The sequence below is a fragment of the Micromesistius poutassou genome, assembly GCF_964030765.1.
Source record: "Micromesistius poutassou genome assembly, chromosome: 4".
Taxonomy (NCBI): domain Eukaryota; kingdom Metazoa; phylum Chordata; class Actinopteri; order Gadiformes; family Gadidae; genus Micromesistius; species Micromesistius poutassou.
The window spans coordinates 6,987,335-7,056,725 of record NC_140274.1 but is presented as its reverse complement, the minus strand read 5'-3'; the positions used below and the strand labels follow the sequence as shown (position 1 = coordinate 7,056,725).

At 46.6% G+C, this 69,391-nt stretch overlaps 8 protein-coding genes across 8 annotated transcripts in view; 4 read left to right on the top strand and 4 right to left on the bottom strand.

Annotated features, from left to right (window-relative positions):
- The window catches only part of traf4a (tnf receptor-associated factor 4a), a 16,206-nt gene extending 16,017 nt beyond the window's left edge, over positions 1–189 (bottom strand). Inside the window, exon 1 of the mRNA XM_084466332.1 lies at positions 1–189. This exon is cut by the window's left edge and continues 373 nt beyond it. The gene's annotated coding sequence lies outside the window, so the exon portion shown is untranslated.
- Positions 190–2,041: 1,852 nt separating this feature from the next.
- On the bottom strand, positions 2,042–13,259 carry nek8 (NIMA-related kinase 8; the record flags this gene model as incomplete). The annotated part of the gene is made up of 15 exons (XM_084466653.1): positions 2,042–2,180; positions 3,551–3,709; positions 4,391–4,543; positions 5,096–5,259; positions 6,155–6,305; positions 6,802–6,919; positions 7,248–7,324; positions 8,356–8,503; positions 9,010–9,194; positions 9,653–9,732; positions 10,315–10,523; positions 11,039–11,170; positions 11,535–11,767; positions 12,407–12,612; positions 13,213–13,259. The coding sequence occupies 15 exons, from the start codon at positions 13,257–13,259 to the stop codon at positions 2,152–2,154; spliced, it is 2,091 nt and encodes a 696-aa protein (XP_084322779.1). The 3' UTR covers positions 2,042–2,151.
- A 2,847-nt stretch (positions 13,260–16,106) lies between these two features.
- Positions 16,107–20,686, top strand: tlcd1 (TLC domain containing 1). The gene is made up of 4 exons (XM_084466473.1): positions 16,107–16,758; positions 17,865–17,947; positions 18,871–18,953; positions 20,169–20,686. Exons 1-4 carry the CDS (start codon positions 16,565–16,567, stop codon positions 20,577–20,579), a joined length of 771 nt encoding a protein of 256 aa, XP_084322599.1. The 5' UTR covers positions 16,107–16,564; the 3' UTR covers positions 20,580–20,686.
- Positions 20,687–22,724: 2,038 nt separating this feature from the next.
- On the top strand, positions 22,725–25,856 carry rab34a (RAB34, member RAS oncogene family a). Its single transcript, XM_084466822.1, has 11 exons — positions 22,725–22,741; positions 23,104–23,216; positions 23,318–23,409; positions 23,497–23,562; positions 23,763–23,864; positions 23,992–24,056; positions 24,145–24,196; positions 24,287–24,368; positions 25,012–25,102; positions 25,268–25,375; positions 25,476–25,856. Exons 2-11 carry the CDS (start codon positions 23,142–23,144, stop codon positions 25,541–25,543), a joined length of 801 nt encoding a protein of 266 aa, XP_084322948.1. The 5' UTR covers positions 22,725–22,741; positions 23,104–23,141; the 3' UTR covers positions 25,544–25,856.
- A 450-nt stretch (positions 25,857–26,306) lies between these two features.
- Positions 26,307–31,379, bottom strand: LOC311341836 (uncharacterized protein). Its single transcript, XM_084466654.1, has 5 exons — positions 31,221–31,379; positions 30,906–30,999; positions 30,407–30,553; positions 29,151–29,246; positions 26,307–26,572 (listed from the first exon to the last, which is right to left on the bottom strand). Exons 1-5 carry the CDS (start codon positions 31,341–31,343, stop codon positions 26,442–26,444), a joined length of 591 nt encoding a protein of 196 aa, XP_084322780.1. The 5' UTR covers positions 31,344–31,379; the 3' UTR covers positions 26,307–26,441.
- An 8,755-nt stretch (positions 31,380–40,134) lies between these two features.
- LOC311342478 (transcription elongation factor SPT6-like) lies at positions 40,135–63,029 on the bottom strand (the record flags this gene model as incomplete). Its single annotated transcript, XM_084467298.1, has 37 exons — positions 62,951–63,029; positions 62,256–62,371; positions 61,865–62,083; positions 61,700–61,770; positions 61,315–61,510; positions 61,127–61,211; positions 59,665–59,920; positions 58,735–58,836; positions 58,412–58,525; positions 57,948–58,037; positions 57,720–57,862; positions 57,143–57,288; positions 56,600–56,722; positions 55,916–56,045; positions 55,005–55,155; positions 53,973–54,127; positions 53,454–53,646; positions 52,382–52,530; positions 51,571–51,688; positions 51,083–51,159; positions 50,466–50,601; positions 50,031–50,168; positions 49,368–49,535; positions 48,545–48,672; positions 47,999–48,206; positions 47,436–47,583; positions 45,887–46,029; positions 45,151–45,291; positions 44,554–44,749; positions 43,847–44,085; positions 43,379–43,492; positions 43,046–43,170; positions 42,600–42,712; positions 42,258–42,335; positions 41,807–41,988; positions 40,828–41,036; positions 40,135–40,327 (listed from the first exon to the last, which is right to left on the bottom strand). Exons 2-37 carry the CDS (start codon positions 62,356–62,358, stop codon positions 40,135–40,137), a joined length of 5,280 nt encoding a protein of 1,759 aa, XP_084323424.1. The 5' UTR covers positions 62,359–62,371; positions 62,951–63,029.
- Positions 63,030–64,437: 1,408 nt separating this feature from the next.
- LOC311342006 (dehydrogenase/reductase SDR family member 11-like) lies at positions 64,438–67,314 on the top strand (the record flags this gene model as incomplete). Its single annotated transcript, XM_084466821.1, has 7 exons — positions 64,438–64,689; positions 65,114–65,323; positions 65,423–65,517; positions 65,744–65,873; positions 66,024–66,116; positions 66,207–66,272; positions 67,273–67,314. The coding sequence occupies exons 1-7, from the start codon at positions 64,558–64,560 to the stop codon at positions 67,312–67,314; spliced, it is 768 nt and encodes a 255-aa protein (XP_084322947.1). The 5' UTR covers positions 64,438–64,557.
- A 1,136-nt stretch (positions 67,315–68,450) lies between these two features.
- ca4b (carbonic anhydrase IV b) overlaps positions 68,451–69,391 on the top strand; it is a gene marked incomplete at both ends in the record, with an annotated part of 2,267 nt that continues 1,326 nt past the window's right edge. Inside the window, 4 exons of the mRNA XM_084467297.1 lie at positions 68,451–68,514; positions 68,747–68,791; positions 68,900–69,064; positions 69,305–69,391. The exon at positions 69,305–69,391 is cut by the window's right edge and continues 59 nt beyond it. Coding sequence (XP_084323423.1) covers positions 68,451–68,514; positions 68,747–68,791; positions 68,900–69,064; positions 69,305–69,391 — 361 coding nt within the window. The remainder of the gene's footprint in view (positions 68,515–68,746; positions 68,792–68,899; positions 69,065–69,304) is intronic.

The following is a 69,391-nucleotide window of genomic DNA, read 5'->3' as shown; positions in this document are numbered from 1 at the left end:
CGGCCGTTCCCTCTCTCCCCTTCTTCCCAGCAACCGGGCCGCCGACCGCAACAAAAGGACGGCGTGACAGTCCCGAAGACGCACGCAGAGACGAGGTTCGCTGTCAACGCGTAAATGTGTCAACCACACGGGCTTATTTTTCTCCTCGCCAGCAGCACGTGAATGCACGCTTCTTTCTCGCTGTGTGCAGACGCGGTAGGCTACTGACAGATGGAGCACAATGCATATCGCTGCTGTGTTTAGGTATAGGAGAGTCCCGCCTCCTCCTCCTCCTCCTCGCAGGAGGAGTCAGCGTCCAATGGGGTCGTATAATTTGATCTCGCCGATGATCTCCCCCTTTGGATGTTGTGCTGGGGATTCGTTGCACCACATCATTTGCATTCAAATGGTTATTAAATTGTTCATTTTGAATCGATGGAGAATTTGCATGCGCGACCAGTATTGTCTGGACAGCTTTTCTGGGTGGAACGCCTTTCACAATCGTAGTAATTGAATTCTAAAAATTGTTCCTCGGTATCTCTATAAAAATCCCGAATATACATAAATGGATCGTAACAACGATATGGGTTAGAAGCAGTCTCTTGAGAGCAGCCCCTATATGTCCGTGCCAACAAAGCTGGAATCTAATGAAGTCTGTATGACTTATTAACCTGCACACGTTTCTCAAGTGGTGAAAGCCGCCCTCTGGTGGTAAAAACACACTCAATAATTTAGATAAATATACATTTATAGCATTTCTAATGGCAAATACACACGATTAAAATATAGAGGGTTGCAACGGAGATGGTCTATTTGTCCATTTTGATCGTAATTCTGGTTCTAAAACATGGTGGTACAAAATAAACAATGATTACATTGGGCTAGTCTTTTTCATCACTATTCACACTGAATTACATCATCATTACATCATCCTTTAAAAAAAACAAAAAACAACGGTAGCCTGGACCTTTATGTTTGTAGAAAATAACTATTGACTTATTACAAGGTTATAAATTGGCATGATTTGATTGAAATACCTAAAACGTAAATCATAGAGCCGCACGCAATCTCTATGGGACACATGATGTACGGCACAATTTTAGTTTGCCATTGTGTGGAATGCAGTTAGATAGAAAGAGGAGCCGAGAGGACTTCCTGCTGTGGTAAGATCAGGCCAGCCTACCCATCTGACACACATGCATTGTGTGTTCTCACACACAATGCAGTGTGTAAGAACACACAGTGCTTCACACATACCTCGGAACAAGGAACCAATGTCTGGGGGTAAGAGGAGAGTGACAGATCAATAGTGGTTTAAAACACAGACAGAGGTAACATAGCAATAAGGATTGTGCCCAAGTAGAGTGTAAATACACGTTGCATCTTGAATAATGCAAAACAAGGCTGAAACAAAGCTTCACAACACAAAGAGTGAAATCGCAATAAACATGCTACAATTAACATACACAATACGTGTGTGTGTGTATGGGGATTAACAACACACCGTTATCTGCTTTAAATACCATTATGCCCGGCCGACAAACGTGTGTGCGCGCTAATCCAACGAGGCACAACATGGCCCCCGACAATGTGCTTAAGATTAATCCCGTTGCTCGCTTCGTTTGACTGACAAGTTGTTAGCGCTGGCGCTAAAGTGAGAGCTAGCAGCGCTGTGTGCTTCTCAACACATTGTGTGGTGTTGTCCCTTCATTCAGCGGCGGGTTAATTGAGATCAGGCCCGCTGGACGTCCTGCCGGGGGCTCTGCGGGCGGGCGGGCCGACCCCCTGCCCGGGACCGGCACAATGAGCTCCGCGCAGGAGGAAACCCGCTGCACTGACTTCATGTCATCTCGACTTAAGTCATCCAATGGTTTCTGGAAAACTCACGGCAGAAACCCGCTTCCTAATCAGGCTGAGGGAAAGGCACTTGATTGAGCATTGGAGATATTTGGCTCCAACGCTGTGACTATGCTTTGGTTCTCTGGAAACGTAGCCAACGGCGAAGGGCGTCATTTGCCGTGTGGGGTGGGGGGGGGGGGGGGGGGGAATGAGAGTTGTTGGTTTTAGGACCGGTTCTTTCTCTCTGACAAGCTGTCCTGTCGTCTTGCGCCACAGCAGGGCTGTGCTGCAGGAAGTGGAGTCGAGGTGCACAACACGCAGAGACAGCAGACATCATCGTGGTACCGGTTCCTCCAGCAGTGCTGAAGAGAGAGAGAGTGAGAGTGCGAGAGTGCGAGAGAGAGAGAGAGAGAGAGAGAGAGAGAGAGAGAGAGAGAGAGAGAGGCTAGGGTCACGCGTCAGCATTCTGGGAATAGTTCAACTCCAGTCATGGAGTAAAGAGACAAAGAACACAGCTACCGAGTGCTCTTTGTGACCACATAAAGTGAGAGGTCATGACTGAAACTCACTAAAGACATGAATACCGAGACACACAAAGGTTTAGAATCGTGCTACCTATAATCAACAAACAAATCGTGAAACGTATGTCAATGCTTGTATTGTGTCACTGTCGGTTTGGAATGACATGACTCATGACTTAGCAGAGAAGCCTCTGTGCATTAAAGACATCTCAATTAGTTGTTCAATCATTGCCCTCTGTGGTGACGATATCTGATGCAACGTCTGCATCTGTCTGCATCAATGTACGGTGTGGAGTAGTGTAATCCCACCATCATAATGGGGAACCTTCCTCTTGATATGTATTTACAAATGTATACAGTTTATTCAATCGTTTTTCTTATTATCCTGATATAACTGCTGATATATCTGTTAAACTCACACAATAAACCCAGTAATAAACCCTTAACTGATGGAGGGATCCCCCACTCTGCGTCCCTTCTCTAGATTTCTTCCTTGCTAACCTTTCTTGCCCCCTGGTGGGCTAGGGTCAGGGGGGTGTTATAAATATACTGCCTGTTAAGCCCTTTGAGAGTGTAACTGTGATTAAGGGCTATACAAATAAAATGGAATGGAATTGAATTGAATTGAATTGAATAACTGGTTTAGATAAATTCACATTTCATCGAAGTCTCAGTTTGCATACCGGAGCACACCTCTCTTTCTCGACAACTCGTAGTAAACTCATATTGGCTACTGCCAGTGAAACGTCATTTAAAACAAAGCCAAAGCCCAATGAGGCAAATGCGACAGGCTTTCCGTGTGTGTGAGGAACAAGAGCAGCTCTCTGAATTAGGCCCGCTGACAGGGAGAAAGGGCCGGGCGAGCAGGCCACCGGGCGCACAAAGAGCCACGGTTACTTTCTTACACAGCAGCTGAAAGAAAGCTCCGGGGACTTCCCTCTGGAGGAGTTTAACTCCAGCGAACAAATGGGCCTTTCACGGCCCAGACGCAGCCCTCAAAGGAGCAGGAAGGGCCGGTGTCTCCTCTCTGGCGACGCCGGCCGTGAGGAGCTTCTCCGGGCCGACACGTTTATTTTCTTGCGGTCCGAGAGGGCGGATCAGCGAACGCTATTAGTCGACCCAGCGTCTCGACCGCCGTGAGGCAACGACATACGAGTAAATGAATTGAAAAAAAAAATGAAAAAAAAAAAAGGTAATGAGTGGAATATTACGCTTCACTGCCAGCAGGGTGTTGCCATGACAACAGGCCACCGCCGTCACCGTGAACGGGTGGCTCTCGTCGAGCTGCACCGCCTTCGGTATCCCAGAATCCTCCTCTTTCCTGCCCAGCCGTCCCCGCGCGCCCTTTCCCCAGGTGTACACCTCCCCATCTGAGAGAGAGAGAGAGAGAGAGAGAGAGAGAGAGAGAGAGAGAGAGAGAGAGAGAGAGAGAGAGACAGAGACAGAGACAGAGACAGAGACAGACAGACAGACAGACAGACACACACACACAGGTCAGGATTTCAAATTAAAATCCATCTCCCCACCCCCTCTCCTGCCCCTCACCCAACTCCTGAACCGTTTGAATGTTAACAATCCACTTCTACCCAGGATACTAATCCGGTCCATGAAAGACAAATGTGTCCTCCTGACAAGAGGCCATCTTAAGGCCCAGTGGGACTCCTCCAGAGACACTTACACAACCACCGGCTTAAAGCACTCTGCTCTCCTTTATTCATGGAGCTGATGATGAGGACGCACCAATCTGCTACTCAAACCCCAAATACACATCCATTAATAAATAGATGAATAAATAAATAACATATAAGAGACATACGTTGAACAATCACATGTTATCAAGTAGAAATGTAACAAATGTAACAGAGACAACTGAGAACTGTAAAAAAAAGAAACACCAGAAAAAATTGATCATTTACTGCAATAACCTTTTTAAGTTTATGAAAATAGTCAAAAATGAGAAAAATATGATGTAAGTGAATAATACTAATATAATTATTATTATATAATAATCTCATAATATAACTCAAAGCGTATTTCTCTCTCTCCCTCACCGGATCCGATGGCAAGGGAGAAGGCGTCGCCGCAGGCTGCCATGGCGATGCCCTGTAACCCGGGCACCAGGAAGGGCACCCTGCTGGTCCGCCGCGAGCTGCAGCCAATCTGGCCGTGCTGGTTACTGCCGAAGGTGAAGCACTCGCCCTTCTCTGCACAGGGAGACAGTCACACAGAAACACAGGGTCAGAAACAAAGGGTTGAAGAGGTCAAAGGAATAATGAAAAGAAATGCACCAAACGCGAATAGTAACAAAAATGCCTCTAATCTATTCCGGCATCTCGACCAAGAATCATGTTTCGGTTCTTTGTTTGAAGCGTCTATCAGTTTTAAGGTCATACGTGTTCACTGCAGCATTGAAGAGTACACTGAAGAGAGAACTGCAACACAGGTCACTCTCCTGAAACATTAACTCCAAATAATCAATCAAGACAAAAATCCTCAGTTTCATTAAGATTCTCCAAACTGCTTTACAAGGGGGTCTTAGTGGTCTCATCTATATAGATCTATATCTATAGATATAGATGTAGATAGAAAGTAAGTCAATATAATTAATTCCTTCTATAAAATCTTTGGATAAGAACAGACACCAGGGGCAGCGATTGTCCAGGATGTGGTTTTGCTTTTGCGCCTTTAGGAAGTGATAATCATGAGCTTAAAGGTGGCTTATAGGTGGCTCGTGGTCTCCAGCTTCGTGGTTTTACCCGTGACGGCGATGGAGTGGGCGGTGCCGATGTCCACGTACACCATCCTCTCCACGCTGAGCGGCGCCGAGCGCACCGCCGTGAACACGTGGACCTCCTCCACCTGGTCACACGCCGCGGCCTCCTCCCCCGCCTCAATCAGGTCCAGGCCCAGCTTGTTGAACCTGTGGGGGGACGCAACACAATAGAGAGAGAGAGAGAGAGAGAGAGAGAGAGAGAGAGAGAGAGAGAGAGAGAGAGAGAGAGAGGAGAGAGAGAGAGAGAGCGGAAGAGAGAGAGAGCAATAGAACAAGAGAGAGAGACACACTGACACGGACCACAACCACAACATGTGTGGTGAGAGAGAGAGAGAGAGAGAGAGAGATAGACAGACAGAGCGAGAGAGACACACACACACTGGTCAGGATTTCAACATGTGTGGGTTCAAGTCCAAGGTGCTGGCAGTGAGACTGAAGCATTGTGACGGGAGACAGAGAGAGAGGGCATATTTTCACGATGAGGTTTGGTTTGAAACCCGAGCCACCCTGAGCCAACAGGAGGACGTGGGCGACAGGTATCTAACCACAGGTGTCTCAACACAGGTATCCCAACAATGCAGCCGCCGGCGCCGCTCTGAGCTCAGACAGCCTGCCCTTGTGTCGGCTGTCGCCCTAACTCACAGACAACAGCGCGTCCTGGGTGCCACGGGGCGGGGGGGGGGGGGGGGGGAATGGCGTCTCGCAGGATACACAGCAGGCCCCCCCAGGTTAATGTGTATAATCTATCCTGTAATCCACCAGCGGCAGGGCCGTCAAAACACCTGGTTCCCTGTGGCACGCTTCACTGTATCATTACAGGGATGTGTGTGTGTTTACGAGAGAGAGAGAGAGAGAGAGAGAGAGAGAGTATGTATGTTAACTGTGTTATTAAGAGAGGAGTGTGCAAGTGCATATGTGTGTGTGTGTGTGTGTGTGTGTGTGTGTGTGTGAGTTCGAGAGTGAGTGAGTGAGTGAGTGAGTGAGAGGGAGAGTAAGCGAGCGCTTGTGTGCGAGTGTGTGTTAATGATCTCAAACGATATACCTGTTGCTCCCACAGGCCAGGATGTTGTGCTGGGTGCTGATGATCATGGAGCAGTCCACGGCACACAGCACCTTGTGGGCCTCGAAGCCCGCAGGCACGGCCACCTGCTGGGGGGAGGAGTGGGAGTCCAGGGTGCCCAGCCCCAGGCGACCTAGCGGGGCCACGTGAGAGATGGAGAATGGAAGAGATAAGGCAGAGGGCCCGTGGGCAATCTAGATGGACGTCACCTGTTTTGAACTGCAAGGAAATTCAATGATGAAGTTATTCTCAGTGCATGTGTTATCTAGTTCGTAACTCACTTACGTATGCAATATTATGGCGTATTTAAGTAATTAGCATGAGACCAAAACGTAGGCGGTATTTTGATTGCATCTGTGAGGATTTAATTGGATTGTGGACAAAAAGGGGAATAAGGGACACTAGTGGGTGTGTGTGAGGCTGGAGCGGAGACATTCACGATGACATCATCGGTGGACAGTTTACAAGTTGGCTTCAGACAGAAAAACACAATTACGCTGTAAATAAAGTGATGTCTATCAGACTTGGATGAGATAATAACCCAGAAAACAGAATTTGGCCTGTGTAACTGAATAGGTGAATAAAATGACATTGGAAATTAGATAGATTTCAATTTCAGGGTGGCTTACCATTGTCTCCACGACCCCAAGCGAACACTTCTCTCTCATTGGTCACAGCAAGCACATGGGAGGCACCGCAGGACACCTGGACCAGCTCGTAGCCCAGCAGGGCCTCCACTATCTTGGGCTAGACAGACATGAGGGGAGAACATGGATCTCACCCGAGATCATTTTCAACCTTCTTTCCTTCTACTTTACACTTTTCTGTTAAACACTCTCTTCAAGTCATCACCTCAAGTCATCCTTAATATATTTATATAATTTTTTTAGGAATACATTCTTCAAATCTTTCAATTCAGTGCACATCAGAACAATAATCCCACTATCACACGTACATCTGGACCTACTGAACAATAAGACGTGGTGCATGTAAAGCCAACTAAGGGCTTTACTCTGACCCGAACCCCTTTACTCTGACCTGAACCCCCCTCACTGACCCAGGAGCACCTCCTCACCTGCGTCACGTCGTTGAAGCTGCCGTGACCCAGGCAGCCGTTGCTCCCGCTGCCAAACGTCATGATGATGCCTCTGTCTGCCAGAGTGAAAGTGAAAGTGAAAGTTAGAGTAAAGGGGATTAGCGGGACTATTAGTCCCTGAGTGGAGGTGTTATAGTTATGTGGACCCACACAAAGTGTATAATCCCTGACAAGGGATTATATGACAACACTAATCTGCCTTTGCAGCTGAGAAGAGTGAGCTGGGAAGGGGGAGGGGGGAAGGATGGAGGGAAAGGGGGGTTGGGGGGGTTGAAGAGTGAATACATTCTGCAATCCTGAGCTATCTGCTGTCAACGGGGGAGTAATGGCCACTTCCTGTAGGAGACACAAAGGCGTCTTTGACCCACGACCTCGTGGGGAAGTGATGGACTGTACAGCATAAGGCTGAGCTCGGACGTTCCTTTTTCTACGCGGGTGTCGCGGTGAGAAATGTGTTTACCAGGGGATTCATACACTCCTACGGAACTCTTCCCAACCCAAATGTCAAGATTTAGATTCATCTATTTAATCTATTTAGGTATAAAAGTTTAAGTCACTCTTGAAAGGCGTTGGTTTTGGTGTAACGTCAGGGATGGTTCAGTGTAAAATAATAAGGGATTATGTTCAGGTATAAGAAGAGGTGTATGTTCTGCTGCTTATAAGAAAGGGTTAGAGGAAAAGATGACATTACAGGCGTAAATACTGTAGGTCGAATACTGTAAGTAAGTAAGCTCTCAGTATTATCGTCTTGCTAAACTACTGCTAAAGCCTCCTTGCAAGTTTGTGGTGGGATTGGTTTGAACATTTTTAGATGTGGAAGTGGTTCATGGTACTGGATGGATTAAATAGTGGAAGTAAGTGATTATCTCTGCACTTTGATATTGCTTTTTGTGTGTCTGTGTGCATGTGCCAGTGCGTGTGCATGCATGTGCCAGTGCGTGTGCGTGCGTGTGTTTGTGTGCGCGCATACAGCGAGTATGCGTGCATTTGGTGTGCGTGTTATGAGTAATGTGAGTCAAAGGTCATAGGTCATAACAGCAGCAACAGTTCTACACTTGGCCCCAGTAAAGGAGAGGGTCCACCCCACCTGTCATGCAGGTGGTGAAGAGGTCCCCGCAGGCCACAGACTTGATGGTGACCCCCGATTGACCCTCCAGAAAGCGGGAGATGAACTGATGCTGCATGGGGTCCACGCCCCCGGGGAGGCCGGGCTCACCGCAGCCTACAGACGGGACCTGGAACCGCACACACACGCTTCTTTTACTCTACTGCTTTGATCAATCGTGAGTTGGCTTGGGTCACACTGTTATCTGGGACTTGTTTGCATGGAGGAGGCTGGTGCAGACATTTCTTGGCTTAATGACTTCTACTTGTGGTTTGCTAATGTGCATGTAATGAATAATATATATATTATAAACATGGAACTTGAAACCACCATCAACCAGTATAAATATTTCACTATTTATATTTAGTCATTTAAAATTTGCATTAATTCAAAGCAACCTGTGAGTCCGATACATGAAGGGGTTATTTGGAAGCGGGTAGGGATTGGTACGGTGAGGTATCATGAAAGAGGATGAGTACAGATATACCCTCTCCACCACACTATCCTGTAAGGTGGGTTTATCCTCTGAACATCTGAAACCACACCACAACAACAGCACAGAAGACACAAAGTTTCTCTTTGACCCGCTTGCAGTCGATGAGGTAATGCAGTTAAGAGACCCAGACCCGGACTCACCTCCCAGGTGATGAGCCGCCCGGACCGGGTGACCCCCATCCTCTGGGTGCGTCCCAGGGAGACCTGCAGCACCTCCGTGTTGAGCATGGGCAGGCGCAGCGGGGCGGAGATGCCACTGCCCCAGGTATAGACCGAAGACAGGGGCAGTGTGTGCACCTTGCCCGTGCCCAGCCCCATCGCTCCGTCTGGGGGGGGGGACAGGGAGACACGCGGGCACGCCCGGAGACCGTTTCACAAGGGGAACGCTGGTATCAGTAGAGGGGGGGGATCTTTAGGTATCTCACCATTCCATTCATTGTTTGATGAAGTACACAGCGGTGCTTATTTTAGGATGTACTCCGTTAGCGTGCTAAGAAAGGTGCTACTGTGGCAAATGATGGCGTGAGAGCAGTGTGTATACGATTATGGCCTTTTTGTATTTGAAAAAGGTTATCAACTGATTGATGCAATGTCAACACAAGAAGGCGAACCAAAGATAAAAGGGAAAATATACAACAACAAAAAAGTTTTTGTGGAAGTTGGAAAGATTTAAAGTTGTGAATCGATTCAGCATCATAGAAGATAGGCATTGCGATTCCGAATGGATTTTTCCCCGGTCCCTGGTTAAGACTCTCAACTCTGCTGTTGCGGAGAAGGGACATACCTCTGGACCTGGAGCCAGGGATCCTGCCCCCTGGTCTACCGTGGGGTCCGTGTGGAACGCTGGAAAGAGGTTTCTCTATTCTGGAGGATAAAGGGCAATGGGGGAAAATGGTCAGTTCTGTAATTGTGATTCCCGACCGGGGTACATGTACCCATAGGTACCTCAGCAGATTTCAGAGGATATTTTAAAAGATGATGTTATAACTATAAACAAAAATGACAATTTCAAACATGAATTAAATTTAAAATAGGAAAAAGAAATGTTCATTGTTTCTGATCAATAAAGTTAAGACCAGAAGTATAAGTATGCCTCAGCTACTTCCATTTTAAACAGTGTAGGCCACTACACTATAAATAATAATGATATGAAACCATAATAGTATAAATCATTAATATTAGTTATATATTTCTGGTTTGATGTCGATGAATGGTACTTCAGCTTTACTGATGGGGCTGTGGGGGGAAAACGAGACAAAACATAGACATTCTTTAAAGCATTCGTTTGAAGTTTTCCAGTATTTGTTTATTGATCACATATAAAGTCATGCACGTAAAACTGGCAGTAAAATGCTCACTTTGCCTGCGCCTTTGACAATCAATTCTTCGAGCTTCAACAATAAAATGATAAATACACAAGTAGAAGTATACAAGTGGAAGTATCACCTGCGCATCTTGACGTTGCCAATGTCGGTGTAGAGGTTGAGCAGCGGCCTGATGCACACGGGGAGGGCCATGATCTCGTTGAGCTGCGGCCTCTTGGAGGGGTCCAGGTTCAGCATGTTGAGCACCAGCCCCCTGAGCTCGGGGCTGTAGCGGTCCGAGATCGGGGCGAAGGTCCCGCTCATGATCTTCAGCACCAGGGCCGGGAGATTCTGCAAGACACACACACGGCGCCGACATCTTAAGCCACATCAGGCTGGATGAAAGCTTTACATCATCAGCGTCGAGTATTTCTACCAAAGTATACCGTTCAATTAGTGGAACGATCTGAACACTAATGAGGAGGGTTTGGAGCCTCGACACACACGGTGTAGCTAATCATTATCACACACTCTTTAACGGAAAACACTTCAAACGCCCATGATGAAAAGGAGATGAAATCTGCTGTGTTAATCTAGGAAAGTTTAGACTAGACCATTTAAGACTAATATGCAGACGTTTGTGTGTGTGTGTGTGTGTGTGTGTGTGTGTGTGTGTGTGTATGAGTGTGTGTCTGTGTTTGTGTGCGTGTCTGTGCGTGCGTGCATGTGCATGCGTGTGTCTATGTCTGTTTGTGTGTGTGTGTGTGTGTGTGTGTGTGTGTGTGTGTGCGTGTATGTGTGCGTGTGCGTGCATGCGTGCATGTGCGTGCCTGCATGTGTGCGTGCATGCGTGCGTGTTACAGTACCGCGGCCTCGAAGGCTCTCTTGAGGCTGGCCAGCTCGTACAGCACGCAGCCCAGCGCCCAGATGTCACTCTTCTGGTTGTACGGCTTCCCCTCGCACAGCTCTGGAGAAATGTAGCAGGGCGTCCCCACCACCTGACCCCAGACACAAGGACAGGAGCTTCCATTAGTAGTCAATGTCATTATTATTTATATTCTCGGGAAATCCATAACCCATCATTTGCACATCGGCACACTTTATATTTTGCACTTCAATATTTTGTTGATTAAGATTTATATTGTTTGTATATGTATATGTGTTTTTTCTTGTTGGTTTTTAGGTCATATCCTGTACATTTGTTTTTACGTATTTTGTCTCTTTCTTGATATCACCAACACACCAGGACACATCCCTTGTATGTTAAAACTTCCTCTGAACGAAACTCAGTGTTGTTCTTGTGGTTCTGATCCCAGTGCCGACACACGCGCGGGGAGGGGGGGGGTCTCGACCCAAACTCACCGTGTACGCTTTGCTCTTGCTCACGAGGATCTTGGAGATGCCGAAGTCTCCAATCTTGACGATCATCTGGTGCTTGTCCAGCAGGATGTTCTGGGTCTTGAGGTCACGGTGCAGGATCAGCTTGTTGTGCACGTGGTACATGGCCAGCAGGATCTGCACGAAGAAGTGCAAGATGGTGTCTTCATCCAGCAGCGAGTTGCAGCGCTTCTGGATGTAGTCGGCCAGGGTTCCCCCTGTGGGACGGTGGTGCAGCTGTCAGGATCACCATCGTCGTGATGTATGGGTCAAAGGTCAAATGGATGGCATAAAAGTCCCGTCGTCGATGCAGCTGTTAGGATCACTATCATCCTAACGCGACTTACATTTAGCAGATAAAAGCGTCTGCTAAATGCCCTAAACGTAAATGTGTCATGTGGTAGAAGTCAAAGGTCACATAGATGGAGTAAAAGTCCCATTATCGATGCAGCCTTTAATATCACCATCATGTTGTACGGGTCAAAGGTCACATGGATGATGTAGTCCCGTCATTGACGCAGTCTTTAGGATCACTTATTGTGGTACTAGTCACAAGTCCCATGGATGATGGCATATAATGACTTGCTGGTTGAATAGCATTAAATAAAAAAGAAACAAAATACTAAAGAATGTTACGCTACAGACATGATACTACTCCCCCCCCCCCCCCCCCCACACACACACACAGACGAAAAAGCACACAAAAAGGCACTGACACCAGATAACTAACCCTTAAGTGTTATTTATGCCTACCAGGCACATCTGATCTGACACCCAGTATGTCCCACCATTACAGACCCAGAGAACTGTGGGAACGCAGCGCTGAGCGGGAATGACGTCGACGTGAAACACTATACCTGGCGCGTACTCCATGGCTATCATCAGGGCCTTGTCCTCCAGGAAGTTCTCATAGTACTCGATGATGTTGGGGTGGTTGAGCAGCTTGAGGACCTGGCACTCGTTCTGGGCGGAGAGGCGCTCGTCGCGCGTCATCTGCTCCACGGGGATCTCCTTGAGGATGACGGCCGCGCCGTCGCCGCGTCGGCGGCATAGGTGCACGATGCTGTGATGGGATGGAGAGATGATGATGTGCTTTAGCGGATGGATTCGTAGACACCTTCGGTTGTGAGTGTGTAGTACCTTACCCAGTGAGCACTAGATTTCCTCATTGGCATGATCTTACGCAATGCCATCTACTGTTATTCAATAGGTCTATGGGCTCAGGCATAGATGTATATTAGATGTCTTCAACGTTTTAGATTGCTTAGTGGGGATATTGTCAAGTAACATTAGCCTAGAGACCCTAGGCGGTAGTTTAGTTAGATAGATAAATAAAATGGCTTTCGACTTGGTTCATGAATTGGGTTAATTATATACTACAATACGATGATGATTATGATGATCAAATGCAAAATATAACCAAAACAATGAAATGCCACCAGGTTTAAGGCATTTAAATTTTAACGAACACCGATTAACGCGTATATACATGTGTCGAAATACAGAATGGGGGTTTAGGAGAAAGTTTTCCATGGCCGTAGAAGACGACCGCATCGCATCACTTTCTGAGCGTTTTATTTCCTCCCCACGGCTCATTATAATCAGCAAATAGAAGCGCTGATGTGGTAATAACGTCGTTAAAGGCCAACGAGTTTCCATTTACCCGAAAGCTCCTCTCCCGACCACTTTAATCTTTTCATACTTTTCCATCGCTGCTTTCGGGGTTCAACATTTCCGCCGTCTCCACGGCAACAAGCCCCTCCTCCTACATGGAGCGGCTCTGGACAAACATAATACCAAGTGGTACTTGTTCTCAGACAAAACCATCTTCACAACCTCTCACCTGAATGGTGCTCTATAGTCACTTACTCTCCTGTTATAATTAGTATTTGACAGACAGACAGACAGATATAGACAGACAGGCAAAGAGAGACAGACAGAACGACAGTCAGACAGAGAGACAGGCAGACACAGGGTGTTGTGTGTGTGTGTTATGGTAATATGGCAGATTCTGGAGTGGGCAGGTAGTTCTCCTGTCTAGACGGCTGCTTATTAAGGTGATAAGCACAGAATGGAGGCTCCATGACTACCGTTTCCCCTCTCCTCCATGACGGTGGTCATAATAAATGCTTTGTGCACCAACAAAGCCTGGCCTTTGTTGTTTTGTGTTGTCACCACACAATTATCCCCCTTCTGAAGTAACACATCAACACACCCACATTCACTATATTAAGGATATTCATTTACTATCTTTGCCGGTATTTTAATGGGGGTAAAGACATGTGGGAAGACAAGATGTCGGGATAATGAAATTAAATGAAAGTGCACTTTCTCAGGAGGTCAGTGCCTGTACCAATAAGGCAAATTAAAGTCCTGTGTGTGACCTTCTGGACCAGGTCCTCCATAGACCGGCTTGGTGACATACTTGGCCCTTCATGGTGGATTGCACGTGATCTGTCTGAGACAGTGTGTTGGAATGCACCATGGAGGCATACAGGTGACTGAAACCCACGGCGTTCCTCCATCATTCCTCTGAAACCTCTGCATATACCCCACCACACGTTCTCACATCTCCCTCCCTGAGGCTGGTTTATGTGCTGCTGTGGTGGTGGTGGCCTCTATGTGTGTCCTACATGGTTCTGTTCTGCTTACAAAGAGGGAACCAGACCCAAAGAACGTCAAGCTTATCGCTGCACTGAAACCAGAAACCTGTTTTCTGAGTGAGATATATGTGCTGGTTGTGTTCACGTGTGTTGGGTTTCTGTTTGCTCTGAAAAAACAAACAAGTTAATTCCAGGACGCGTTTCTCATCTGAACCTCAGCAGGCCCGGTCATTAGGAACAGCCGCTGCATCAAAACAACATGGAGCATAATGTGTGTTGGAATGCTTTCAAGTATAACCGTAACTTCTCCCATAGAGCCACAATGCAAAGCTTGTACTAGGACAGGCCTGTTAATGTGTGGCTGTTTATGGCCTATTAGGATTCCCAAGAAAACCTATTAACCCCCCCAGTACCGGATGTTCAAAGGTACGCCTACATGCTACCCTGCTTGAGGCAACCGCTGTCAAACTGTGAAGAATCTCCAGGTCATAAAACTGTCACCAAGCACACAGATCCTTTCAAAATACAATCCATGCAAATAGAACAGTTTTATTAACACCTTGTCCATTGTCCCTTCAGGTAGGTAGACCAACTGGATTGGTAGGGTAATATAATTTAATGAGCATTCTCCCAAGACTAAAAATCACTTAGGGGTAAGACAAACAATTAGCAGGAACTATGGCGAAACAGACATTTTTTAATAACTGTAATTAAGGTAGGCTACATTCAACCTGTTGCAAAGTATTAGAAAAATATTAATAATTGCAGGGATAATACCGAAAATACATACCGGCCTACAGACACAATTTTTAAGATTGAAGATTATTACTAAAATATCGACCTACTGAGTAGTTACAAATTCTAAAGAAAGAACAGACATAATCAAACTATAACTAATTGATTTAGCACTTGAAATGATTAACAACACAGAATGTGATGGGCAAGCAACATTATTTGCAACCGTACCATACTGTGCTATTTTACCATACAATGCCTTGTCTGTGATCACAATCTTGCAGAGTGCTCCATCTTCAAAAAAAAATCTTGCGTAAGCAAATTTCCTCACCCATGTGGTTTTAGTGAGCGAATCTGTGCTACTAGGCTTTACAAGAGAACAGTGTGTCTTTATACTGCAATGAGGCTTTGCTGCCATCTAGCGGTGTGGCAATTACACGGCAGTCTATTTATCAGATAAGTTGCAGCTGTTGTAGAAGTACCTCCATCATCGATATTCACAATAAAACGTGACTTGGTTGTAGTGGCACAAGGGATTTAAAAAAATGTAAGTAGCATTGAACTCAATTAAAGTGTAACCGCGTGTAGCTTTCACACATCTACGACGTGCATAAACGAAAACAGAAGCGGAGGTGTGCTTGGCAACAGTGATAATCAAAGCCATATAGGTAGTTAGGCTCAGAGTCTCTCTGAACGGCTATGTTTAGGCTTCAAGTCAATGTACAGGATCTGACGCGTTGCCAAGATCTTATTTCCTAGCTGTCCGTCCCTTTGAGGGGCCAGCCGTGGGTAATTACTGCCGTGTTTATGGAGTCTCCAGCGACTAGCTGCGAGTTCTCCTGTTGGCCATCAAGGGGAGGTGGTTTCATCTGTAATGTGATACTTTCAGACTCACCCGTACATGCTGAAATCTCCATGTGTGACTTACAAAACTGTTGTATAACACCGACCAAGTTACATTATTATACATTAGGACAAAAGTGACTAATATTACCACAAAACATTGAAAAGCACTGCATTATTTCATCAAAGTGTATTTCAGTTCCGAATTGGTTTGTTCTGATTGGTTTGCTCTACTTTGTGAAATGTGTAGTTGATAACGCAGAGACGGCCCCTCCTTGAATCCGTGGTTTTCTCAAGGCTGGCCAACGCCCACTAGTCTCTCTCTGTCTCCACCACTCCCCTTCCACTCCGTCACTCTGGCTAGGGGGGCCAGCAACACACAGCACAGGGAGAGAAGGAAACACTAAAAAGAGCCACATGTTGGAGCCACTAGCCACTTCCCCCAGCCCCAGTCCGCCTCCCTCTTCAGCCTCAGCAAGCTGACCACGTCAGAAGCCACTATACCACCCTGTGGAGGAGAGGGAAGACAACCAAGGGACTTTCGTGTTTTTGTGAAAGGCAACCGGTGACGGTGAGGGAACAAGGGAGAAACTTCACTTCACTTCTCTGCTCCCCAGACCGCTGGAAAGCCCTGCAGGAGGCCCCGCCCCGCCCATCTGACCGCGCCTGACGCCAGGCCGCCGTGGAGAGAGAGAGAGAGACGCCTCTGGACACAGACGCGAGTGTGACATCGTCAAGAGTGGAGGAGCAGCAGAGTAGAAGCAGGAGGACGCAGCAGAGAAGAGGAAGGAGAAGTTAAAAACCACAGAGAAGAAGCGGGGGTTGGCAGACAGGATGGAGGTGCTGCTGAACCACCCTTGTGCGGTGGTGCTGGTGTGCGCCCTGCTGTTCAGGGTGGTGCACCGCCTGCTGCAGAACCTGCCGGTGCCCAAGGTGGTGCGCGGGGAAGAGTTCCGAGCCTGGAAGTGGAAGAACCTGTCTGTGTCTCTGGTGCACTCCCTGCTCACTGGTGTGTGGGCCCTGAGCTGGTAAGTGCCCATGCAGTTGGCTCACCATGAACCATTGTTCATTCACTTTAACGGCTGCACATGATCTGTGGTTGTGTGTGGTTGTGTGTGTGTGTGTGTGTGTGTGTGTGTGTGTGTGTGTGTGTGTGTGTGTGTGTGTGTGTGTGTGTGTGTGTGTGTGTGTGTGTGTGTGTGTGTGTGTGTGTGTGTGTGTGTCAGTAACAGCCCGTGCCACAGAGCGTGTGCAGACAGAGAAGGGGTGAGGAGAGACAATGGCATAACCAAGTGTGAGGGGGAGAGGGGGGGGGGGGGGGGGGGGTCACAGTTTGACCCAACACACAAAGCGTCCCTCAGTGTTTACTTCCTGACGTCCCCTCTCCTGGAATCACTTGGTGTGGGCCCTGTTTTTCTGCCTTGGTTTCCCCCCTTGGTGCAGCCGTTGGGTTTGTATCACTGAGCTGTGTTCGTACTTGTATGAAGATCTAAAAAAAAGCGAGGGAACGCGAGGTCCTAACCAAATCAAACGGTGTAACAGGAAAAACCTGCTTGTGAGTAACGCAGGAAAAGTACAATTAGGTCAAAGGATTTCCTGGGTGTAAACAAAGTTGATATGTCACGTATGAATGTGTTTGTGTGTTACGTGTGGTATTTGTATCATCGAGGCTAGTTCTCTGCTAGTACCCTACTTTACTGGATACAGGCAAATAATGGAAAGAGAACAGGGGAACTGCTTCATATCTTTATATATTGTATATATGTTGAATCATCACTTATGAAGAGGTGTTCAAGTTAGCCATTAACCTCACTCTTTCATTCATTCATATTTGAGCAGGGAGGGAGGAAACACAACTTAACCTCTTCCCTCCACAGCTCCACAATACATTATCCTACTATACAGGTTGATAACAATACCACGATTACAACTACTTCAACTATTACTCTTACGTTTTCACAAAGTTTAGCCAGCACCATTACCACTACAGCTATTAGTATTTCCACAGCTACTGCTGTACCTTCATAGTGGCGTGTTTTGAAGATGTTTTGGTATTTTCTGCTGGTCATATTCCCAGTCAGGCTCTGAGTGCTTATAGAGCTGGCTTGTAACATCTTGTTCCCCTCCCCCCCAGTGTGCTGATATATCCAGAGACGGGGCACAACCTGCACTCCTACTACACCCCGCTCTCCTACCTACTGGTATGCGTCTCAACAGGTCAGTGGCTACAGCCGAGGACTATAGCACCCAGACAAGGCCTTCCCAGTAGCCTCTATTCTGATTGGACCAAATCCATCTCATTGTATCCATGTGACATGTCAATGTGAATCATCCACAGGGCTTCTCAAACTGGGGTTCTGCCAATAGCTTTGCAAGACACCTAGGTGAAGATTGGTTCGCCATTGGGAGACTCAAATGGAGAACAAGTGAATGTCAACAGCACAGGCTCCAGCAAATGTATGCCAGCAAGAGACTCATGGTGTTGTACACCCGTATTGTGTTATGACTCACAAAACAGATGACACCTTCCTTCCACCAATAGCCTCAGGGCCTAGGATAACAGAGCGGCCGTAGTACACTTGACAATGCAATTCCCCTCAACTAAAACCACTAAGCTCTTAACCACTTGGTAGAGGGCGGGACTTGATGCAATTATCAAGGGTAATAATACTGGCCTATTCTGGTTACCAAGGGCTTGTGGTGGGCATCAATGGCTTACTCTAGGATTGGTATGTGTGTCTGTCTGTTTGTTGTCACTATGAAAACACAAGTCTGTGGAGACCCACGCTAACAACCATACACAAGGGGTCTGATGAGAAGGAGCCTTATAGGATGCAGGGAGTGGGCCCATGCTGACGTCTCCACAGTGCCTCTGTTATCTCCACTGCTCAACAATGCATGTCAAACAGAGCTTATCAAGGAGGTCGCCATGATGACTTCATGTCATGCAACAGAAATCTTTCCAGAGAGCTAATGATCTGATCATTTGCATAAAAATCGTGTGTGTGTGTGTGTGTGTGTGTGTGTGTGTGTGTGTGTGTGTGTGTGTGTGTGTGTGTGTGTGTGTGTGTGTGTGTGTGTGTGTGTGTGTGTGTGTGTGTGTGTGTGTGTGTGTGTGTGTGTGTGTTTTCCGCCCATAGGATACTTTGTACAGGATGCAGGGGACATCATTTTTACCGGTCATGCTAGAGGATCATGGGAGTTCCTAATTCATCACACACTGGTGAGGGACACACAGAGACCTTGGTGTGTGTACAGATGTGTATAGAATACATTTTTTGGCTTTGTTTTTCAAATGTTTGGGGCAATTTGATTCCTGTTTGTTTTTTAAATTTGTTTCCGTTTAAATTTTGCTGAGTTAATATTTGTTTGAACCTGTGCGACACAGGTTCCTGTGTACAGGTCGCCGATAGGGCAAGTAACTACCTGTTTTAAATATTAGCAGTTGGTCGTATTTACATATGTCATAGCACCTGCATGGTAAATATGTACTTACCTGATTATTTGTATTTGATTATTTGTACTGGTGCACTACCATATCTAGCTCAAACGTAACCATCATTAATATTATGAGCTGCGACCTGTATTTCGCATACTGTGATAACGGCCCATACGGTCCATACTGTGATACGGTACCCTAGTAGTACTACCTGATGTCAGGCATAACGTGCAATGTCAATCAGCTTTTCACAAACTCGACTGTATTTATAAACAAATGTGTGGAAGAGAGGCCACACAACACGACAAGCATACAAAGGTTACAGCACTGTACTGAGCCCCGACCAGTAGGTACACTCACAATCTTAGGAAGCAGTCTTGCGGTATAAGCGCGGTATAAACAGTGAAATGTGTACTATAGATAATAACTAAGGGGTCACAGTGTCTAGTCTTGTGAACAAGATTTCCTATGGAAATGTCCATTACTCTAAAGAGGAAATATTTTAACAGCAAATTAGATGGATAACTTTTTTTCAAAAGTAAGTGTGTGTGTTTGTTTGTCATTATCAGAGTTGGGGGTCATATTTTCTTACATTTACTACTACCCCATCCCCACCTTTGGTGGTTAATAGGGTGACACTACAACAATCGCTTCGTATTAAAGACCAATCCTCTTTAGAGAGAGAGAGAGAGAGAGAGAGAGAGAGAGAGAGAGAGAGAGAGAGAGAGAGAGAGAGAGAGAGAGAGAGAGAGAGAGAGAGAGAGAGAGAGAGAGAGAGAGAGAGAGAGAGAGAGAGAGAGAGAGAGAGAGAGAGAGAGAGAGAGAGAGAGCGCTCTCCACCCCGGGTTGCTGGGATTTAATTAGCTGCCCTTTCTTAACATGCTCATGTCCACACATTCTTCATTACCATCATGCTCTTTTTCCACTATGAGTCCACAGTTAAATGTCTGAAGTCTGAACCATGTAGCACCTTGTCACTCAAGTGTGTGTGTGTCACAGGTCATCTGGTGTTTCATGTACGCCCTGCTCACCAAGCTCTACGTCTCGGGCGCGGTGGTGGCGCTCTTCGTGGAGGTCAACAGCGTCACCCTGCACCTGAGGCTGATGCTAAAGCTGGCCGAACAGATGTCCTCGCAGGCCTTCCAGGTCAACAAGCTGCTCAACCTCTTCACCTATGTGTTCTTCCGGCTGAGCGCCCAGGGCTACCTGACCTGTTACATTGTGTACAACTACTCGTGGTTGGACCACGCCAGCTTCTTCCTGGCCGCCATGGTGCTGATGAACGGCATGATCCTGGTCTACTTTTACCGGCTGCTGCGCGCCGACTTTTTCCCCCGCCCGAAACGCACAGGCACGCAAAACGGAACACACAAACCCGCCCCCATGACTCAGAAGTTCCTCACCGACTGATGGGGATGAGGGGGATGTCGTCCTGCTGTATTTCCGTGAGGGGGGGATGGTAGAGAGAGGGTTTGTTTTTTTTAGGAAGGGGAGAGGGGGTTTGAGAGTTTACCGTTTGTGACACCTAACCAACATGGCGCCCACAGATACTTGGGAGGAGGGGGAGGGGTACTCCCCGCCTGGAGACACACATGGCCATTTTCTGATCACATTTTTGCAGAAATTGACATCCACATTTTAAACAGAACTTTGACATTAATTGTTTTGCCAGCTGCAATCTTAATCGTCCCAAATTTAAATAGTCAAGAAGGCGTGGGTAACGGTGCGAAAGAGTACAATCAGTGTTTTGATATTCTGAAACAATATATACAGATATCTGAACCAAGACCTCATGTGAACTAGTTGAAAAGATGAATTGTGGAATGAAACCGTTTCAATCAACTAGGACACTAATGGATACGTGTAAAGAAAAGGAATGAAGCAGGAGATGACAACTTTGTTTCAATTCTACCTTAAGCCGAAGGATACTTTGTTCATGATATCAAAGGAGCCTTGAAATATATATATATATATATATATATACCAGTGAATTCATTTTAAAATCTATTCTAATACTTTGAATGTATTTAAATGAAACATACAGTTAACCGGTAGCTAAATTAATTGATGTGTGTCAATATGAAATTGCTGAAAATAAGCAAAAAATCTATTGTTTTTCATGCGAGTGCTAACGATGACTGTGTTAATTATTAAGTTATCACTATTGTGGTTGACTAAATAAATAGCTGTGTTCATTATATGTATGTTTTTTCTGTCCACGCAAACTCCCCTTTTCAAATTGTAAAAAATAAACAATAAAATTAGATTAGGATCAATTAGGAGCATGGATGTGTTGCGTCAGGAGTTTTGGGTCTATATGGTCATATAACCAGGGCCGTGCACAGGCAATTTGGGGGCCAACTACCCAACACATACTCTTCTCACTCCACTGTTGTCCCATCTCAACAAGGTCCCTGTTAATACAGTCTGCATATAAATGGCCGAAGATTCATAGTGCTGTCCTGGGAGCAGTGTTTAACATTTTTGTTGAATTATCATGTAGATCTTGAAAGGCTGCCTACTCTTAAATGCTACAACAGATGTGTTAATGGCGCCGGAACTTCTAGCAGACATTGTGTGTTAGGTATGCTTGCATACATGCTTTCGATGACAACATCCTGATGAAGCAATGGAGTGTAAGTCATTTTAACATATGTCCTCCGTCTTTTCTCCGCATTTGTGGATCAGGAGGTTCGACCGGGTCATTCACACTTATTCACACTTGATGCCCGATATGCAGACATTGGTGTCGCTCAGTCATCATTAGAATCTCTGGCTGGTTTTAATTGTCATAATAGTTTATTCTTATTGCATCTTCATTTGACTCCAGAATTCATTGTAAGCCTATGCATTTTTGGCCTTATTTAATTCTGCCTGCCAAACACAAAATGTTTATAGTTTCTTAAAGTTTCTCAAAATGTAATTAGAGAACTTGCATTGTTCGATCCTCACTTTTCTTCTCGATTCTAAATTTAATCCAAGTTCAACGAAATTTAGCAAAACATATATATATGTTTCGCCAGCAGGGGACCAAGGAAACGACTGCTCATCTCCTTGGGCTCCTCAAAATTCCAGCAGGAAAATTAGCCCAGGGGCGAAATGCGCTGAGAGAAGATCCAGAATTGTTGTGTTATCCCGGCCTATCGCAACGCAAATTTCCGGTCTCTTACTATGTCCTGTGTATGAGTTCGCCAGTCAAGTTAGTCAACATTACCCAAGAGCGAGAATAGTAAAAGTCAAGAATAACAAAACAAAAACAACGACGACAGACTAAAATATGGATTTCGTTACAAAAATCTTGACAGAAATAACCGAAACATGTAACGGAACGGATATCCCTCTATATAAAGTCCCGCCCTCTCTCTCGACAATAACGTCCGTTTGAAGCATCCCTTTCCAGGCATTCCGTCCTGAGACGAGAACGCCTTGGAAGGAACGAGGTTAGGGGGAACTGAGTCAGCGGTACATTTCCTATCTATTCCTGTTTGTATGTGGATTGATCGTCTGCACATTTGGGGGATTATTAAAAACACTACAAGACCCATACGGACGTCCGTTTCCACCAGCCTACTGTACGTAGACCCGACCATGTTGTAGTGATTTGTGGAAGAACATCTTCCTTAACTTTATCTGAACTCATCGTTTGGGAGACTCGTAATCAGTCGGTAATTGTTATGTTTACCTTGTATGTGTAATGTGTCCCCATTGCGATCATTTAAAGGTTTTGTGTGGGCATAACCTCTTGTCAATACTGTACTTTTCGGGGCTTTGTAGAACAATAGGATTAACGCCAACAAGTAGACCCACTCGTGGTGGCATCGTTCACTGTTCCATCGTTCATCGTGGCATGAATTCGTCGAACCATAAGACGAATTCGTTACAATGACACAAATGTCTACGATCTATTTCTCTCTCCGTGTGTCTCTCTCAGCAGACTATATGACCTGCTTATGAGATCTCCTCGGATGCCTCATGTCTTACCGGGTCTCCTCCATGAGTGTTCTTCCTCCCGTCCGAAAGGACCGGATCATCGCTGAGCTACCCAAGGTACGCCATCATTATTATATTACATGCATGCTGCAGGGGTTTACAAACCCATACTCTGACACGTCCAGAGCACGGCTACAAAAACGGCCTGTCTTGTCTAGTGTTACAGTAAAGACGCTGCTCTGCACACCAAGGATGAGTTCACCAAGAAAGTGAGGACGGCCTGTCAGGAGCAACGCACCGGGACTGTGGGGTGACTACTAATTAAACCACCGGTTTTGGGGGGGGCCGTTTCACGTTGGCTTGAGGTGATGCTTACCTTTCTCTCCCCTTTGACTAGGTTTAAGATATCCAAGGTGATTGTGGTTGGTGATCTAGCAGTGGGAAAAACCTGTCTTATTAACAGGTAAACAGAATTTAAGGTTTGAAATATTTGATGCATTTTTCATTTAACTGCTACCACATACAGTAACAGTGAGTAGCAAGGTTTATTTGTTGTAATGGACATGCCTAGCTATTACCAATTGTTCTTTCAGTATGTTTTGGTGGCTTGAGAGTGAGAATGGCATGACAGTTTGACTTGACTGACACTCTTCTATCATTCAGATTCTGCAAGGATGCCTTCGACAAGAACTACAAGGCCACCATCGGCGTTGACTTTGAGATGGAGCGCTTTGAGGTGCTGGGGGTGCCATTCAGTCTGCAATTGTGAGTCTAATACAGTGCTTACCTACAGTAACATAGCATTAATAAACATGTGTGATCGTGTGTGTGTGTGTGTGTGTGTGTGTGTAAGGGTATGGGCTGTAATGTCGGCTATGTATTTGTTTTCCAGGTGGGACACTGCAGGACAAGAGAGATTTAAGTGCATTGCTTCCACGTACTACAGAGGGGCACAAAGTAAGACCAACCATTTTAAGTCTGTTGGTTTCACAAAAAAACCAAATGACGAGTCTGTGTATGTGTATAATTTATTTTTCTCCCTCAGCGGTGATTATTGTTTTCGATGTAAATGACGTGGCCAGCTTGAGCCACACAAAGTAAGTATAATATCTAATATGATTATATCATTTGGAATATATTTTTTATCAAATTGTGTTTTAAAATGTACTTTAACTCCTACATCACAGGCAGTGGCTTGTTGATGCCATGAAAGAAAACGACCCCACAAACATTCAGATTTTCCTCGTTGGAACGAAGAAAGATCTAAGTGTATGTATGCTGTGTGTACATAGAAAGACCTAGAAGATGTATTCCAGTAATGGTGTGTAGTGGAGAGGCCAGACAGCCTCGTCTCATTCCTGTGGTGAATGAGTGAAGGTCAATGAGGACTAGCTGGTCTGACGCCAGAAGCACAAGCTAGTGTTTTTTTTAACACAACCTCAGGAATGTGTTTATTGTTGTTTTTGGATCTCCTTTTTTTTGGACATTCATTTGTGATAGCAAATACATTTGACCCCGAACAAATGATTATATAACAGATTATTAATAAGGTTTAGAAAGTACTTGCAACCGCAGTTTCTCAAATGAGTGACTTATTCTGAAATAATTCACCAGAGTCAGAAGATCAAAACATGTCTTGCAGTCACAGAATCATTATAGCAATGGCTACCTTGGACGCATTAACTCCCAGCATGGGGCTCAGAGTGATCTGTCAATACGGAGTAGGGGTTCGGCGTCTGGCTTTTCTCAAGTATCCTCACTTAAAATTAAAATTGCATATTTAGTATTATTTTAACATTTACCTTAACCGTGAGTGTAAACTGATAACTCCTAACATATAATTTTTCAGAATGTTCATGAAATACTACATGATCCTATCTGTCCTCACTTGGGTGTGTGTGTGTGTCTCTAGTCTCCTGCGCAGTACGCTCTGATTGAGGAGGATGCCATTAAAGTATCCCAGGAGATAAAGGCGGAGTACTGGGCCCTCTCCTCACTGACTGGTAAGGGAATATATCACAGAACAAAGTTAGGAAAATAATAATGATTCACATGAACGACTTCTGGTAGACACATTTTCCATGTAGGGATGGGGCTTGATGATTGAAAATGATTGAAATATACCTTAAAGGTGTGTTTTTCTTCCTCTGTTCTATCTCTAATGACAGGGGAAAACGTGAAGGAGTTTTTCTTCCGTGTGGCTACGTTGGCTTTCGAGGCGAACCTCCTCGCTGAGCTGGAGAAAAGCGGGCCGAGGCAAATCGGCGATATTGTCAGTGAGTATTGACCCAGTACCCCAGCAATAACACACACTCCCCACCCGCCAAAGAGGTGTTTGGCACACGGGCCTCATACGAGCTTGTGTATTTGTTTCAGAAATCAACAGCAATTCAAACAACCTCTACGCAGCGTCCAAGAAGAAACAGCCCAATTGTTGTCAGTAAGCCCGGAAGCACAACTGTAAACTAAAGGAACTAAAGGGGAGACTTTCTCTTTGGCCAGCACTTCATGGGATGTTTAGAAGTGGACCAGGAGAAAGGAATACCACAGTGTTTTTAAATAGACTTGGAATGTGTTTTCCAATAATTGGAAGTGGATATATGTGGATGGTCATTTCCACTTGACACACTAGGCTACTATTATTCCTCTATTTCGGTACGACCAAAGTGCAATATTAAAAACATCTAGATGTAGTAAATTAATATGTGGTCAGTTTTATATCATCAGTTATGCAATTAATTGTCAGTGTAATTTGGATATTTGCTACGTCTAATATCTTTCTGTCAACATATTTGGTTGTTTTAAAAAATATATATATATAATGCCTCCGTACAGGCCTATTGGAGGTTTGTATCAGTGGGCATATACAACATACTTTGAATCCGTTTGCTGTAAATTCATAAGTTTAATTTTGTATTGAATGGTGTGTGGCCAGTGGAATATTTGCAATAATTAAACCAATTTCTTGTCTTTTATAGATTTTCTCACTTGCTTATTATATACTATATATATATAGTTGCATTCAAATGATATTCCCAGTGGAGTAACAATAGCTGCAAACTCCTAGATGGGCCTTAGAATATATTTCTAAATGTGTTTATTCTCATTGTATTGTTTGTACGTCTTCCATTGCAATAAAAAAATTGATAGGCCTACTAAGGAAAAATCACACCGTTCTTTTTCATATTGTTTAATCAATATGTTTTGTTTTACATGAGTACAATGTACATAACTTACAAATATTGAACAAAATTTCCCCGTCTTAAATCGGCGTAAAAATGATCTGGGTCTTATTCCTCCTCATTTGTGAGAGTAATGAGTGTTTTTTGCAACTCCTAACTATTACAACAACAACTTAAGGTGTTTGTGATCGATTTGTTCTTGCATCTCCTCGGGTATGCAGTGGCCGTGTTTGTAATGTTGCTTTATCCATGTTCCTCCTTCTGTGTTCTCAATTGCGACTGCAGCCACACCTGTAGTGATCATGGTCTTGATTTAAAGGTGATCATAATGGTTATGTCCAATCTGGGAAAACATCGGCCATCATCTGACGATGATCTGCTTCAGGGGCCAAATAAGGGCCAAGACTGCCTTTTGCATGTGCCGGTCCTTCTTATCGATAGTTTTGTATCTGTGTCAGGACCATGAAAGATTTCGGCTGATATCGGACGATAGCCGATGTGTTTTGAGATCGTCGCTTTCCACACGGTATGTTTACCTGCATGCAATCAATACTATCTCACACGTGATCGGTCAATACTAACTCACACATGAGCCGTTTCTCAATTTGCGTTCTCGTGTGTACTCGTGTACTTGCGTTCTTGGTAAACGTCATCAGTGGTAGCCCAAGCACTGTTCCAATTCCAAGTATGCGAGTACGCGAGTACTGTCGTAAAACCCGGAAGTGTTCTCGATGCGTTCTCGATGAGGCCGTTCTACTGAGGATGCATCAGAGGTGACTCGTGTGGACTTGGGACTGTTAAATATCCCAGGATGCATCATCGAGTCCGCTGCTGTTCCAATTGCAGGTGCGTACTCGCATTCTCGGAAGTCTGTATTTGAAAGTCCGGACTTGCAAAGTACGTACTTCCAAGTCTGCGAGTACGTAGTCCGCGTACTTGGTATTGAGAAACGGCTATGATTTAAGCAATCTTAAGCCGTTTCTCAATTCGCGTTCTCGTGTGTACTCGTGTACTTGCGTTCTCGGTAAACGTCATCAGTGGTAGCCCAAGCACTGTTCCAATTCCAAGTACGCAAGTACGCGAGTACTGTCGTAAAACCCGGAAATGTTGTCGATGCGTTCTCGATGAGGCCGTTCTACCGAGGATGCATCAGAGGTGACTCGTGTGGACTTGGGACCGTTAAATATCCCAGGATGCATCATCGAGTCCGCTGCTGTTCCAATTCATACTTTGCGGTCACGTGACTACCTTGGAGGAGGGCAACAAACGCTGGCAAAATGGCGACGAACAACGGCCAACCAGGGGAATTGCAGCCTGGTTGGCCGATACAGATTTCCGATACTTAAATAAATCAACTATTTAGACCATTTGTCACAAAATGTTAAAATTAGATACGAAGAGAAGATAAACATACTCGGAACTTGTGATCCATACACAGCACCCGCTGATGTATTCATTGCTTTGAAGCTGGCAAAGATGCTACCAGACTTGGAGTTTGGAGATATTTACATTTATCTCATAGAGAATCCGTCACCTTATACCGCACAAAAATTGAAAGCCTACGAATGGACTAACAACGCTGTCGTATGGGAGGTGAAAAACAGGAATATCTTTATCATAATCATAATCAAAGCAAAGGTGAATGTTACTATTCCACCATCCACTATGAAATGTCCCCTTTTGTCCCCGAGCCAATGTGGTCTTATTATAGCCCGATCATTCACTAAAAAACACATAGAAAGATTAAAGCATCCAGCATATGATTTCAACAATGTGTGAGGGCAGGGATGATCGCACAGTTGCTGTTACAGAATGCTGCGCGATTTAATCTGCACAGTGGAATGAGCGCTGGGCGGAGATGTTCGCGCATTTCAGAAGCAGGGAGATTCCGTACAAAATATATGTCTAATTTGTCAGTTTGCCATGTGTATGCCTGGCACAAATGCTCCCGTTGAACTAATCTTTCCATCATGGCGGTATTTGGACTGAGAGGAACCTAAGGACCGTTTGTGTGGTAAAACTGGCGACGTCCTGATTATGTTACTAGGTTTCGTTGCTGGAGTTCTTGCCCACCAGCCAGTGGTTGTGACGTCACGTGCAAAGTATGAATTGCAGGTGCGTTCTCGGAAGTCTGTACTTGAAAGTCCGGACTTGCCAAGTACGTACTTCCAAGTCCGCGAGTACGTAGTCCGCGTACTTGCTATTGAGAAACGGCTTTACACTCGATGGCGTTCTTGAATGTCATTATTGGTACGCGAAGCACAGCCGTAGGAACGAGGCGCTTGCGCAGAGTTCCGGAGTCCTGTGCTTCAAGTACCAATAATGACATTCAAGAACACCATCGAGTGTAAGATTGCGATTCAATAACACAAACCATCTTCATTATCATCTATATAGTAAAATATTTTCATATTGTGGGTTAATTTGCCCTCAAATTCAAGCTTTCAGCCCGAGTTTATCTCCATCAGAAAATAGTTCCTACGATACGATAGCCGACTTGGTCAGTTGAACGTTGTTATGGAAACTAGGCTCATGAAAGTAGTTCCGGCTAGTTAGCGTAGCGATACTGTCTGTAATTAGGCACAATATTTTTGTCCGTTCTTTCACCAGGCATTTAAACACGCTCGAGAATGGGAATTGACCAATCGGAGTGCTTGCTTAAAACTTACGTGTTATTGAATGGTCAATACTACTCGGACTACAAACCCACCCACGGAAATCGGAACGCCTCCGATACACAAACAGTGTCCCGTTGACCCGTTGCCTACATATTCAGCATTAATATGCAGATATCTTTTCATAGAGATGATTTCCAAACAGTCTTGTGTTTAAGTTATGTCAATTATAGAATAAATAAAAAATAACTGACCTACAACGATGGCTCCCAGCTGCTCTACCAGTTTAATGGCCGCCTTCATCGTGCCTCCAGTCTCTATCCACTGGTCCACTAATAACACTCTGAGACCTGGGGGAGAAAGTAATGTCGTAAAGCTGTAGATCAGGGGTCGGCAACCCAAGGCACGCGTGCCACCACTGGCACGTGGACGCATAATCATTGGTACGCTTGCAAAAAAATAAAAAAAAGGGGGGGGGGGGGTTTCTCACCGCTACAATGCGGCAGCGTAATCACTACTACCGATTTGTTTTGCACTTTATTCAGTTTTGGGCATTTCCTCCCAGTGCAAATATGTTTAAATGAGTTACTGAAAGCAGTGTTCTGAATTGGGATCAATTAATCGTTTTTAAACCTATGTTGTGAGTAATAGAGAAGAAAACATTTAAAAGATTGTTGCAAGTGGCCTGTATGCATGGCCTTCACATGTTTTTTGCAAAGCTGTACATGTCTTAAAGATATTGATGTGGATGTTTCCATCATTTTCATATGTCTGTTTTTACATTTCTCACAGTGCAAATATGTTTTTGAGTTTCTGAAAGCAGTATTTTAAGATGGGATATATGTAATTATAATTTGTAAGCCCATGTTGCTAAATATAACAACAAAAAAAAACTTTAAAATGTTGATGCATGATTGTGGACTATATGGAAATAATACAATTCCAGGTCTAAATGTTTTTGGTCGATGTGTCATAATTCAGCTTAATATTTAATATATTGTTCCTTAAGGCACACTCATTAACGAGAAAATGTCAAACTGGCACAGCATGTTGAAAAGGTTGCTGACCCCTGCTGTAGATAAACATACAACTACCTAACCTCGTAAACCGTTTTGTGAACACTTGGGGGCAGTGTCTTATTTAGGACGGTGGTTGATTCTTCTTTTCATTCAAATGGGCCTCTTTCACCTTTCCTTTGTCTCTAGTTTGGTTGATAGTGCCTTGGGGCCTCGGGTAGCCTGGGAACCAGACCTTTCTTTATAGGTCCATGAACCAGGCAAGGTGGTGAGGTCATGTTTGCGACTTTGTCTGGAGACGTTAGGCCTCCGGGTCTACCGGATTTAAATGTTTGGTCTTATTGTATTCTCATTCTTCTTCTTTTTTCCCCATGCATGGGGAAAAAGCCCAAACATGTACTGAATCCCAGGACACAAAAAAGAAGAAGAAAAAAAACAAGAACCCTGTTCTTTAGGAAATAGGTGGGACAGATCAGGGAGGGGTGAATATTAACCTGGCTTGAGCACGTCGAGGCGTACTTCCATGTTTTTTTCCCGGTGTGAGTAGTCCGTGTATTGCTGGCTCTGGGTTGCTACACAGAGGTGGCCGGCCTTACGGATGGCCAGAAACCCCTTCCCCAGAGTGGTCGCCACAGAGGCCCCTAAAAACCATCACAATTAGAAATACGTTGCAATTTTAACTTTAAAATGATCAAAATAAATGCTCAATCTCTTCAAAGATAATGATTTGAAATGACAGATGACACTTTCATAACACATATCACTATGACTTTGGATAAGTTTAACACATTCACAGAGTCTTCTTCTGCCATGCACTCACCCTGCATGTCTTATTTCAGTATCTTAAGCAGTGGGTTGAATGACTGACTATTTTTAGCACAATGCTTACAGTAGGTTAGCATGCACAGCTAAAAGTATCTACAAGTTGTAATCTAAAGAAAGCATGTGGACAGTTGCTATTTCGATATATTCAACTCAAAAACGTTGTTTTACCAAGAATAAATCCCATTGCATCTATGCCAGCTACCAGGTCCACGCTGTCATTTTGGAAGGGGATGAGAAGGTCTGTCACACAGTCTGCTAGAGCCTGGACAAACCAACACACCAGTGAATCGAGATTGTGTGAACCAGTGGGACAGTTTTACTTATACATGAGATTATACTTATTGTGGGATAATTATACTTACATGCATGAGATTAAACTTAGATTATACTATAAAGTGTGCCTTTTTTGATATCCAAACAATTGGAAGACAACAAGCAGGGAACCGACTGTGAATCAAACTGCGATGACCAAGTGAACATTACCTGGGAGTTACAGTAGAGTCTGGAAGGGTCAAGCCAGGCAAACGTTGGTCCTTTGGTGTTGGGGGCCATTAGAGACAGATACCAACCTTTCTGCCTGTCTGTCGGAACAGCTAGTACATCCATTCTCAAGCAGTAGTTGACACAGACACACCGGGCAAAGCTTGTGGTCACAGCGGAAGCCCCAGTATATCGGGTTCCACCGTGTTGTGCTAACTGTATTAGCCTCAGACACCATAGGTCCAAAAGGCAGCTAAGTGTAGATAATACCGGTTTACATATAGCTGTAAGTTAAGTATTGGTTTTCTTTGGTAATGAGTGAAAGAGTTGGACCAATGTTTTTAGGTTTTTTTTACACAGGGACAGCATCATTTGTGTGGGGAATGTGATTGACATTTCTGATGAAATTGGTGCCTGGTGATGTCGCAGCAGAGCAGCCAGCACAAATATGAGCCAATCAGAAGCTATTATTAACTACTATTAGCTACTTATGACTCCCAGGAGGAAGAGTGGTCTAAAAAAAATATAGGAACATTTAGTTTTTTAACATTTTGTAAAGTGAAACATTAACATTCTACACAATTACGAGTATCAAAGTGTTTTGTTATGATTAGGTTATTTTTTATATGTATAATATATATAATATGTTTTTTGTCCACTACTTGTAGGAAAAGCCTTAGAGAGGTTTAATCGAAGCTGCAATAGGCTGAATGAGTAATAGTACTCCTACGCACAATACAAGGTTCCTCAGGAATGTATCGGCTGTTTCATCTGGTGATTTGACATCATGGCGTCTGTTGATTTGATTTGACATCATCGCATCTGGTGATTTGACATCATCACTCCCCGCCTTGAAACAATCCGCTTAGCCCACTGAGTAGCCTGGGCTTGATCTCCACATCTATCCCCATAAACCCTGCCATGTGACAAAGCACTTTAATACAATTAAAGCTTTTGAGGTTTTCCTGGGGGGGGGGGGGTGGGCATGCTGTAAAAGAAAGAATATGTCACAAAATAGTACTATTTAATTATTTTACTTACATGCTGGTACTATCTCTCTCTTTTTACATAAGGGTTATGTTGTTTGTGCATTTTTCAATGTTTAAATAAAAACTTTAGAATTCAAAAGTTGAATAAACATGAAGCTGCGATAAGCTGTGGTTGGGCTGGTTTGTCTCTGAAAAGTTGCCTAATGTTTTCTTTGCAAGAAGGGACAAGAGCCTGCTGCACCGCACTGGTATAAAGTAGAGGTGGTTCCCATAGGACCCGGGTCCAGGCTCCTACAGGCCCTGACACACCATTCCGACTGCCGCAGAAAAGGCAGTCGGACCGATTTGGTCATGGCCGATTCAACATGTGCAATCGGTCGAAAAGAACACGGACGGCTTTGACGATGGCCGATCGCACAGCACACACACCGAACAGACACAGGTCACCGAGCACGCCAGACTGTCCGACGACCGATAGTCTGGTTGTGTGTGTTAGGGCATGACAGTGCAGGGACCTTATGTGGGATTAATTTAACTCGTTTGAGGAGCCTTGGGCATTTCACCTCACAATGACATTAAAAAGATTGTAAATCGAAGCAATAGAAAAAAATAAATGAAGTTACCAATTAAAAGCAAGGACTTTCAATGTGAAAAGTTATTACACGTAGGCCTATGAGTAAACGTATCTTATAGTCAAGAATACAACCAAGAAGATATTTAAGGTGCTGTTTTTCAAGAATATTAAAAGAATAGAATACAAACATTATTTAGCTGAATAGGCTACCAGTGTTTCTTAACTTTCTTCCTAAATGCAAGCTAAAGGGGAGAAAATGTTTATTTTCTTCAGATAACCTCCCATGTGATCCTCTGTTGTTGTTTTTTTTTACTGATAATAAGTGTGATAATTTGTATACTCTTTCCCTCCAACTTCCAGTCGGCATGCCTTAACCTTCTCGTTGGGTCCGATCTATGGCCTTTATCCCCAACAAGGTAACCGAACAGGATCCTCTATGTTCGACCCACTGCCTGAACCACGTGCTCCCACCCTGCCTGCATACGCGGTGGGGGCACGCGCCATGCACCACATGCATCGACAAGTCTGTTCCAGTGCACAATAATTATCATTCCTACATCACGACTTATGTCGGTGCCAAAAAGCGATCCCCTTTGCGACATTGCAAAAAAACGTCCAATCTGCAGGATTGGCAGGATCACCCCATCCTCGTTACCATGGCTCCGCTGTGCGCGTCAGCAAAGTAAATGTGGATTCCTGGTGAAAAGAAGTAGGCAGAGGGGAGGTAACTCACGGCCATTCCTCTGCAATGAGGGGTGCCGGTGGATAACGTTCACACCCCTCCCCGTGCGTAATGTTAACCCCATGCTTACCGCTGAGACGTTCAAGTGCAATAAAAACTGCTGTTGGAGCATAAAAATGTGACCAACGACATGGAAATGAATGAGTGCTTTGAGCTTGCAGCGGCCAAAACCCAAAGCTTAAACCGCAGGACTCCTCCCAGCATTGTTATCCCGGGTATTAATAATCACCCCACTTCCACGCCGCCTTAAAAGCGGCTGGTCGCCCGATCCGCCGGAGAGACGAGGAGCTGTCTGCAGAGCGCGTGGTGCTGAAGGACCACCCGCCGCGATGTTGTGGGTCTTCTTCGTCTTCCTGTCGTACCAGGACAGGAACGTGGTCAAGGGGAAACTCCTGAACGACTCCCGAGGCGCGGAGAACGAGAGCAAAGACGCCTGGTTCACGGTGAACCGCACTCTTTGTGCAAAAATGTCGGTGCTGGCCGGTGGGATGGAGGCCCTGTACCAAGTTTCCGACGGGCGTCGGACGGTGCGCTCCGTCGTGGACACACGCGGGGACCTAGTGGACTGTTCCGTCATCGTGGACAGGGTGCAGGTGAGGTCGTTCCTGCACCTGTGCAGACTGGGACTGACGCAACAGGACTTCCACAGCAAACGCTTGAGCGCACAAAACAACCGTTTTGTGCGCATGGAAGAAGCCATGGCCACGTGTCGACAGTTTACGCAGCGGTCCGAGCCCCGCGCGGAGCCGAGGGCGCACACGGTGCCCACACAGCCGTGGCCGAGCAGGGACGCGCCTAAGAAGAGATCGAAGAGAGGCTTCACCTACCCGGGCACGCTGTGGTGTGGAGCCGGCAACATGGCTGATCACGATGACCATTTGGGTAGGTTGTGCCGTGCGTGTGTGGTTCCACATTGTTGATCGGTCGGTTTACAATCATGCATGCTACCTCGTTATGAAGAGCAAGGTGATTGATGTTGATTGTGTCCGTGTCATTGTAGGGGATTTCCCCGAGACCGACAGCTGCTGCCGCACACACGACCACTGCCCTCACGTCATCCACGCCTTCTCCTCCAAGTATGGCTACACGAACTTCAAGTGGCACTCCATTTGTCACTGTGACTGTGATATTGCGTGAGTAAATGGGTATTTTGGTTTTTCTCACGTTCAAGTCATTTTAAGCGGTGATCAATATCAATATATGTCATATAGGTCTGCCTTATACTGGCATTCTGCCGAATCAAGTCATACTAAAAAAAACTATTTAAAAAACCCTGAGTAATTCTCCTTTTTATCGTTTCCTGATTTTCCACATTTCATCCATAATTGAATGCCATTAATTTATTACGGCATTACTATTTTGGTTAAACTTTTAATAATTTGAACACATTTCTGTATAAAATATAAATATTGAAAAAATAACAACTGGAACTCTGAAAAAACCTACAGCTGCAAAACCTACTTGGCATTAAAGGACTAGCATGTACCGTGTTAACCGAGGGCGTGTCTGTGGCGTGCTGCAGGATGAAGCAGTGTCTGGCCAAGGTCAACGACACCGTGTCGCGGGTGGTGGGCCAGGCGTTCTTCAATGTCATCGGGGCCCCCTGCTTTGAGTTTGATTACCGGGACCACTGTGTGGAGCGCCACTGGTACGGTGTGTAAGTAAACACGGACCTTCTTCCTCGTATTCACGTTGCCCCTCGACCCCCCCTAACCCTCCTCACGTTTACGCCTCACTCTCCGTTTAACATCTCACTCTGTTTACATCCCACTCTCCATCTATGCCTCACTCTCCATGTACGTCTCACTCTCCATGTACGTCTCACTCTGCGTTTCCGTCTCACTCTCCATGTACGTCTCACTCTCCATGTACGTCTCACTCTCCATGTACGTCTCACTCTCCGTTTCCGTCTCACTCTCCATTTACGTCTCACTCTCCGTTTACGTTTCACTATCCCGTTTCCCGCCCCCAGATGCAAACGGTACGAGAGGCTCCCGATCGCCGTGCCTCAGCCGGCCGTCCCGTACATCTTCGGCGGGATCCCGATCATCGACGTGCTGACCGTGGCTCCTCCCCCCGCAAAGACGGACGCCGCTAGAGTCGACGCGCAGGCGAAGAGGCCGGAGGGCGCCACAACGTCCGAACCCCCCGCCCATCGGACCACGTCGCTGGTCACCATGGTGACGGCGGCCGAGGACTTCATCAAGGTCCTGGCCACCGTGTCCACGTCTCAGGGTGCCCCCGCCGACGCCGCTAGAGGGGCGGCGCCCGGCGAGGAGAACAAGACGAAGACCAAGAAGAAGAAGAAGAAGAAGAACAGGAAGAATAGTGGGAAGAGGAAGAAGTCCCAGAGCCAGGACAAAAGGAAAGAAAAGGGGAGAGGGAGGAAGCTGAAGTCACACAAAGACACTGGAGTGGAAGACGTTCTAGTAGCTTCCAGTAGCAAGGTGGGCGTCGGGGACCACTTCCTCACTGAACTCAAGGCGGGCGGTCCGGGGCACAGTGACAAGAACACATTTGTAGAGGGAGGATTCGATCTGGCTGGGCACAGGGGGGCGTCCAATGAGGTGATGAAGGACGAGCCGGCGGTGGAGAAGGACGCCGCCGAGGTGACCTCACCGCCGTCACCGAAAGAACGGGAGACCCGACCGTCTGACCTGGCCACGGCCAGCCCTGGTTCAGCACGGCTCGCTGGGCCCACCAGCCCCGCCACTACAACGCCGCGCACGACTAAAGCCTTGAGGTCAAGGAAGGGGGAGAGGAGGAGGAGGAAGAAAACTCCCCAAAGTGAGAGTTATTGTCCTCCAGATAATGCAGTGAATATGACTCGAAGGCAGGACTCTCCTGGCAGCTCCACCACCCGCTTAGTGGACACATCGGCACACCCTTGCATTGCTGGTGTGAACCCACCCGCCCAGACAGGACTACCAAGGCCTCAGGGCCGCTTTGAATCAAAGTCTTTCTTGACCACTGCTAGAACCGATGTCATAATGGCCGAGGAGGAAATGGTGGGAAAAGGACAAAAAAGGAGAAGGAAACTGGCCACTGCTGTCCCCATTGTTTCAGTCGACCATAAAGCTCCCACAGAGGAGAGCGGGAAAGAGATGGACAGCGTTGGCGCGCCGACAGCCTCATCAATACCTCAGACAAAAAGGCCAGAGGTGGAAGTTTCACACCGGCCGGAGATGTGTGGCGCAAAATCCGCTGCCTGCCTAACCCCAGCTCCTAGTCAAGGCGTTGTTAAGGCAAAAGGTCAAAGGTTAAAGGGCACGGGTCCACAAAGGCGGAGGGGGATTGTGGTGCCGACTCCATTCATTGGAAACCCACTTCTGGAGAAACCCTTGGAACACGCGGTTCCTACCAGTACGAGTGTTCTGTTTGATATCACCGCGACCACTACAGTAGTGACCAGGCAGTGCAAACAAGGGCAGCATTCACGTAGAAGAGGACCTCAGCATGTTAAGACCGGCATCATGTTGCCTGTCAGTGCTGCAACAAAAAGACTGTCAGGAAGAAAGGGGGACAAAACAAGGAAGAAGACATTGCTCTCTGTTCTCTGCGGTAGAGATGCTAGTCACACGCCCAGCGAAGCTACACATGGACCAGGGATATCCACCAGAATCCACGTCTCAACTGTGGCTCCCAAGGCTGATGAGCAGGAAGCGAGCCTTCAGATATCTAAGGACCGTTTCTTTGCCACCACAGGAGCGCCGGTAGTGAGTGCTATGCAGCTGTCTATTCAAAGAGTTCAGAAGCAGTTTTACTTCAAGAAGAGAAGAAAAGAGTTGCTCTTTTTGCGGCAACAATAAGCTATCTTGCAGAGGCACAAAGTGACAGGTGGATAGATGTCTTAGCTAGCCCAAGTAGTCCACGACTATGGAAACGATTGCCTTCACATTGAATGAAATGCAACATAATCATGTTACGAATAAATCTTCTTGTTCAACATTTGAGCCACTATCGACCGGGAATCATGCCTTCTTGATTTTTAAGTCATTTTGTAAAACTGTTTCATTCATGTTGATAAAAAAAAAATTGTAACAAGGTTTTGAGTTTTTCCTGCCATGGAACATCTGGCAATTACTAAAAAATGTAAATTTAAATTCTTTGATTGCAAACTGAAAATCCTTTTAGTTGCATGGACCCTAATAAGCCACATGTAATAAGGAGTTATTTGAAACATACCTAAACAGAACCTATTGGCCAGCTTAAGGAACGAGCCTGCTTAGCCTTCCAAATGAACCACCTTTCTGTCCCACTGTATCCAGAGGAGCCGAGACAGGGAACTAGCTAGCATTCCAAGTGTATTTACTGTGTTCTTTTGTTTGTAGGGGAATGAGAACTTTGTTGCCCCCCCCCCCCCCCCCCCCCGGTCATTGACCCCCGGTCGAATAGGAGAGGGGGTTGAGCGGGTCACATTCTCCACAAAGGATTAGGTGTAACTATGTGCCCTACTCTCACGGCTCCATAATGAGCGCTCTAACTGGCCCGCGTCGTGGCAGAAATCCCAGGTCAGCTGACTCCCACATGCCATCGCAAGAGGAACGGATCGGGCGAGGTTGGCACTAAAGAGGGATGCCTTACCCTTAGTTTCACCACCATCACCACCACTACAACCACCACTATTACTATGACAACCACCAACACCACTACTACTACTACTACCACTACCACTACCACAACCACCACTTACTAAAACCACCACTACCACTATACTACTACAACCACACCACTAGTACTACTATACTACTAGAACCACCACTACTTTTACTACCAGCGCTACCATCCCCACTACTACTGCTACTACTATCATCCCCACCACTACTACTGCCATTACTATAACTACAACCACCACCACCACTAATACTACCACTATGACAACTGTTTAGTCGTCAAGCAGTGTAGATGTACTTCTACTTCAAGTGTAGATGCATGTGTAGATACATCTCCAGGAGCAGAAAAAGACTAGGGCCTTTTACTGCAGGGAGGCCTAAATGAAGACCAGGCATTGGAGGTTGGAACCCAGGACCTTTCTCCTGGGAGTCCGACCCCCTAATGCCTGGACAATCCTCCAGTGCTGCTCCACAGGCCCATCGTGTTGGACTGCCCCATGGGAACATGGGGTAGTTGGGGCCGCTGAAAGGCGGAGGTTGTGATCCCATGTCTCTTGGAGGACTAAACCCTGGGGCTGTGTGTCTTGGAAGACACCCAGCCAGGGGCTTTAGGGGAGCTGGCAGGCGGGGGCAGAGAGCTGGACCAGTTTGAAACGCAAAAGGAGAAGAATGGTTTATGTCGCCTTCATTCAAATATTTGTATTCATCTGCACTATTTATCCTTTTCAGTGCCGCCTGCATTTGAGAGCCCATTTTTGCCGTTATATTCACAGATGGAATTGATTTATAGAAATAACTGGATGGATCGAGCTGTGAGGAGAGAGGCTTGATTTATAAACCATTAATAATTCAAAATAATTTGTCTGGAGTTCTGTGGGTTTTAAATGTGCAGCACAAAAAAGGCACTGCTAAATGAATTATTGCAAATGCAATGTTGAGCAAAGAAAGGTTGGTGATGCAGTGAAAGTGCAGAAAATAAATATAAACTTACCACAAGCATGCAGTTTTAATGCTTTAACTATTATAGCAAGGATGTGATTGGAACCATTGAACTGATGCAATTATCACAATTACGGAATCCTCAAGGAATGAATAACAATTAAAATAAACCAGGAAGACATAGATTCCTTTTAAACAAGACATTGCTTTAATTACTTGACAGATGTATACTGAGAGGGAAACATAGATACTGTGGTTGGAACACCTTTAGCTTACATTGGTTTGTTGCTTGAGAAATGGGAAATAACACTAGTTTTAATAACAGCCTACATTAAGTCGTAGAACGTGACGTGAACTTGCTTGTTTTAGTTATGTAAGCATTACTAAGAAGTACTGATGACTGACTCTACAGTGCCTTCTGTGTACACACACGCACGCGCGCACACACACACACACACACACACACACGCACTCACACACACCGCTTTTATTGCAGCACACAGTAAAACAGTTTGGCCTTCAGCTTTTGTCCAAAGAAGCTTGACATTAATAAGGTTCACACTAAACCAAACTAATGATAAAACCAAACTAAATCGTTTGTTAATTTGTGAACATGTGTTTTATTGCATGCATTAGGATGACCGAAGTGTAAAGTGGGACTCAAACAAAGCATGCAAGATCTAACGGCTCTGCTTGGCAAACCATACACTGGCAAACAATACACAAACTCCATCCTCATGTCATCTCTTAAAATTTCATTAAAAGGTTCTAAAAAGGTCCAAGAACATAATTTAGTGCCAACAATTATTCAAGATTGTTTTAGTTTGATGTCTGCAGTACAGACATAACAATGTTTTACGTGTATGCACATTTCCGTGCGTCGACCTACAATCAAAACTCTTTCTTCTCCATTCGCCGCACTCGACTCGGTGGGCGTGGCCATCGACTACGCGTGGTGTGAATCTCTCATCGCCCTCGTGTTTCGTGAAAACAAAAAGTGCGTTTGCCTCGTGAGGACCGTCAGTAGAGAGAAACCAAACCGAACAAGAAGGGGGTGGATCTACCGATCGGTCTCGTCCAGGAGGGGCGTGGCGTCCCCCGTGACGGACATGGGCGTGCTCTCGATCATGGGGCTGGGCGAGGGCCGCGGGGTCATCCGGCTGCTCGGACGCGCCTTCTTGCGCTCGGCCTCCTTCTCCTGCAGCCACTGCTCCGCCATCTTGCCCCAGTCCACCGCCGTGTGGGAGGTCGACCTGGAGGGAGAGGGAGGGGAGAGAGAGAGAGAGGGGAGAGAGAGAGAGAGAGAGAGAGAGAGAGAGAGAGAGAGAGAGAGAGAGAGAGAGAGAGAGAGAGAGAGAGAGAGAGAGAGAGAGAGAGAGAGAGAGAGAGAGAGAGAGAGACTTGTCATTACTCATATCCCATATTGCTCTCCAGAGCAAGCTTAGGGTTAGGGCGCTGTCATGAAATGTGGACCTCTGAGACTGTTACTCTAACTAGGCTCAACTTTCAATGCAAGGGGGAGGTGCATGCTAGCGCCCCCATTGAATGCGGTGAAAAGCCTGTGCTCAGCCATTTCCAGCCATGTGATCACATCATCACAAGGTTTTAATGTATCAGCCACACATATACAGAAAATAATATAAACACATAATACACCTATTATATTTCATTATTTTCAAACGAACGCTGATCCTCAACGTGCATGGCATTGAACAGGACCTTCGATGGGTTCGTCCACCAAAGCGTGACTCACTTGGACTGCGTCTGGGGCGTCCTGTGGCGGGAGGAGGAGGTGGAGGAGGAGGGCGTGGAGGAGGACGGCCGGCCTCCGTGGGACGACTGGGGCGTGCTGCTGGGGTACTGCGGGGTGCCGGCGCTCTGCAGCTGGCTGGGCGTGGCGTACGAGTAGCTGGGGGTCATCAGGGGCGTCGTGATGGGCTGCTGGGCCGGGGTGGCGAAGATCTGGAAAAACACCAGAGTACATGAATAGAAAGCGATGGGCGAATATCTAGAAGAACGCAAGACTCAATGAAGACAAAGCGTTGGGCGAATATCTAGAAGAACGCAAGACTCAATGAAGACAAAGCGTTGGGCGAATATCTAGAAAAACACCAGAGTAAATGAAGACAAAGCGTTGGGCGAATATCTAGAAAAACACCAGAGTAAATGAAGACAAAGCGTTGGGTGAAAGATCTAGAAGAACGCAAGACTCAATGAATACAAAGCGTTGGGAGTAAATCTAGAAAACACCAGATTTAATGAATACAAAGCGTTGGGCAAAATCTAGAAAACACCAGACTTAATGAATACAAGGCATTGGGCAAAATCTAGAAAAACACCAGACTCAAAGAATACAAAGCGTTGGGCGACTGCTTGGACTCTGGGGCTGGGTGAGGCTGCACACCTGTTGCACATTGAGAAATCAATGCGTACGGGTTGAACCAGCCGTCACCACACACACACACACACTACAGGGAGCGATCTCCTGCATGGAGCACCTGCTCATGCATCATTGTCTCCAAACTTCAATAAACCGGCTTTCAACATCACAGCCCTGTGTCCTTTGTCTGGAGGAGACCAATCAAAGCCACCTAGGCGGCTCGTACAGACCGGCTTCAAACAAACGAAGGAACAAAACCGAAACACAACACACGAAAACATTGCGGCGAACCGCGGTTGCCCCCGGCAACCCGGCGTGCGAATAAACAACAACAGCGGCGGCGGGCTCGTACGTGATAGGCGCTGCTGCTGCCCCCGCCCCCGCCGGTGCTGCCCCCGCTGTAGGCGTACTGGCTGGAGGCCCACTGCGCCGGGGTGGCGTTGGGGTTCTGGCCCTGGCCCGTTACCGCGGCGATGGCGTTGAACATCTGAGAGGTCATGTTGGGCGGGAGGGCGCTGACTGCTCGGGTCAGGTCTGAGTACGGCCACAGCAACAACAACAACCACCACCACGACACCAACAAGAGGTAGAGAAACAGTACAGAGGCAGCTAGCTTAGTGTCAATGCGACAGACACCAATGAGCTGTCATTAGCATCCCAGGAACTAAAGCACTAGCACCGCCATCATCAATATGTATATGGGTTGATGTAAAACGTATTGGAAGTCACTTTGAATAAAAGCGTCTGCTAAATGGCCTCAATATGAATGTATAAACAGGTGTCTGTGTCGGGGGTGAATTCACCCGCTATGTTGATGTTGGCGGGCGTGGCGTTGACCGAGGCGGGGGTCCGCGTCCTGCTGCTGCTGCTCGGAGTGAGCCCTGGATAAGATAAAGATAAGACAAGGTGGTGAGGGTGTCTGACTCCCAGCCGAAGGGCTCTGGGTTCTGAGCCTTTGACTAAGGCCTACCTGTAGGCCTCCCTGAGATAATGAATCGTATCGGATACAAAGTTCACTTGTTAAATACAATTATTTGTGTCCGTCCTGACACGGCCATGTACTTTGAGATTTAGTTGCTTTGAAAATAAGCATCTACTAAAGGACTAGATAGAAACTATCCAGGGGCCTCTTTTGTCTCTCTGACCTGGGACGGGCTCCTGGTAGTGGTCCTTGAACCAGCGGAACAGCCCGTTGACGGTGGGGAAGATCTGGGCTCGGTACCTGAAGCCCTCCGGGGTGATGGTCACAAACTCAACCCTGCCAGAACAAAGATGGTGACCACTTCATGAGTTAATAGTGTGCAAGGCTTGCTTAGAGTTCACTGCGACTAATGCTGTACATGTGAAGCTGACAGTATGTTGGCAGGTTCTTCAAAGTACAGTCAAGACAGTAAAGTGCCCAAAAAGTCACATAACTGATGACAACTGAAAATCTTTGAATAGATCGCAAAATAGAAACATTTTATTCTCTGCGCATTCTAAATGAAATCATGACACTCATCCGACTGAAATTAGCAAGATCTCGCTATTACAGTAATCCGACTTGCCAATAATCTCTCTCTCTCTCTCAGGGTAGTGGGTTCACACTGACCGTGGCTTGCCCCTGGGCTGGTATCCCAGGAGGAACTTCCCAGGCAGCTCGCGGCAGGCGGACACGTAGTAGGGGATGAAGGCAGGCTTCTCCTTCTTGCTCTTCACCAGCGCCTCCTCCATCTTCTGTAGGTCACAAAAACCACAGCTGATGATTGTTGGGAAGAAATACAAACATTTCCATCACATAATGGGAAGAAATATATGAATGTCACATATAAAACATGTTTTTCTGCTGGAATATGTTTGAAAGTTCTCTTTTTAAATATCTATTTTTTTTTTGTATTGTTTTTTCCACATATACTATATATATACTGTACATATATATTACTCCCTTTCTGTCTCCACCACCACATTCTTGAAAATATTTGTGGCCGAGCAGGTCGCGGGCAAAGGCAGCCATTGGTTGAACGTATCTGGCGGTGATTTCATCCAGATCCTCAAACTCCTGCGTGACGAAAAGAATCAGAGAAGAGAAGAAGAAAAAAACAACTGTATTTAGAGGGAGGCAATACGACAAAAGATACAAACTCAGAACTGAAACCGTAGCAGGAGACTTCCTTAGTGTAAGAAAGCTTAAAAAATTTGTTTGGCTGGCGACGTGTTTCTAGAGAATTCTAGAGACTTCCAGAGTTTCTAGAGAGTCTCTGTGTATATACTTGTTATGCAAAGATTAGTAACAACATCCGTCCTTTCATCTGCCTGCATCAATCATTCATGTAAACAGCGATCCCACTGATCCGTCTCCTCTGTAACTGAAGACCCCTAGTGATTATGGGAGTATGCCTTAAAGGGCCCCTACCTCGCTGTTGATCCAGAGGGTGTGCCCCAGGCTGAAGGCGTTCTCCTTGCCCTCCTCCCGCACGTCGATGTGCTGGTAGATGCCCTCGGCCACCTTCCACGTGACCGTCAGGTGGTTCTCCCCCTTGCTGCTGGGCCGGATGATGAGGTCGCCCTGGTCCATGGACTCCATCATCTTCTCCGCCTGCTTGAAGTTGATGTTGTGGAACGACGGGTGGGCGATCACGCGCTTGATGTACGCTACGCGGCGCACGAGGGGAGAGCGAGAGGTGGGAGAGATAAGAGAAAGAGAGAGAGGAAAGAGAGAGAGAGAGACAGAGACAGACAGACAGACACAGTAGGATGGAGAGAGACAAAGGGAGAGATTTAGGCTTTGAAGTTTTAAGAGAGACAGACAGTTGGCAGACATGGCATTGCCTTGGGGAACTGGGATGTCATTATGACACCAGGTCTCTAGAAATAGGATAATGCTCTAGAATATTGACAATACAGACATTGGCTACACCAACTGCTTGTAAGAAAATCGGCCATTTTCAAGGCATAGATGAATGTAATGAATGGTTGTACATGTATTCCAGTCCAATCTAATCGTATCAAATTCTATCAAATACAACTTAATCCAATCCGATCTAAGCTAACATCCCCCGATCCCGTTGGATTTGAATCTGATCTAATCTGACGCGATCTGATCTAATCCCCGACACCCACTCGTCCTCTGCTGCTTCATCTTGGCCTCCTGCTCCGTCTTCAGGTCCTCCGTCTCCATGTCGAAGTCGTAGTAGGTGTCCTTGGGCAGCTTCCAGTCATTGTTGCGGTCCGACAGGTCCGAGGTCCGGCAGGTCAGGTCCACGCTCAGCTTCTCGATGTCGATCTTCATGATGCGGCAGTGCACCGTCATGCCCACCTGTTGGGGTCAGCACACCCCACGTTCACCTACTGACCTACAGGCTCCAGGTGGTTTAGTATACAAGGAGCGGAGGGTCACTTTCAGTGACATCTCAGTCTAGAGGTCATTGTCCCGCCAATCTGAAAACTATTCTTTGAATTTCTATGAAAGCTAGTAGCTTTAATTAAACATTTTTTTGATTATTTTCAGTTGGTTCAAGTTTGTCGCTGAAGTGCTAATGCTTTGTTGTCAAGTACTAGCAAGAAGAAGAACTAGATTAACCTTGACAACAAAGTGTTAGCATCTGAGCATCAGACCTAACAGGCCAACAATCAGGAAATAAAGCAACCACCATCCCAACAGCAAAGCTAAGCGCGTTTTCTGCATGGTTTAAGATTTGAACCAAAGATAAGGACAACCTTGACTCTTTCCTCCGGGTGTTTGACGATCTTGTCGCTCAGGAACTTGGTGGGGACGAAGCCGGTGACGCCGTTGTCAAGGCGACAACGCACCCCGATGGCCTGGCCGGGACAGGAGCCGCTGTCAAAGTGGTTCCACACCTACAGGGGACACAAGACCCAACACTGGTTATAGCCTGTTCATGATGTCATGCAAGGCTGTTATAACCCATTCATAATGTCATTTAAGGCTGGTTATAACCTCTTCATAATGTCATTCAAGGCTGGTTATAACCTCTTCATAATGTCATTCAAGGCTGGTTATAATCTATTCATAATGTCATTCAAGGCTGGTTATATCCTATTCATAATGTCATTCAAGGCTGGTTATATCCTATTCATAATGTCATTCAAGGCTGGTTATATCCTCCTCATAATGTCATGCTTGTAGACGTCTTGAGAAATTAAAGTTGACAACAATTGAACTAAAGATAGTGTTTATGCTCCCCTCTCCCATTTTATACCAGAAGATTCAAATCACATATTTGCCCAATAATTAAGATTAATTTTTTCTCGCTCAGGTTGAAATGATTCTTTGAAGGACACAATATGACAAAACAATGATTGACATGATGCAGTTGGTCCTTTTCATCCCCATGCATCCAGGACAGTTGTCACATCACCCTCTGCCCGTTTCTCTTCCAGTCTAATTCATGTTCAGAAGGTCAGGACGACCACCACCGCTGCGGGCGGTCACCTCGCTGAGCTCGGGGAAGTTGTCCTGGTGGCAGAAGGGGCACTGCCACAGGCCCGTCTCGTCGTTGCGGATGGCCTGGTCGTAGCTCTCCCCCTGGGGGCGCCGGTGAGCGATGCCCGTCACCACGCTGGTCACCAGCTTCCCTGCAGGGGGTCAGGGGGGGTCACACCTGCTGGCACAGCTGGTTCATAGATAGATAGATACGTTATAACTATATATAAGCTATGTTTATTACTTCTTTAGTGATTAGGGGGCTTGGCCTCCAAGGTTCTTGGTCCAAACCCCAATGTCCACAGTATAGCAGTGGGGATCCCAGGGAAGAGGTCTAGCCCTGATTATTCATGCTTAACGCTAGTCTGGAAATCCAGACCCATCATCTGTAGGGTCTGGCAACGAGTAATGAAAATGGCGCGACTCGAGGGGCGGCACCAAGCATGCATTTGAAAATATCACTGCACGCAATTGGATAACTCTACGACCAATCAGAAGAACACAAGGGGTGAAGTATCCAGACCAGCGGAGCTAACCAATAGATAAGACTCTTGCCGTATCTGGTCGGTAAAACAGCAACGCTTTTGGCCCGCCTATGAGTGACTCTGAGCAAATTCAAATTGTGCTCTCGCAACAACTCTGGATTTCTAGGGTAGCTTAATGCATGAATAATCAAACAAACAAAAAAATCTGTATCCCTGTAGGTCAATTTCACTTTAGATAAAAGCGTCTACTAAACAGTTAATAGTCCTATACTTTTAGCTATGAGGCAGTTATAGTATGTGTCTGTGTCCTACCGATGTAAAGGTGTGTGTCTGTGTCCTACCGATGTTAAGGTGTGTGTCTGTGTCCTACCAATGTAAAGGTGTGTGTCTGTGTCCTACCAATGTAAAGGTGTGTGGGGGTCCTACCGATGTAAAGGTGTGTGTCTGTGTCCTACCGATGTAAAGGTGTGTGGGGGTCCTACCGATGTTAAGGTGTGTGTCTGTGTCCTACCGATGTAAAGGTGTGTGTCTGTGTCCTACCAATGTAAAGGTGTGTGTCTGTGTCCTACCGATGTAAAGGTGTGTGGGGGTCCTACCGATGTTAAGGTGTGTGTCTGTGTCCTACCGATGTTAAGGTGTGTGTCTGTGTCCTACCAATGTAAAGGTGTGTGGGGGTCCTACCGATGTAAAGGTGTGTGGGGGTCCTACCGATGTAAAGGTGTGTGTCTGTGTCCTACTGATGTTAAGGTGTGTGGGGGTCCTACCGATGTTAAGGTGTGTGTCTGTGTCCTACCGATGTAAAGGTGTGTGTCTGTGTCCTACCAATGTAAAGGTGTGTGTCTGTGTCCTACCGATGTAAAGGTGTGTGTCTGTGTCCTACCAATGTAAAGGTGTGTGGGGGTCCTACCGATGTAAAGGTGTGTGGGGGACCTACCAATGTAAAGGTGTGTGGGGGTCCTACCAATGTAAAGGTGTGTGGGGGTCCTACCGATGTTAAGGTGTGTGTCTGTGTCCTACCGATGTAAAGGTGTGTGTCTGTGTCCTACCGATGTAAAGGTGTGTGGGGGTCCTACCGATGTAAAAGGTTTCAGGGGTCTCCTTGGTGAGCAGGTTGAAGATCTCCTCTGTGTTGGGGCTCCTGTAGGTGGAGCGCAGGTCTTTATAGCGGGAACTCAGCTCAGCCCGGATGTCATACAGAGTTATGCCCTTGTTCCCATAGCCCTGGAGCACACAGACAGTACACAGATGAACTGACCTGACCTACTGCTGCTACTTCTACTACCACTATGCATTGACTTGCACTACCACTACTACTACTACTGCTGCTACTGCTGCTGCTCCTGCACATATAAATACATACACTTCTGCTGCTGCTTCTACAACTACTACTTCTGGTACTGCTAAGATTTGCTTGTACCACTACTTTGAGTTGTCATGCAGTGATTAAAAAGTTGAAACGCAACCAGGGTCATTTCCTGATTCCCTGATCCAGACAGAGAGACTAACTGGGAACTGACTGGGAATGACCTGGGACTAACTGGGAACTGAGACAAACTGGGACTGACCTGGGACTAACTGGGACCTGGGAGCTAACTGGGACTGAGCTGGGACTAACTGGGACCTAACTGGGACCTGCCTGTCGCTCCAGCTCCTCAGCGAAGGCGTCCAGGTCCAGGTCCTTGAGGCGCTCCGGGTTCTCCAGGATCTCCTCCAGCGCTCCGGCCGGGTTGGCGTCCTCCGCCGACTCGTCGTACTCCAGGGCGTCCACCGCCATCTTGCGCGCCCACTCATACGTCTCGGGGTGGACCCTCGAGCCGTCCAGCACCTCGATGTACGAGTCGGTACTGGGGGGGGGGGGGGGGGTAGAGAGAGAGAGAGAGAGAGAGAGAGAGAGAGAGAGAGAGAGAGAGAGAGAGAGAGAGAGACACACACGCACAGACAGACAGAAAGACAGAAAGAGTCATAGAGGGGGGGGAGAGAGACAGAGAGAGAGAGACAGATAGGGGAGAGAGACAGAGAATATAGACATTATTGGCAATAAGGATAAGTGTAAAATAATAAATAGTCCATACATTACGTAAACATTCACAGATACCGTTTAACCCTTAGCGAAGACAAACACAAAGTTGTTGAATGCCTCTCAGATCCCTGAATCCCTCCTCCCTCTGCCTCGTTGCCTCACCTGTCTCCCAGGGATGTGGTGTCAATCTTAATGAAGCCGGCGCAGTTGATGAACACCTTGGGGCCCATGTGACACATGGTGACCAGCTGGGTGCGGTTCTCCAGGCGTGTGTTGTTCTGCTTCAGGATCTGGAAACGCCGGGACATGTCAGTATTTCACGTTTGTTACACTGTGCACTGTGATAATTGAACCCTGAGCACTGACTCACCAATGTCGGTCAAATTCTAGAATGACAGGCTTCCTAACCGTAATGTAATAGGGCTACACAGGTAACAGCAAAGGGTAATAAGAGTTAAAGAAAATATGTACAATTTAAATATAAAATAAAGAATCCTAAAACCAAACTTTATGAAAAAAACATTAAACCTATATCCAACTCTAAATCAAAGAGTGCAATGCTGACTCAATATGTATGAACATAGTTAAACAAGTATTATTTCACTCAAGAAGCCAGTGTGCAACAGATCTCAAACACACACTGCGTTACCAACATAACCCCAGAACCAAAGAAAACATTTAAAATAGCGGAAACTAGAACCAACAACTACAGAAGGGAAGATGGAGGTGTGGTGGGGGTGGTGGTGATGGTTGGGGTGCTGGTGATGGTAGTGGTGATGGTGGTGGGGGTGGTGGAGGTGATGGTGGTGGGGGTGGTGGAGGTGATGGTGGTGGGGGTGGTTATGGTGGTGGTGATGGGGGTGGTGATGGTGGGGGTGGTGGTGATGGTGATGGTGATGGTGGTGGTGGTGATGGTGGGGGTGGTGGGGGTGGTGGTGATGGTGATGGGGGTGACGGGGGTGATGGGGGTTCAGCCCTGTAAGACCTTCAGCAGATGGGAGCCCTTCCTGGAGCCCAGACCACAGATGTACTGGACCAGGCTCTGGGTGTAGGGGTGTGCCAGCGCCCGGTTAACGTCCACGCCCACCTCGTTCACCCGGTTGATGAACTCACACTGCAGGGTGCTCAGCAGCTCCTCCTTCTCCACCTGGTCCTGGGGGAGGGCGGAGGAGGGTCAAGACCCCGACCCCATAGTGGAGAGAGTGATTTGATGGTATTTCTGCTGCTTATTTTGGCGGGATAGTCTGGTGTAGTCAGGGTGTGTGACTCCTAGCCGGAAGGTTCTGGGGTTCAAACCCAATGTCCACAGTCTGTACCTGTACCGTAACCCCTACCGATTCATTACATGTGACTTGTGTCTAAAAAAAACGGTTCACTGTAATTCACTCAGTGTCTCTCAAATGAATTACATTGATAATATTTGTGCCTGTAAAAAAGTAATACATCTTTAGTATGTCAACCTTAACTCAGTAATTAAGAACCAGTGTATTCAGCTCCAATGTGGGTCAGCTATGCTAAGAAATTTCATTTTAAGTGACTTTAGGTAAGTCCATAAGTGTCCATGATTAACAGTAAAATACTGTAGGTACTTTCTTTGTCACACACGGCCCATCATGAGGTTATTGGTGCCGTAGGGAGGTGGGGCTACCTGCAGAGGGTGCAGCTTGAGACAGAGGATGTCCTCGTCGCTGCTGCAGACCTGGGAGTACTCCACCAGGGGGTCCTGGATCTTCCGGGCCACGGACACCGCCTGCCTCAGCAGGGGGGGGTAGTCCCGGAAGTCCGCCTGGAAGTCAGGAGTCCACACACAACAAAACACTGGATTCAACCAGGGAGAAGAGAATCGGGGAAGCAAGCGTGAACACTTTTGATATTTTCTTGATTTTTTTCGTTTTCGTATAGTTTTTTTTTACATTCTATTCATGTTTTTGTATTTTTTGGTTTATTTTTCGTGTACAGAATTGCTGTTGCAGCCCTTAGAATTACTGTCTGTACTCCAGCTTCGATGGGTATGTCGTCTGGAAGGACTCAATGCCAGCGTGTGCGTGAGCTAAAGCCCGGGGTGGACCGTGGCGAGTCGGACCTCGGACTTCTTGCTGTTCATGTAGAGGATGGCCAGCTCGTTGTCCACCAGCTCCACGGCGATGGAGGGGAAGGAGGACTCCTGCTCCAGCTCGCTGACGGTGCGCTTGATGTCCTCCATCACCAGCTGGGCGTCGCTGAGGCCAGAGAGCACAGACACAACGATAAACAACAACAACAACCATTACCAAATACTCTTTCCTGACCAATCCACCCCAGTGGTACGTGATCAATAAATAAAAAAGCAAAGATCATGCCATACATACAGTAAATGATCATATCCTATCAATCTTTATTCATTAGAAATTCATTCATAGTTGAGCCTTGCCTTTTCATTGTCCAGAATGACACGTTGTTACCGTAAACTGTGTGCAATGGATAAACAAAAAATATTTTTACATTGTGCATTTCCCACGATGCATTGCAAATGGTTACGTTTTGGTATCCGTTTAGGGTGGTCTTATTTGGGTAGAAACTTTAAAAAGGTTGAGTGTTGAGCTGAGCTTTGAGGTTAGAGATGGGTTCAGCCCAGGAAAAGGTTTGGGGTGTGGTGCAGGTCAGGTTGGGGGTAAGAGTCTGGGTGGTGCGGGGTGGGGGCGGGGGAGAGAGGGGACTAACCGGTTTTCCCCGGCCACGGCGATGATGTGAGGTTTCTTGTTGTTCAGGAACTTCTTCAGCGTCTCCAGATCGTGGAGCTGGTGAGAGGATTTGGACAGAGCGTTAAAGACGGTCATCGGTCAAGAGCAGAGAGGGTCCATGTGACGGGTAAAGGCTTAGTCATGGTTTCCACGTCGACGCAACGCAAGTGGGTTTATGGACGCAATTTACAATTTTTGGGAGGCGCACGTCAGACCCTTGCAGTGGTCCTTGTGGACGTAATGGGTCCACCACAAGGGCCTGATGTCCCTTAAGGGCCTCCCAAAAATTTTAACCTTGAGTCGAGCCAAGAGCTGCAATTGGTCCGCTTACTAAAACCTGCCATAAACCCGACGCAGAGCTATCACGACGGCGTCGAAGCGACCGCATGGTCATTGCGTTGCGTCAACGTGGAACCATGATTAAGCCTTGAAGAAGCGTGCTGATTGGACAAACAGAAATAAAAACACCTTGCGGTCCCGCTCCTCCTCCTTCCAGGCGTTCCTCCGCTTCAGGAAGTAGGGAAGCCGCAGGAAGTCCCCCATCTCGCCGTCGCTGTTCACCAGCGCGCAGAACACGGGGCTGTCCCTGGTGAGCCACACTCAGAGTCAGGCGGACGTCTGAATAACACTGGGCTGTGGGGGACACTGTCAGGGCTCTGCGTCTCATCCGGAGGGCATGGCTCACAAGGCAAATAAGCTCTAAGATACCGGCCAAACATACAGTCAGGTGGCATTTCATTTAACAAACTCTCTCACAAATCCTTTCTGATAAAATGTGTGCAGGCCCCTCACATTTCCACCATGCATGTCAACGCAAACAGTTATTCTAGAATCTAATGTTTAGCCCATTCTGTTCAACTGGCAATTTATGTTGCATTATTTGTCATATTTGTTGACTTTGACTACTTTGGATCCCGACAGCAATCAATAAATCAAGTGCTCAAAGAGTAAAATAATAATCCGATTTATTTGGCTGTTGCCGGCGTGAAATAAGCCCCTCCCATCCTTGAAATGATTGGATGGCCTAGAGGTCTGTCTACCTACCTAACCGGCTACCTACCCAATTGGCGAGCTAGTCATGTATTTACTGGGAGAGGCTTTGTGGGAGGCCTAAAGAGAGGGGTGTGATTTTTTCAGCTTGATACTTTCAAAATCTAGCTCACTCTGGCTTGTGTGTCAAAATCACCGACCCTACCTTTAAAGGTCTGTTAACTGTCCCTTTAAAAAACAAAACATTAAGCTCCTCCCCACCCCAAACCCCTACAGAAAGAAGCGCCACCTGCTGGCGGAGAAGGCCACGCCCAGCACCCGGATGCCCTTGGCCTGGGCCTCGGCCATCAGGTCTTCGTCCTCCTCCTCCTCCTCGGCCTGCTGGTCGGGCCGGTACGGCGCCACCTTCAGGCAGTTGTACAGCTTCCTGCTGCAGGCCTGGGGGGTGGGACGCGTCACTGCACCGTCACTGCACCGTGGGCTCAACACACGTCAGAGCTCTGAGACGCCTGCTTATAGGGGCCGGGGGACGGGCCAGGTGGCAAAATACTAACTAGCAGAAAGGCTCGTCCAAACCACTGGGGCGGTGGGATGCAGAAGTAGAGATGGAGAGGAATGGAAATGAGTACATCTTTCTGAGTTTTGAAATAGTGTCTGAAGGTGTTGGTGTAGAGGAGGGGACACAGGGGGAACCCAGGGGGAACACAGAGGAGAGAGAGAGAACACAGGGGGAACAGAGGGGGAACAGAGGGGGGAGAGAGGGGGAACAGAGGGGGGAGAGAGAGAACACAGGGGGAACAGAGGGGGAACACAGAGGAGAGAGAGAGAGAGAACACAGGGGGAACAGAGGGGGAACAGAGGGGGGAGAGAGAGAACACAGGGGGAACAGAGGGGGAACAGAGGGGGGAGAGAGAGGAGAGAGAGAGAACACAGGGGGAACAGAGGGGGAACAGAGGGGGGAGAGAGAGAACACAGGGGGAACAGAGGGGGAACAGAGGGGGGAGAGAGAGAACACAGGGGGAACAGAGGGGGAACAGAGGGGAGAGAGAGAGAACACAGGGGGAACAGAGGGGGAACAGAGGGGGGAGAGAGAGAACACAGGGGGAACAGAGGGGGAACAGAGGGGAGAGAGAGAGAGAACACAGGGGGAACAGAGGGGGAACAGAGGGGAGAGAGAGAGAGAACACAGGGGGAACAGAGGGGGAACAGAGGGGAGAGAGAGAGAACACAGGGGGAACAGAGGGGGAACAGAGGGGAGAGAGAGAGAGAACACAGGGGGAACAGAGGGGGAACAGAGGGGAGAGAGAGAGAACACAGGGGGAACAGAGGGGGAACCAACGGGGAACTTTGTGAAGAAGCACCTTGATGATGTTCTCCTTGGCCTCGGCCAGCAGCTTGTTCTTCAGCTCCTTGGCCATCTGGGGGTACAGGAAGTGCTTGAGGGCGTGCTCGATGGCCAGTGTGCGCTGCCGGTTCCACTCCTGCACCTGGTGGCTGAACTCGTCCCGGTAGTAGAACTGCTTGATCTCCTCGAAGTACGTCTGGTCCCCGTACCTACGAGACACCCAGGGGCCGGTGAGGGGGTCTGGGGTTTGATTTCTGCACGGTCAACGTGGCCCTCGTGACAGAAGACATTAGCAGTTGATCTCTTTCAGACAGATAGCGTCTTATCCTAGCTATCTTTGTTGGGGTTAACCTAGCGATTGTTAGTGATCACTTTGGATAAAAGCGTCTCCTAACGTAAATGTATCTCAAGCCCCGCCCTTTACCCCTTGACCCCAGCAGATGGGTGGAGTCATGGATAGGTGGAGCCCCGCCCCTTACCCCTTGACCCCCAGCAGGTGGGTGGAGTCATGGATAGGTGTAGTCCCGCCCCTTACCCTTTGACCCCCAGCAGGTCGATGCAGACGGAGATGCTGACCAGCCCCTCCTCCTCCGCCTGACACATGAGGAGGAACTGCTGGCCGGTGAGCTCCTTCACCGACTTGTTCTTCAGGTACTTGAAGGAGTAGCCGTAGTGGGCCTCGTCCACGTCCTGGGGGGGGGGGGGGGGGGGGGTCACCAAGAGGTCACCAAGGGTTCACCAAGTGGTAGATAAAAGGTTTGGTAAAAATATAAAAACCGCTGAACCTGGGATGATGAATTTTTTTCCCTTTCACTTTTCTCCAATGTGCAATTGTAGAAAAAACATTTCAGATTTTTTTTCATACAGCCGAATAACGTCAGCTGCAAGCCCCGTGCTACAGAATCCCATATCTGTATGTGGTTACGATGCAACATTAAAGTGGCAGTCTCCAAGATTTTCATACAAGTCAAAGTCTGTTTAGTCCAGGGGTCTCAAACTCAAACTGTATAGCGGGCCAAAATTGAAGTCTTGGACCAAGTCGCGGGCCAAAGTCGCAGGGAATTGTTGCCCGGGGGGGGGGGGGGGGGGGGGGGGGATTGTGAGGATTGCGATCTGCCGGAGTTGACGCACTAGTGTTACCGTGCCAGGACGCGCGTTAACGCTGGAATGCGGAGTTACGGGCTGACGGAGTTGTTGACCGGGGGGGTGGGGTGGGGGGAGGGTGGTACGGAGTTACGGACTGACGGAGTCGTTTGACACCCCTGGTTTATTCACTAGCTATCGATTTGTGTATCGAACTTTGAATAAAGTCAAAAATAGATATGAAACAAGGATAGCAGGACAAGGAAAGAATAATTCAATAATTCTATTATTAATAATTTAATAATTAAGTTATTATTTAAAGAATTGAACTGACTTTTTCGTTAGTTGCTGTTTAAACAATGTATGACCAAAGCCAAAAATCCAGTGCGTGTAAAACAAACTCAACATTCCACCACAGCCTGTTTCCGCACGCTACCTTCACAAACACACCGTGGGTGATGGGGATTCAGCGGCCTCTGTTTACCTTCTTGCCCTTCTTGGTGGGCTTGGTGTTGATCTTGGCTCTCTCCTGGAAGGTCTGCCTCAGGACGTGTCGGACCAGGGGCTCGCGGGCCAGCTGCATGGCCACCATGTAGCGGGTGCCGTCCAGCACCGCCTCGGCAGTACCAAACTGACTGGAGCCCCCCCAACACAACCATGAGGAAAAGGTTACGCAACATGTTTGTTTGATTTACCATAAATGTACTCCCGTTGTACCCATGTTGTCTTTTGGTTCCAACATCTCTGCCATGTTAATCTGTTTGATATGCTATACCTCATAATGTTATAGCTGAAACTTTAAAGCAATACCACATAATGTTTCTGTACTACTGCTTATATAAGATGAGATATAATGATCTGTACTGTGTTTAAGTTTAATCGTATATTTTGAATTTTATTATTTATTAATGAATTAATATTATAAATTCATTATATAATATGTACAATTAAAATCTATAAAATTTTATATAATATGTATAAAATATGTATTTTGTATAATATATAGTATCATATAATATGTATGTGTCAGCACATTAATTCAAACCTGGTCAGTGGTTGTTTGTTTGGATTAAAATGAACCTGATCACCAGGAGCAGGTTCTGACTGAAGGGCTGATTATAGTTCTACCTTCACGCAACGCAATGACCACGCAGACGCTTAGACGCACTCGTGAACCTTTATGGTTCTGCATCGGGTTTTAGTGAGGGGACCAATCACAGCCCTTGCGGCTGCGTCGCCTCAACGGAAGGTTACAATTTTTGGGAGGCGCACGTCGGGCCCTTGCGGTGGACGCAAGGAGGGTCCACAAGGACATAAGGGGTCCGTAACCCCCTTGCGTTGCGTGAACGGGACCATAGTCAGCCCTTGAGGTGGCGGACCACGTGCGTGTCTGACCTGCACGTGTAGTCTTTGGCGAGCTCTAGTGGCTCGGCCGGGAACTGCTCCGTCTCGTGCCGCTGGTAGCTGTCTCGAAGGTTCTCCCCAAACTGCTCTGGAGTCAGCCCGAACTTCTTGGCCAGGCCGTCTGGGGAAAAAACACGGTACATTTATATCATGATAATGCAAGATAAACTATGCTCAAATAACCTGAGACAGGATAAGATAAGATGAGGGTGAAATATATTGTATAGCAAATGTAATGTAATAAAAACAAGAATATATTAAATTGTAATTTACATATATTTGAACATAGCGGCAGAATATAATTGACAACTACTAAAGGCATAGTTATTGGGGGGTAAAAAAAGTGTTGAACTTTAAAAAAAAGGGATGGATGGAAAAGTATATGTAATTGAAAGTGTGTGGATGTGTCAAGTGTCCAACAGCGACACCTGCTGGCCAGGACCTCACCTAGCAACCAGGACCTCACCTAGCGACCACGACCTCACCTAGCGACCACGACCTCACCTAGCGACCAGGACCTCACCTAGCGACCAGGAACTCACCTAGCGGACAGGAACTCACCTAGCAACCAGGACCTCACCTAGCGACCAGGAACTCACTTAGCGACCAGGAACTCACCTAGCAACCAGGAACTCACCTAGCAACCAGGAACTCACCTAGCAACCAGGAACTCACCTAGCCCAGCACCCTGGCAGATGGTGTACATGTCTCTACGAGAGGCCAGCTTCAGGTCCGGCCCTTTCAACTGCTGCTCCCCCTCTTCCTCCTCAGGCTCCTCTTCCTCTGCATCCTTTTCCTCTGTGAAGGCCAGACACACCAGGAGTTGCAGAACCAGAAGGTAACCCTTGCCTCCACGATACTTAAGCCATTCAGTGTATCTCTCTAACTCCCTGCTGGAACCCGCTGATGTACTGCAGTCAATTCATTTTTTTGTGAAATAACCAAAAGAAAAGCGGTTGGTATATTGGTACAAAGAAAATATACAATTATAATCCTCATTTAGGATATTACGCTGGCATGCCCTCTCACCTTCAAATAAACAGTTTATCCCTGCTCAGTCCAAGTAGTGGTGAATGAAAATTACTTAATTACACTTCCTTCAATGAAGCCCTTTCATTCATGTATTTGTGACATTAACTGTCAACTTTGGTTGGTTATTTTATCTAAAACAATGTCTGGGTTCCTGAGGTGAAAACCAACAGCTGAGCGTGAACCTACTGTCCTCATCCACCTCCTTGATCTTCTTCAGTTTCTTGGTTTTACACTTGGACGCGTTCTGCATCTTGGGAATGTCCCGGCCATAGTACAGCAGGAAGTGGTTGTAGACGTCGCTCAGCTCGTCACACGACTGCACAGCCTTTAACCTGAGACACACGCAATACAGAACGCACACTCTTTAACCTGGAGACACACACAACACACACTCTTTAACCTGGAGACACACACAACACACACTCTTTAACCTGAGACACACGCAATACAGAACGCACACACTCTTTAACCTGGAGACACACACAACACACACTCTTTAACCTGAGACACACACAATACAGAACGCACACTCTTTACCTGAAGACACACACAACACAGAACGCACACACTCTTTAACCTGAAGACACACACACAACACAGAACGCACACACTCTTTAACCTGAGACACACACACAACACAGAACGCACACTCTTTAACATGAGACACACACAACACAGAACGCACACTCTTTAACATGAGACACACACAACACAGAAGACCCTACCTCTACCAGGAGACCCTACCTCTACCAGGAGACCCTACCTGTCAATGTCTGCGCAGTCCAGGGGGCGGACGCCGTCTGACAGGGGCTTGTCCGGGTCGGCGGAGATCAGCTCAAACTGGAAGGCCTGCATCCTGTGGAAGAGGCGTTTCAGGTTCTGCTTGCGGGTCTTCAGCTGGGTCCACTGAGGGGGAGATGTTGTTGAGGGTTAGCCCGCCTGGCCTCACATCACTCAGACAGCCAGCCAGGAGAGCAGTGACGGGACCTACCTTTTCGTCCCAGTGCCAGACCTTCCAGAGGTCGTTGATGTTCAGCTCGGGCTCCACGTACTCCTTCCTGTAGAAGGCGATGAAGGGCACCTGGCGACGCGACACACAACCTTTTAGAATGGTGATGAACGTGTCTTCTGGGGAAGACCGATGTGTTCTACCCCCACAGCAGACTGGAGAACCAGCTGGAGTCACCACCGCACCACCACAACGGGGAGTTGAGCTTTTATTAACTCAACGGCTTCACCTGCTTCTGTTTATTTCGGGTATCAATACAAAACTCAGCTAATTGCTTTTTTTCAATGGTTTTCTAGCAGAGCATGTCCATTCAATTAACAATTCATTGACTTTCAAATTCAAGACTTTCTTGTGTGTTTCGTGAATTTGTCCAAAGGTTGTCAGATGCCACCCGGCCCAACCCATGTTGGTGTACTAGCGTGAGGTGTAGGAGAGAGGAGACAAACCTCAAAGTGCTGGTTCCTCATGAAGTTCAGAGCCTCCTTGATCTTCGCGATCATGCTGGGACCCTTTCTGCTGAAGTTAGTAGTGGGGCCTCTCTCCAAGTAGTCTGTGTCCTCCTGAATTCAGACAAAACCCAGAACCCACCTGAAGGCCTTGTGGGTGTCATCCTATAGACTGATGGACACATAGGATTCACACACGATGTGATTGGTGGTTTGGGCATCCATTGTTATTTTGGACTACGATGTGACACGCCCTTTTAGGAAGGGCTGTCAATCAGCAGTTTGATGCGGTAGCCCCGGCCGTGAGTGACAGGCGTCCTGACCTGCATGGAGATGGTGGGGGTGGAGAAGGCGTTGCGGTAGACCCACTCCGCCTCTTCCTCCAGCTCGTCATCCTCAGCTGGCCGCACAGGGATGGAGCGGAGCTGGGGGCGGCCAACACAGGAGGTCAGACCGTTAACACAACCTTAAGGTGACATATTCTACCCCCAGGTGTGAGTGTTTTGAGATTCTGCCTCTTCTGACTTCACAAGTGGGCGTGTCCACATAGATGTGTGCTGGATAGATCAGTCTACCAGCCTACCCAGTGGACTGTAGCAAATGTTGCTCCGTCATGCGTCTATGTGGACTTACTTAGTCTTACTACACTTACTATGTGGACACTTGTGAAGTCCGAAGAGACAAAATCTCAAAACACTCACACCTGGGGGTATAATATGTCAACTTTAAGCTCTGGTGTTCAATTACAGTTGGTGCACTTACACCCTTGCAGTCCTGCGGTTGTTATCCCCTGACACATGTTCATGGCATTATCTTACAGTATGATGGGGATTCATGCAGGGACTAAACGTAGGAGGGATGGGATTTGATAGGATGGTGGAAAAGTGCCATCCCATCCAGGCTTTTTAAGGAGCGGGATCACATCCACCCTACTCCCATGTTATGGGTCGACATGCAGGAGATAGCCTGCCAGCATTGACAAGAAGCTGTCAATGCTGTGAAATTTTGCGTCTTCCAAATAATTAATCTTCAGACTCATCTGTTTCACTTTCAATGAAATCAGACATGATGACTGATTATCTGTTGATGAGAGGCAACACATCTTGAGCCGAATTTGGATGCGCTTTAGTTATTGCTGTATATTGGCATAACATAGAATAAAAGACGTGAAATCAGGTCGGTGTGTTGCACACGATGCACACGGTTTCAACAGGGTCGGGGAGAACACTCCGGAACTGGTCCGGGGGCCGCACCTGGAACCGCTCCGGCATGTCTGTGGAGCGGATCTCGTTGTCCTGGTCTGTCATGTGGCTGCTCTCCAGCTCGCTGGGCTCGTAGATCTCGAAGATGCTGCGGCGGCCCGCCCGCTTCTTGGCCTGCTTCTTGGGCCGGTCCCACGACTCTTCGTCGCCGTCCTCCTCCTCGTCCTCCGCGTCGTCGTAGGCCTCCGTGTCGAAGTCGGCGAAGTCAAAGTCCCCCCCGAAGATCTCCTGGGCCTCCTGCAGGGCCCTGCGGTGGGGAGGGGACGGGGCGGGGCGGTGAGAGCGCTGGATGTGGCCGGTTAACAGACGAGCTTGTGTGACTCATGTGGGGAGGAAATTGTACGACACCCTAAGGATGATAATCAACGACTTGCCTTATATGCTATGTGAATGAGATAAGCGTGGGAAAGCACAGTGTCTTCCGAAGAGACTCTTGCTTCTTAGAAAGGTCATCCGGTGTTCTGTGCCGCCAGTGTGTACTAATGGCACATGCATGACCGTGTCTGATACAAAGGTAGAGAACGTTCAGACGAGGCCAGTGATGAGTTAGATGATGACGATGATGATACATGGCACAAATCCCAGAATAACAAACATACAGAAGGTGGGTTGGCGGTGGAGCCTGTGGTAGTGTGTGTGGAGTATGGCTGGTTTAAGCAGCCTCAACTGGCCGAGTCTGCTTGGACTCTGGGGCTGGGTGAGGCTGCACACCTGTTGCACATTGAGAAATCAAGTGTGCACAGGTTAAACCAGCCTTCACCCCACACACACACACACACACACACACACACACACACACACACACACACACACACTCAGGGGGAGATCTCCTGCATGGCAGTGGAGAACCTTTGCCATGTTCATCACCTGCATAACAATAAACCGGCATTAACATCACCACCCTGAGTTCTGCCTTTGGAGGAACCCAGAAAAGCCACCTAGGTGGCGTGTAGCGCAGACTTTGCTACAGCCATGTTTGGCCATTGTTTGACCCACGCTTAGAGCTTATGGGAGGAATCACAGAAGCGAGACAGTTTGCCCAAACTGGGAAAGCAGGTGTTCTGCAGTCCAGCTCAGCTTTAGTATTACTTTGTTAAAGGTCTTAAAATGTATTCAGGGGTTTCCTGATCTCTTGTTGGAGTTAAAGTGTTTCCACAACACTCTCTCATATGGCAGACTAGAAGATGGTCTACTCTGTAGTCGTTAGAAGGTACCTATAGATTAATAACATCTTCAAACAGACATAATGCATAATATCTTTGCCTAGCTTTGACAAAAAATACGCTGAACTCCAACTTGGACTGTCAGATACTTTGACTATCAGACTCTGATACCTACGTTTGAATCCTAGTTGCAGACCAGTTTGTGTTACCAGTGTCTGTGCATCCCTAGCAATTCTAATTATTCCATCACAACAGGCTACAGTAATGGCTGCTAGAGTAGGTTCACTTACGCGTCCGTGTATCCGGGCAGCTTTTTCCTCCACTTGGGTTTCTTCAACGGCTGTCCATCGTCGTCCACGATAAAGTCGTCAATATCTGAGAACATGCACACACTCAATTTAACATACCATACCAGCCCACACCACAAAGACCATTCTAATCATCCACACTGCATGGAATGGGATGAAGGGTCACCCACCGGACTCTTCGTCCTCCTCCTCCTCCCCCTCCCCAGGGTGCAGGGGCACGTCCAGGGCCGGCTCGTTCTCCTCCAGGCCCGTCCCGCCCATGAAAATCTCGTCTGCGATCATATCCTTCTCGTGGGCGTCCCGGACGTCCTCGTCGCCTTCCTCGTCCTCGTCCTCGGACATGTCCCGGAGACGCCGGAACTTTTGCTGCCGCCCCGGAATAAAAAAGATAAATGATTAGAATAACATTTGGAAGAGGTGCAATTCCCGTCACACGAGATGGTGTTACGGTGAGTGATACCATGGATGAATAATGAAAATGATGTTCAGCTGAAATAACATTTTTATGAATGGAATTTATTTAATGAATGGAGTGTGTGTTATTTTATAGTTTACCCGTTTCACTTTCACTCCCAGGTTCTCCTCGATGAGGTCGATGTCATCATCATCCAGCCGGTCATCGTAACCTACCGAAGAGAGCCGTTGAACCGAGTTAACCCACCAGCTCGCAACTAACCCATAGGTCAGTGTGGAACAAACCCGACACGGGAGGACACTGACTTCTCTTCCTTTTGCGATGTCCGATTTCCTCGCCGGAGTCGCTGTCCTCCTCCCCATCCCTCTTGCTCCCCCGCCCTCCTTCTCCTCCTCCTCCTCCTCCTCCTCCACCTCCTCCTCCATCTTCCTCCTCCTCCTCTTTCTCGACGTCGTCGTCGATCAGACCTCGGAGGTTCCCGTGCTCATCCTGATCCTCTGGGTTTTCCTCCTCCTCTTCCTCATCTGTGAGAAGAGCAAAGAAATACGAAACGTCGACATCTCCAGTCTTTTAGCCACTTACAATGAGATGGTGGTATTTACTCTGCATTTCCTCATGTTTGCAGAAACAGTCACAGAACATTTGAGCTATGCAGATGTTAGTGTTAAGTGTGTTTAGTGTTAATATTCATCTTACCATCATTGGTCTCTTGGTGTTTCTGCGGTTTCTTTGGCTCCTCAGATCTTCCAAATAATTCATCTTCAGATTCATCTGCTTCACTTTCAATGAAATCAGACATGATGACTGATTATCTGTGGATGAGATGCAACAGAAGTGGAATTATCTTAGCTGTTGCTGCATGTGTATTTAATTTGGTAAATTCAATTTACTTCTGCAGCTTGTTTAAACACTGAAGAATTTGATGCAGGCTACAGTTTATGAAGCCATAACACGAGTCCAATATTAAAAACAATAGCTCACAAAAATATAAACGAAGGCATTTTAAACTCGCTGCGTTGTGCAAATCAAGGGGTAATGGAATCCTGAAAACACACACACACACACACCCTGACATGACAGCAAGGCCCTGCAGAATATTTCCTGCAGAATATAAAAAAACAAAAAAAACGGGGCAGACCTTTTTGTATTTGCATTTCATACAAGCACATTCTTATCCCAAACAATCGGCAATTAGCGTTGCATGCAAGTGTCATCTCTGAGACGTCAAGTGTGAAGCGAGCTAACCAATGGGGCTGGCCCGAGTCCCAGCACTGTTTCGAGACTGCAGACTGCAGACTGCAGACGCACGATGCTAACTCTGTGGCTAGCACAACACCGACTGAACCCGCCTAAAAACTCCTCTTTTCCGTCTGTCCTTCACCCGTACATACCTTTAACGTGGGATCCGATAGCGCCATGAAACGGTTCCGTCTATTCTAAGAACATCATTGTCGTGTGACAGTGGGCGTCGATGTCAGCCGCGGCTGCTGCACTTCCACGAAGACTCAGCGGTGGATGAGGAGAGGGCGCAACGGTGGATAGAGCGAGGACGCAGCGGTGGATAGAGCGAGGACCCAGCGGTGGATAGGGAGAGGAGAGGACGTAGGCCTATTGGAAGATGCTTCCGACACTCCAACGTCACATCTCAGCGCTATGCATCATGTAGAAACAACTCAGTAGGTTTTTATAGGAGAATACATTTCAAGTCATGTATAAAGCACGTAGTAATATTATTCCTTTATTATTCAGAGTGCTGCTTTTATCCTGACATTTATTCCTTTATTATTCAGAGTGCTGCTTTTATCCTGACATATCCAGACCAATCATGACTACCTATTATTAACATGGACAAATCATGAGCTGGCAGAATTATCTGGCATGACAGATTTTTTTGTCTTATTTTTTTTTTGTATTTTTGTTTACCATCCCCCTGTGGTCGTTGATTAGGCCTAATGCGGTGTAATATGACGGTATGTAGGCTGTGACCCCTATTCTATTTTGAATACAAATGCATATATGTTGTGTTTGTACAAAGTTGAGAAATAAGGACATTATTAATTTCAAAAGGTTATTATTAAAGACTCTCCAATAAGAATGTATAAAAGAAAGGGTTCTGATTCTTCGTAAGGCCTCAATTGTAAATCAGTGAAGTCCAACTGACAGCACAGACAGTCCTAGGGGGATTTAACCATCACTAGCAGCTTTAGGACCATTTAACCATCACCAGCAGCATTAGGCCCATTTAAGGCCACCACCAGCAGCACTGGGAGCATTCTACCATCACTAGCATCACTAGGAGCATTTAACCATAACTAGCTGTATAGGCCAATGGGCAGCCTGAGTAGAGCTCCCAAGGAACCACTCCAGGACTACTGCTGGTGCCTTTGTCAAGGGCACATACAGGAGAATGAACCCAACACACCTGCATTTTGGTGAGGGAGGAGGAAACCCACGTGAATCACATACAAACAGACTTAAAAACAGTTTCTTCCCAAGAGCGATACGAGAACTGAACACTGCCCAACACTGACACTGGCTGTCTGGGACGGTGTACTACAGTTAAACGTATAAAGCAATGCACATACGGTATGTGTACACTGCAACTGCGCCTCTGTAGGCCTATGTATATATCCCTAAGCCTAAATACTAATACTTTATCGAGTATGATGGAAAATCCATGTTTGTTGTTAACCTTTTGCCTGGGGTGAATCGGTCAAAAGGACCCCTTTATCTATACGAAAACTCCTTTATGTCATGTCCACACATGATGAATGGACAGTCGCATTGCGGGGATGAGGGGTGAAACATTCAGCGCATTCGCATGTGGAGCAAGTGGAAAGTTGTTTGGGGTCGGAGGTTTAGGGCGGTGCAATAAAGCTCCGCCTTCTCAAACTGGCACTATTACAATGAATCCACCAAATGTCCTGCTTGTGACAGAATAAGCACACATAATCTAACTGTCGTGAGAAGTACTTCAGACATCCGACTGTGTGTGAGAATGGACCGCTGGAAGGGACGGGTGGCTCTGGTGACCGGAGCCTCTGCAGGGATTGGGGCGGCGGTAGCCGAGGAGCTCGTCCAGCACGGCATGAAAGTCGTCGGCTGCGCCCGGAATGTGGAGAAAGTACAGGTAATGTTTGGATGAATTATGCAAATCGCTTGCTTAATATTTTTCGTCCGAACTCGTATGCATGTTGATGTATTATAACCGGCCGAAAAAGACGAGTTGTGTGTTGTATAATAGGCCGCGCTGTCGCTGCACATTTGCCAGAAACGGGTCAATGATTGACTTTCCTCGTGAAGTTTATTGGGATGGGGAATCGCTCGTTGTTGAACTACTTACCTTTCTATAATCAGCTGTAGAAAAGTGCCCAGAGTGTTCCTACTCGAAGAATGCCAATGTGTTAAGTGTTTTATTTTACTTTCCTGTTTTGAGACTGGGTGATGCCCACGATCCGCCAGGAGGTCCTCATCTCAGCTGGCATGTGGCTTTGTTTATCGGAGGTATGACAGACATTTAAATCCACCAAATAACCGCCAACTCTGTGTTTCAGGACATTGCCACCAAGTGCCAGCAGTCTGGCTACACTGGGCTTTTGATTCCCTATAAATGTGACCTGTCCAATGAAGAGGAGATCCTTGCCATGTTCGCAGCCATTAAAGCCCAACACGGAGGGGTGGATGTCTGTATCAACAACGCAGGCCTTGCTCATCCAGACAGTATTTTGAATGGCAAAACCAGCAGCTGGAGAAACATGTTGCAGGTAGCTTTACGTTTTGTGTATATTAAAAAATATATAGAGACACACAAACACACGTTTATAAAATGTCATTGTTAGAGTGTTATGTGTTTGGTTTTGCAGGTGAATGTCCTTGCCTTGTCCATATGCACACGAGAAGCCTATCAGTCAATGAAAGGGCGAAATGTTAATGACGGGCACATCATTAACATTAACAGGTACTGTTTCCATTGAAATTCAGGATGAACTCAGGTCTGCTTGCTGTTGAACCAAATATCAGTTTTATTGACAAGTAGGTTTTCAAAATGTTTTCAATTTGAATAAACTGCATCATTTGTATCTATTGGTACTGGTCATTTGGGTTCCAATCCGAAATACCGTACATTGAAGGTCGGCTGCGGACACTCTGAGATGTTGAAGTGGGCCTGTGTTTTGTTTTCGCAGCATGAGTGGCCATCGGGTCGTGCCCACCGCTGATGTGCACTTCTACAGCGCCACCAAGTACGCCGTTACGGCTCTGACTGAGGGCCTGCGACAGGAACTGCATGAGGCCAAGACCCAAATAAGGGCAACCGTAAGATCAAGCCATTCCATGTACCCCCTTATTGATTAAAATGTGATCAAAATGGGGTCAGTTTATAATATGTATCAAAATCTAATCAGTATTGTGCCTGTTGGATAATTTTGGATTATACCTGCTGCATTTCACTAATGTGTTTTCTAGTGCATTTCTCCTGGCCTTGTGGAGACTGAATTTCATTCAAGAATGTACCACCAGAACCCAGAGAAGGGCCCCTCCGTTTTTGGCAGTATAAAGGTAGTGTTTCCTTTTATAAGTGATGCTTGGCAAGTGCTGGAACCTGCCTGCCACGCAACCGATGTCTTCAACCCTTGTCTTTTCTTGCAGTATTTGGAAGCTAAAGACGTTTCCAGTGCTGTCACATACGTCTTGGCTGCACCTCCACACGTGCAGGTACTTGGGTCATGCTCTCATTTGGTGTCATGTCTTTTATTGTATTCATAATGGGTATGTTTTTAAGGTCCCATGGCATGAAGATTTCACTTTGAGGTTTTCTAACATTAAGTTGAGTTCCCCTAGCCTCCCTATGGTCCCCCAATAGCTAAAAATTGCATTATGTGTAAACCGAGAAGTAGCTATCTTACTCCGTCTTTGAAAAAAGGATTGCTGAAACGCTTCGATTTGGGTTCCGGTCAAGTATGACGTCATACGGGACCAGGTTACCTCCCCTTTCTCTGCTTGGCCCGCCCAGAGAATTTGGCCCGCCAATGAGCTGGGCGGGGCTGGGCGGGCGTTCAGCAGGCAGCCCCGGGTGCGGCCAGCGTTCAGTGGGCAGCGGGGCTCCGACGGACAATCCTGGGCAACAATCCTTTTCTCCTCCATGTCACGGTTCCCAATTCCTTCTCAATCAACCTGACGCAGACAACCCCGGGCAACAATCCCCTTCTCCTCCATTTCGCAGTTCAGTCTGTACTTAATATTGACGTGGAAGAACCAGAGGCGTCTGAGAACCCGACGCAGTCGTTTGAGATTCATAATATCATCCGGAGGCGCAAACAGCTTTTGACCATGATATATTATATTATATAGATATCTAAATATAATATATTATTTAGATATAGAGCTCCAGGACTCCCGCCGGAGCACCCGGAGTGTTCAGTGTTCCACTGTAAACACTAGCGCATGGTACCGTGGCCACAAGCTGCTCAGGGCCACACCCCCACCCTCCACCTGGACCCGCCTCTAAAAACGGCGCGTTTGTGGAACGCTCATTCTGGGACTGGCTCGTAGTGGCTGTAACTCTGCACCAAGGCTGAATTTCTTGAACGTCTTCAAGTACTATATTAGGGGCCCACTAATACCTATATTAAAGCATCCATAAAATAGCATGCCATGGGACCTTTAAAGCTTTCGTCTGTTGTGTTCCTTGACCCCAATGTGTTTTTCCCCTCAGATTGGAGACATTCAAATGCGCCCTGTGGAACAGAAGTCTTAGAACGAGGTCAAATAATTTGAATACAATTTTCATAATATTCAAGATTAATATAATAATCAATATACAATGGCCTCCTTCCATGGTGTTTGATTGATTTAAAAATGAGAACCTGATAACGCCTTTGCAACTGCATTTCCATGTCCATTAAAGCGTATTATCTTTCTTATACATACAGATGGTGTATAAAATGTTGTTTGAATAAAAGTGTTAATTGTTTGAAACCAAGAGTTTAGCAATAATACTCAATCGGTCTCAGGCTTGTTTCTTTATCAGTTTAGTCTAAGTGAACTTCAGAGTTCAACTGGACTTTGCATAGGCTCCTCCCTTAGTGCTTGACACTTGATTCTTTATTTGTATTCTTTCTTTGATCTTTACTCTACCAACATCCAACAGCATTGTTGTTTCCCTTTCTTCTGACATATGTACTGATTGTAAGTCGCTTTGGATAAAAAATGAATGTAAAGAAATGTGTAGCCTAAACAAAACAAAGTAACTTAACATTGTTAACCTGAATCTATAAGCTTGAGTCACATTTTTCCTTCATATACTGTACATGGATGAAATTAATGAGTAGCTGGTACCACCATCCTGGTTGGTTACACACATGAAAAGAATTTGGGGTTCCAGTGGGGAGTCTAGTTCCGTGCAGTGGAGGTAGTGCCAGACACCATACATCAGAGGACCCCATGGAGCGCAACATAGCTACCAATCAGATAGTTAAAGTGGTAAGATGTGCAGATCCAGAGACTTACCCAGAAACCCACATCAAGGATTTGGGACATCCAACAAGCCAGTGAATTGATAGGGAAAGTGGACTGACATGTACACACAGATTATTTGACAACAGTTCACTATGGTACACCTATCAATTTCAAACCAGTCCATATAAATCTACAATTATCTTCTGTATCGTGAGAGTGCACACTTAATAAATAACACAATGACTCATATTTCTTATCTTCAAAGTCAAAATCATTTATGATTATATTATTGCATATATCAGTCAGTCAGCATTACTATGGGCACTAAGAGTTTGTGGTTCACCAACAGTGGGTGATAAATGTGGATGAGGTTTTGCATAAATATCTGATAGGTTTAATTCATTGGTAAAGGCCAGACAGACCTGCATACACTCGATGACAATGGATATAATCATTTTATTTTTCTTAGCTTTTTCTATCAAGCCAAGTTGGGCAGCAGGTAAGTCAGTTTAATCAATCTACGAGGTTAACAGAACCATTTATAGCCATTTTAGTTTGAATATGCTTCGGAATATTTTCAAAAATGTAATGCAGGTGTTAACCCCCAAATGACCATAACAGTTCTCATAATGTACAGTACAACACATGTTTGATTTACTGTTTTATGATTGAAACACTCATGGCTTGACATGGCTAGATTAGTTATCTTTAAGACACATACTTTCTTCTAGATTGGTGCTACCAGTCGGATGTGTCATGTAACGGGACATGCACAGGTGAGTACTGCGGAGTGCGGACATGGCAGGAAATGTACCTGATTTAATTGGAGAGCGGCGGGCTCCTACAACAGCACGTTATCAATGTCAACACTATGGTGTCCACAGGCCCTGACGGTTGGCCCTTGGTCGCTCCGCACTGTGGTGGAAGAGCACAGTCTCCTGTGAATATAGTCACAAGGAGAGCGCTTCCAGATGAAAGGCTGGTTCCATTACAACTCATTGACTATCAGAAGATTTTTCGAGGTCGCATCGTAAACAACGGACATACCGGTTTGTGTTTAGAAGTATTTGAACCCATGTTTTGCGGCTGCATATCATTTCATTTGAGAAAATTGTTTTAATAAACTGAAAAGCTCAGTTTCTATTACTAATACGTTATTGTCCTCTAACATTATACATTGACCTTGGGAGTCATAACTGAATGATCAAAACAAATGACTAGGATGAAAATGTAAATAAGGGCAGATAGTAGTCAAGGATTTGTGTACATATTTATGTTTTTGATTCTAGTTCAAGTAGACCTACCCACGAATGCAAAGATCCAAGGAGGCCAGCTGGAAGGGCCATATAAGGCCTTGCAGCTCCACTTCCACTGGG

Coding starts and splice junctions, on each gene's coding strand:
- tlcd1 (XM_084466473.1), top strand. CDS start 16,565: ATGGAGGTGCTGCTGAACCACCCTTGTGCGGTGGTGCTGGTGTGCGCC. Junction 16,759..17,864: donor GGTGTGTGGGCCCTGAGCTG/GTAAGTGCCCAT, acceptor CCTCCCCCCCAG/TGTGCTGATATATCCAGAGA. Junction 17,948..18,870: donor ACTGGTATGCGTCTCAACAG/GTCAGTGGCTAC, acceptor TTCCGCCCATAG/GATACTTTGTACAGGATGCA.
- rab34a (XM_084466822.1), top strand. CDS start 23,142: ATGTCTTACCGGGTCTCCTCCATGAGTGTTCTTCCTCCCGTCCGAAAG. Junction 23,410..23,496: donor CAACGCACCGGGACTGTGGG/GTGACTACTAAT, acceptor CCCTTTGACTAG/GTTTAAGATATCCAAGGTGA. Junction 24,197..24,286: donor GCCAGCTTGAGCCACACAAA/GTAAGTATAATA, acceptor CCTACATCACAG/GCAGTGGCTTGTTGATGCCA.
- LOC311341836 (XM_084466654.1), bottom strand. CDS start 31,343: ATGGATGTACTAGCTGTTCCGACAGACAGGCAGAAAGGTTGGTATCTG. Junction 30,554..30,905: donor TGCAATGGGATTTATTCTTG/GTAAAACAACGT, acceptor GATGGTTTTTAG/GGGCCTCTGTGGCGACCACT. Junction 26,573..29,150: donor GCTGGGAGCCATCGTTGTAG/GTCAGTTATTTT, acceptor TGATCACTACAG/GTGTGGCTGCAGTCGCAATT.